The 72,089-nt window shown below is 48.2% G+C and overlaps 2 protein-coding genes across 2 annotated transcripts; both read left to right on the plus strand.

Annotated features, from left to right (window-relative positions):
- Window positions 1-6,131: 6,131 nt before the first annotated feature.
- On the plus strand, window positions 6,132-17,964 carry LOC147102634 (tripartite motif-containing protein 16-like). The gene is made up of 6 exons (XM_085964094.1): window positions 6,132-6,804; window positions 10,822-10,917; window positions 11,709-11,942; window positions 12,685-12,853; window positions 15,028-15,090; window positions 17,264-17,964. The coding sequence occupies exons 1-6, from the start codon at window positions 6,217-6,219 to the stop codon at window positions 17,806-17,808; spliced, it is 1,695 nt and encodes a 564-aa protein (XP_085820220.1). The 5' UTR covers window positions 6,132-6,216; the 3' UTR covers window positions 17,809-17,964.
- Window positions 17,965-29,142: 11,178 nt separating this feature from the next.
- Window positions 29,143-48,905, plus strand: LOC147102635 (tripartite motif-containing protein 16-like). Its single transcript, XM_085963313.1, has 6 exons — window positions 29,143-29,776; window positions 30,512-30,607; window positions 35,814-36,047; window positions 40,490-40,658; window positions 42,859-42,921; window positions 44,540-48,905. Exons 1-6 carry the CDS (start codon window positions 29,189-29,191, stop codon window positions 45,082-45,084), a joined length of 1,695 nt encoding a protein of 564 aa, XP_085819439.1. The 5' UTR covers window positions 29,143-29,188; the 3' UTR covers window positions 45,085-48,905.
- The last annotated feature ends 23,184 nt before the right edge of the window (window positions 48,906-72,089 follow it).

A 72,089-nucleotide genomic window follows, 5' to 3' on the forward strand; every position in this document is an offset into this window, starting at 1 on the left:
CTCTCCCTCCTCCTTAAGACTCTCCTTAAAACCTGTCTGAATATCTCCTAATGTGGCTCAGTGACAAATGTTGTTTGATAACGCACTTGTGAAGTGCATTGTGACGTTTTACTACGTTAAAAGCGCTGTATAAATGCAAGTCGCTGTTGTTGATTTTCCATGCTAGATGCTCTCACACTCACCCACACAGTCACTGGTCTGTATTCACAATCGCCCAGTGAGTGATAATCACAATGCATACATAGAGGGGAATGCTGACCTCCAAAAACGGGTGGGTTCGGCTCAGGTAGACTGCGAAAATTTAAAAAATCTCAAACCCGGAACTGAACCCGCCCACTGCCGGTTTTATCGGAGGCAGGACGGGGGTGGAGGGAAACCAACCCACTCCCAGGATGCTGGTTGGTCACTTAAATATTAAAATGAGGCTACGTGTCTCAGATGTTATCTGTCTTCCAGGTTTAACCCTGGCCGGCGGGGTTTCCCAGGATCGCAGGGTTTCCCAGGATCGCAAACACCCCGGGATCGCAAACATGGCCCTCCCCCCAGGAACGCGGACCACTCCAGGATCATGGCACCGCCCAAGATCGTGGACACCCCCCCAGGATCGCACATCCCCCCAGGATCGCAAACACTCCCCCCCCGTAGATGGACTTACATTGGGTGAGTTGGTGCTGACAGTTCTCGATGTGTGGGCCTCCCACGGTCAGGGGCAACATAAAAGTTGAATCTTGCCAGTTCTGAGTGCGTTTTGCAGGTGTAAGTAGGGCACCTAATGGTTCAATGTGGTGGGCGGCATACATGCACACACGCATTCTGTGGCCAAAGTGTTCCGCCCTCAATATTGGTTAGGGCTGGTCATCAGGCCTACAGGGCGCGCACCTGAAACTGGGGTTAGTCCCATTGTGTATGCAAATCGTGGGCCTAACACCTGTTTCAGGCCCCTTTGATAAACTGGTCTGCGAACGACCACATCGTGCAGCGTGCTCGCTGCGGTCAGTATCTACAGGTGCTCCAGAGGTCCTTAAAGGGACTGCGAGAGGCTGCTTCCCGAAAAATGAGTTTAAGATTGTTTACTTACCTTATTGTAGAGCCAGCAGGTGCCAGTCACCTCTCGCTCCTCTCCCGATTGCAGCCACCCCACCCCCCGTCTCTCCTGAGGCCCTCGGCCGGCATCCCCACTGGCCGATCTTACTGCCACCACGCGACCGGAGAGCTGCCTCTGGGGCCGCGATTGGTGCCCGCAGCTCACCAGCACTATCCTAATGAAGCCGGCAGACCAGTTTGCCATACGGCAGGGGTCTGACAAGGCCCGGAATGTGTTGTGCCATTGACCGAGGCCAGCAGAAGTCAAAGGCAGGAGGGGTGCCATCTGAAGAAGCGGGGAGTAGCAATAACAACAACGACAACAATAGAGTGCCTTTAATGTAGTAAAATGTCCCAAGGCACTTCACAGAGCATTTCTGAACAAAATTTGACCCCAAGTCACGTAAAGAGATATTCAGGCAGGTGACCAAAAGCTTGGTCAAAGAGGTAGGTTTTAAGGAGCATCTTAAATGAGGGAAGAGCGGTAGCGAGGCATAGAGGTTTAGGGAGGGAATTCCAGTGCTTAGGGCCTCAACAGCCAATGGTGGAGCGTTTAAAATTGGGATGTGCAAGAGGCCAAAACTGGAGGAGTGCAGAGATCTCGGAGAGTTGAACAGTTGGAGTTTGTGGCGGGGACTGAAGACAACGGCTTCACTCTTCCCAATAATTAGTTGTACAAAGACGTCCATGAACTCCTTGCACTCGTTGGAAGTGAGGGTGGAGGAGACAGGGGAGAGGGGCTTAAGAAGACAGTTTGCAGTAGAGAGAAGAAGCTGGGGTAATCTTTGCATTCCAGGATGATTCTGGAATAGTGAACAGATTTGGCAGACGAGAACAAGACCCGATCTGGTGGTGAATGGCTAAAGCAGCTGTCCGCGTTGAACCAGTTGTTCAAGTCTGCGTCCCTTGGACTTAAGGGAGAGGAGATGAGGGTCGCAGCAGGGGGAATGACCAGGATGAGCGAGCGTAATTCTTTTAATGGGGACTAGAGCTTCAAACATGGAGGTTAGGGTATGGTTGAGCAGATCGGTAGCTGCAGAAATGTTGTATTGAATGGAGGGCCAAAGGCTGGACAATTCGGATTTTGAAAGTGCAGTTGTAAGTGAATTGAGAGAGATTTTTTTCCAAGGGCGGACACAGACGGAAGTAGGGTTGGGAGGGGGAAGGGGGATGTGTGTGGAGAGCAATACAAGGAAGTGATCAGAGATGGCCTTACCTGCGATTGACATGATGGGAATAGCGAGGCCACCTGAGATATTGGTGTCGAGGGGGTGGCTGTGAATATGGGTTGGGGAGTTTATATGGAGGGAGCGATTAAGGGAGGATAGGAGGGCAGTGAACTCAGAGGAGAGAGAGCATGATGAGTTGAGATGGAGGTGATAAGTCGCTCAGTGCAGAGGCTGAAGGAGGGGAGCAGTGAAGATATCTCAGTGAGAAACTTGGCTTGGTACTTGGGTGGGTGGTAGAAAACGACGATTTTAAATGAGGGGCAAGAGGGGTGGAACAAGGTGTGATGCTGAATGGAGGAGAAGGTGCCGGAGGAGTAGGGGGACAGACTGAGGTGTGATTTGTTGGTAAGAGCCACACCGCCACCGTGACAGCCTGGGCGGGGCAAGTGGTGGAAGGTATAGCCAGGCGGGGAGGCTTCATTTAGGGGGAAGGTGTCATCACCTATGTTCCCGCTAAGGTGCGCAGCCACGCAGTAAACTGCAATGTCCCGTGCAGGCCGCTCATCGGCTTTTACACTGTAAACACCGCACAGGCGCAGAAATTTAAAGGGTCTGCGCGAATTAAGAGAAACAGGCCACGCAGAACAAAGCGCGGCTTACAGGGAACATTGGTGATCACCCCTCAGCCAGATTTCCATCAAGTCCATGATGTCGACGCAATCATTCACAATAACCTCAGGAATGGCAAGGGCCTTGTTCACAAGTGAATGGACATTCTGCAGGGAGATGTGGAGAGGGGCAGGAATAGCTGATCCAGTGGCAGAGTCCAAAGGGTCAGCATTGGGAGGGTTGAGTGGGACAGGAAGGAGGTTGGAAAGATTAGACCCCAGCCGGCGTGCTGGGCGGGAAGTTCAGCGAGAGAGAGTAGGATGGGGCAGTTGAGGCTGCTGCCTCTCTGTTACCTTATCAAAAAAACTCAATCAAGTTACTTAAACATGATTTGCCCTTTACAAATTCGTGCTGGTTCTCCTTTATTAGTCCACAATTGTCCAAGTGACCATTAATTTTCTCCCGGATTATTGTTTCTAAAAGCTTCCACACCACCGACGTTAAACAGATTGGCCTGTAATTGCCAGGTTTATCCTTCTCCCCCTTTTAAAACAAGGGTGTAACATTTGCAATCCTCCCGTCTTCTGGCACCACCCCTGTATTTAAGGAGGATTGCAAGATTGTGGCCCGCACCTCCATAATTTCTAACCCTTACTTCCTCAGCAACCTAGGATGCATCCCATCCGGATCGGGTGACTTATCCACTTTACGTACAGTCAGCCTTTCAAGTACCCTTTCTCTGCTTCATCCTACTCTCTAACTCTTTCGTCATTCAGGGAGCTCTGGCTTTGGTTGCCCTCCCTTTCCCTCTTGTGGGAATGTACCTAGACTGTACCGAACCATCTCCTCTTTAAAGGCCGCCCATTGCTCCATTACATTTCTGCCTGCCAGTCTTTGACTCCAATTTCCCCAGACCAGATCCCTCCAAAATTCGCTGAAATTAGCCCTCCTCCAGTTAAGTATTTTATTCCAGATTGCTCCTTGTTCATAACTAATTTAAACCTTATGATGATACTATGATCACTACTCCTAAGATGCTCCCCCACTGTGACATTCTCCACTTGACCCACTTCATTCCCCAGGACTAGCTCCAGCAATACCTCCTTCCTGGTTGGGCAGGAAACATGCTGATCAAGAAAATTCTACTGAACACACTTCAGAAATTCCTCCCCTTCTCGGCCCTTAACACAATCTCTTCCCCATTCAATATTGGGGTAGTTAAAGTCTCCCATTATCATGACTCTATATTTCATGCACCTCGAAGTTATTTCCCTGCTAATCTACTCCTCTCTCTTCCCACTATTACTCCAAGTAGCATTATAGCTCCTCTATTGTTTCTTAACTCTGACCAAGTAGATTCTGTCTTTGACCCCGCAAGGACACTCTCTCTCTCTCTCTCGAGCACTGTAATATTTGTCTTAATCAAAACTGCTGCCCCTCCTTTTTTCTTTCCCTATCGTTCCTGAATACCTTGTACCCAAGATATTAAGCCTCCTATCCTCCCCTTTTCTGAGCCAGGTCTTTGTTATTGCCATTACATCATATTCCCTCATGGCTATTTGCACCTGCACCTCACCAACATTATTAACCACACTTTGTGCATTTACACCCCTGCACTCCAAACCTAACTTAGACCGCTTTGTATTTTCTATGGTCCCACCTAATTCTGTATTAATTCTAATTCTAACTGTCTCTCCCAGTCCTCTGTGCACCTTGTTTCTACTTTTTAATACTACATCTTAGTGCCCAACTCCCTGCCGAATTAGTTTAAACCCTCCCCCACAGCACTAGTTAACCTGCCCGTAAGGATATTGGGCCCAACTCTGTTCAGGTGCAACCATTCCGTTTATTCACTTCTCTCTCCTTCTTCTACGCCCTCCTTAAAACCTACATCTTTGACCAAGATTTTGATCACCCCGCCGAATATCTCCTTGTTTGGCTCAGCATCCATATTGGTCTGAATTCACCACTGCGAAGCACCTTGGGTTATTGTTCTGTGCTATATATGTGCTACATAAGTGCACGTTGCTGAACCAGCAACAATTGTCCACAGCGTGTTTCACTAGCTTGTTTCACAGCCACCAACAAACCCATTACCATCTCCTTTGGCCTTGCACCATCATCCGTTTTGTCTCTCAATCTCTCCTGCCTTCCATCCTATCACAGACCTTCCCTTTTGTTCTTTCCTCCCCTCCCCCCCTTTCCCTGCCCTACATTTGCTTAAAAACCTGTTCCATCTCCAGCTTTTTCCAGTTCTGACGAAGGGTCATCGACCTGAAACGTTAACTCTGTTTCTCTCTCCATAGATGCTGCCTGACCTGCTGAGTATTTCCAGCATTTTCTGTTTTTATTTCCGATTTCCAGCATCCGCAGTATTTTGCTTTTGTGTTGCTGTAGGAACAGTAGTTATTTTGGTCTGTGTGTGTAATCCTCTCGCCCATTCCCAGCAGACTGCAGGCAGATGTTTGCAATAAACAAGTTGCATAGAGTAATTGGGAGGATATAGAAACATCAGTGGAGTGGTACTGTACTGTGTGATTTCGTGTACAAGTACCTAACATCTGCCTATGCAGGTCCTTTGCCAACTATTTCATCAGAGCAATCAAACCACTTACAACGTCCTCTGTTAATGTCTTCTTTTAAAATGGTGGGCAGATGTTGCATGAATACCTCACAGTGAGATTTCACCACACAAAGGAGCTGATGGGAGCAAGATACTCCATGCAACACAAGCAGCTCCAGCAGCACCCTGGGATTGTCATGGAAGAGAGCTCCCTGACCCTGGCCTCCTATTTACATTAGCACACCTTTTGAAAGGAAAGTAATTAGGAAGGATATATTACTTTTAGTAAGAAATTATTAGAACTAACAGGAAGCTCGGATTCAGATATTTAAATAATATAGAATATATCACTGGGATTTTGAGATTCTGTGTCAGAGATACTTAAACATCTGAAAATTGAACTTCTAAACATCGGAATGGTGGTCCCTTCCCCAATATTCAGTTCTCCACAGGTCTGAGATGAGCAGACTCTTCACTTTCAATCGGATTGAGCGGCCACCTGGTGCCTCATTAATGCTCATCAATTAAAGCGTGGGGAGGAGCAATTCCTCCTCGGGGACAACACAACCAAGAAAAGGGAGGGGCAAGAAACAGACTGCGGATGCTGGAAATAGGGGAAATGTTAACTCAAGGGATTTCTGGTTATTCCTCGGCTGGATTTACCGGCTCACGGAGCAGCGCTGAAGACATCTAAGACCATTTGTCTAGCCAATCCCAGCCAGCGCCTCCTCCACTCCCTGCAAGTTACCAAACTTTCACTGCTTGAGAATCTTGCCTTTGCTTCCCACCGCCATGGCATCTCTCAGACACCGTGCCGAGGATAAATTTGTCTGTGCGATCTGCCTGGACATCTTAAGCAACCCGACCACCATCCCGTGTGGACACAGCTTCTGCCTGCAATGTATCGGCACCTACTGGGAGCCCAGCTCCAGCTCCAGCTCAGACGGGGCCAGTTGCCCGCAGTGCCTACACACCTTCACTCCGAAACCGACACTGCACAAGAACCTCATCTTGTGTGAGGTTCTGGAAGACCTCCGCTCAAGGGGCAAGCTTTCACCTGGCTCTCCAGCTGGCCCAGGGGATGTCGCCTGCGATGTCTGCACGGAGACCAGGTTAAAGGCCAGGAAATCGTGCTTGGATTGTCTGCTCTCTTACTGCGAGAGCCACTTGAAGCCTCATCACAAGGACCCAGCTTTTGGGGACCACACCCTGACTGACCCAGTCAAGCACCTCCATGCTCAGAGAAGTTGTGCAGCTCACGGGAAAGCCCTGGACTTGTTCTGCAGAACAGAAGGAATGTGTGTTTGCGAATTGTGTGTCACGGGGCAACACGTTATTCATGAAACGGTGACTGTGGAAGAGGAAGTAGGTGAACGAAAGGTAAGGAAAACTGCCCGCCTGGTTCTGGATCAAAGCTCCAGTTTCCAGGGTGGCCAACCATTCACATTGAGAGAGGGAATCCAGATCATTCTACAATGCTGTTATTTTTTAATAGTTGTATTCATGCTCGAGCGGGTAGATTTGTGTCAGCTTCATTCAGCCCCATCTCACGCAGGCACAAAGCCTGTGGTTTTTAAATACTCATCTTTTGCCTAGAATTGGTCACCGTACATGGTAATGATTAGGGTCAGAAAAACTTGGAATGGGGTTGAATAGGAGCAGGAACTTCTAGTTGAGGACAAGGGATTTGCTCCAGTACAAAGCACGATCCCATGTGAGGCACGCTCCAAGTTGATCATTAAAATTTGGCCTCATGATCGCCACATTTCTCCAAACTATTCTATATTGGAGTAAATAGTGTATACTCAGTAACTAGGGAATAGGGTATTGATCCTGTACGTGAGGGGGCAGCAGGAATCGGTGAGGATTTAATTGGGATTACCCAATGAGGTTGACATTAGCAACATAAATAACGCTGCAATGTGGGCATTTAGTGTTCAAAACATTGAATGATCAAATCATGTGAATTAAGAAAGCTTTGAATTAAGAGAAGCATGTTTTGATTTCTTTGTGGGTTCAATGACGAGACATTTATGAAAGAGAATGTCTTTTAATTTTAAAGTCTGTTCAACTCTTTTTAACAGCATTTACAGGAGACATGATGCTAGAAATCCATCTAGAACGAAACTGAAACTAAACTAAACTGCCTTGCTTTTCTCGGTCACATGACCTCTGCTGGTCAGGCATAAGTAATCAATACATGCAACTATGCTGGTAAGGCATGATAACCAAACAGGCAAATAACATCACTATTTGCTGATATCATTACATCTCCCTTTCTTAAAACAAAAGTATTTTACTTTTAACTAACAACATGTTTTCTTTGTATTAATCTGCATTTTAACTGTAACACTTAATGAACTTACATTATCATTATCATGATCAAGGTTTTTTAACCTTGCTTTGTGTGTTCACATGAAATATGTCAATACACTAGAACTTGAAGAAAGAATAAGATAACATTACTTCCTTCTATAACAATAGTCCTTAAATTTGCTCAATGAGTCTCTCAGGAGGCTTCACGTGTCTTGAGGATTTTCTGATTGATTGTCCTTGAATCTGAGTTGTTGCCTCAGATGATGGTTTCTCAGCTGTGTGATCAGGTTGTTCAACAGTATCAGTCTTCTGACTTGCTGTGGCTGGTCCCATGAGAAGATCTCGACGATTTCTTCTCAGAACAGCACCCTCATCTGTCTGAATGGTGTATGATCTTGGTTGAACTTCACTCAGGACAGTTCCCTTCTGAGTCCATATGTTTGTTTTGTCTTTGAAACTTACTTGGTCACCAGTGTGGAGTTCAGGTAGGTTTTGTGTTCCTCTGTCATAGTAGTACTTTTGCTTTTCTTTCTGTTGCTCTTTGAACTGCCTCACTTTCTCCCCCTCTTTTGTTTTCAGGAGGTTCTCCGGGATGGGTAGGTTTGACCTTAGCCGACGTCCCATAAGGAGTTGGGCTGGTGACTTACCACACTCGAGCGGCATTGTGCGGTATACAAGCATGCTCTGGTAGAAGTCAGTTCCACTGTCTTTTGCCTTGTACATCAGTCTTTTCACTGTGTTTGCGGGCTCTCCTGGGTCAACAGCTCTGGACAACGTGTCTGCTGTATACATCAGCTTACCCGGTGTGTACGCAACATTCAGTTCATCATAGACTGTCTCTCCTTCGCTTTCCACAACGAGGACTCTCTTTACCAGGTTCAGTCTCTCACAGGCTTTTAAACCTAGTATGGCTTGCACATCCTTTGGCACCACGATTAATGCTAGCATGTGCTCTCTGTCCTTGTGTGTTACTTTGACAATGCATCTTCCTTTCACTGGTATATCAGTACCTGAGTATCCTGTCACTTTCACTTTTATTCCATGTATCTTTGGTCTGGGTCTAATTTTCTTAAAATCAGTCTCTGATATCACATTAACTTGTGCTCCAGTACCAATTTAAATGGATGTGTACGTCATTCACTTTTAGTGTCAACATCCAGTCTCTTTTTTCTTCTTTGTTTTCAGACACAACATCTACATTGAACTCCTCTATCTCGCTTTCATCTATTGTATGGACCTTGCTTTGTTGTGCTTGGTTCGTACAGCAACGGGCATAATGGTTGTTCTTGTTGCAACTATTGCATGTTTTACCATATGCTGGACACTTTCTTGGTGGATGCTGTGTACCGCATCGACTACATGTCTTTCGATTGCCCCTTTCATTTTCGTTCGTTGGCCACGCCTCTTTTTTCACATTGGCGCTCTTTTTGTTAAACGGTTTGTATCCGTTCATTCTCACTGCATCCACGTTGCAGCTACTGTCACTGAACAGCTCCTTTGCCTGCAACTTCACAGTCTCTGTAGCCCTACACAGTGCTATGGTTTTTCCCAGGTCTCGATCTTGCTCTCTTAGCAGCCTTTCCCTTAGACCATTATCTGGAATACCACACACCAGTCTGTCTTTTATCAGCGAGTCTGTCAGTCCCCCAAATTCACATGTTTTGCTTCAGTTTCTCAGTTCAGTCACATACTGATCAATAGTCTCTCCCGTTTTCTGTACACATGTGAAAAATCTGTGCCTCTCAAACGTCACGTTACGTTTAGGTATGCAGTAGGCCTCAAACTGTTCCATTATTTTATCTAGCTTCACTTTGTCTCCATCAGCAGCGAATGTGAAGTTATTATACACCTCCAGCGCTTCGTCACCCACGACATGTAAGAACAGTGACGATTTCTTTTTATTACTTTTCTCGTCAGCTCCGATTGCTGATAAATACAACCCCACACGTTGCTTGAATCTTCTCCAATTTTCAGCCACATTACCTGTCAACTGAAGCGTCGCCGGTGGGAGTAAACCTTCCATTTTTCACTTCGTTAGCTATTCCTCAATGGTAAGCAACGATGTTCTCTTTTGGCTTGCTAATTTGTGGAGAGCTGATTTAACTTCAAATTTTTTCTCTTCATCTCTTTCAGCCACTTCTGACAACATGTTTTGATTTCTTTGTGGGTTCAATGATGAGACATTTATGAAAGAGAATGTCTTTTAATCTTAAAGTCTGTTCAACTCTTTTTAACAGCATTTACAGGAGACATGATGCTAGAAATCCATCTAGAACAAAACTGAAACTAAACTAAACTGCCTTGCTTGTCTCAGTCACATGACCTCTGCTGGTCAGGCATAAGTAATCAATAGTCCCTGCCATTAGTGCCATGAATTCTGTGTTCAGCCGCTAACCTTCTGCTGGTTTTATCGGTGGGGTATGATGGGAGATGATGGAGAAAGTTATTAATAGTTCAATTACATAAGGTGACCTTCCTAACTATCTCCACTAAATTCTAACCATTTATTCCTCGTTTGCTGCTCATTTTCTTCCATTTGGAGATCATTTCCCACCATGCACCTGCCTCCAGCCAGCAGGAAAAGAAATGAAGGACTTGTATGTATATTGAGCTTTGGTCAAAAACTTACCCGAGTGTGGCAAGGGGGGTAAACCTGGCACTCAACAACAACTTGCATTTATATAGTGCCTTCAATGTAGTATAACATCCCAAGGCGCTTCACGCGAGCGTTATCGGGCAATGTTCGATACTGAGCCACCAAAGGAGATGTTAGCACAGGTGACCAATAGCTTGGTCAAAGAGAGAGGTTTAAAGAGCGACTTAAAGGAGAGAGAGGTTTAGGGAGGAAATTCTGGAACTTGGGCAGATGAAGGCAAGGCCGCCAATGGTGCGGCAATGAAAATCGGGGAAACGCAAGAGGCCAGAATTGGAGGAGTGCAGAGATCTTGGATTGTGGCAGGACTAGAGGATGTTACAGAGATGGAGAGGGGCGAGGCCATGGAGGCACTCGGAGCGGAATGTCTGATTGTGATTCACGCACCCCTCACTGTCATTTCTTAATTACAAGTGATTTCATTCTAGAAACTGCTTCTCCAGAAGAAGTCTGACATGAAAGAACAGCTACAAAAGACGTTGGTAGAGATCAATAAACTGCAGCATAATGTTGATTCAGTCACGGTAAGTCCATTGGTGATTGTTAACTTCACAAAACAGTGAGCTTTTCACTGGAGAGAACATAGGAACAGGAGGAGGTCATTCAATCCCTCGAGCCTGTTCCGCTCTTCAATTAGATCATGGCTGTTTGATATTGTAACTCCATTTACCCGCCTTGGTTCCAGATCCCTTAATACCCTTGGCTAACAAAAATCTATCAGTTTCATTTCTAAAAATGTTCAATGACCGAGCCTCAACAGCTTTTTGGAGGCGAGAGTTCTAGATTTCCACTACGCTTTGTCTGCATAAGTGATCCCTGACATCACCCCTGAACGGCCTGGCTCTAATTTTAAGATTATGCCCCCTTGTTCTGGACTCACCCACCAGAGGAAATAGTTTCTCTCTATCAACCCGCTCAAATCATTCAATCATCTCGCGTATCCCCGATTCCCAGCACTCGACTATTGGTGGCCGTGCCTTCAGCTGACTGGGCCCAAGATCTGGAATTCCCTGCCTAAACCTCTCTGCCTCTCCTCCTTTAACAGGCTCCATAAAACCTAACTCTTTGACCAAGCCTTTGGTCTCCTGTCTCAGTATCTCCTTATGTGTCTCGCTGTCAAATTTTGTTACCGCTCCTGTGAAGCACCTTGGGACGTTTTACTACTTTAAAGGCACTGTATAAATACAAGTTGTTTATTAAACACCTGAATCCGATCGCCCCCCTAATCTTCTCTACGCAAGGGAATACAAGCCTAGATAATGCAACCTGTTCTCAGTCTGAAAAGTTACTGACTCCATTTATTGTTTATCAATAGAATTCGTCACAGGAGGTGAGAGCTGAGGTCAGCAGGAAATTCACTGCAATGGTCAAAGTCATTGAAGAGGCACATAAAGAAGTGATTGGACTGATAGACAATGACGAGCGAGTGGCACTGGGCCAGGCTGAGAGCATCAGGAACCAATTAGAGCAGAGGTGTGCTGAACTCCGAGGGAATGAGCAGCAACTGAGAACCCTGCTGAAGATCAATGATAACCTGATATTCTTGCAGGTAAAATGTGTATATACTTTTCTAATTATATAAAAATTCACTTGATGTCTGTTACCATGGCTGGCAACCAGAGGCAAAAATGCAGTTACGCAATAACTGGTGTCTTCTATTGGGGGTTGGAGTTGGGAATCACAGTTTCACATGTGTCTGCCTCTGACTTTTGCATTTGCTTTTAACTTCTGTTTCCTATCTGTTGTATTGACTATTCTGGCTGTCTTGTGAGAACAATTTCATTGTCGAGAATGATTAGTGCTACTGTAATAAATACCAGAGTGAGAATTCCCTACTGACTGCTTTAGGGCTGGCTCATGTGGAGCATAAACACCGGCACAGACCAGTTGGGCCGAATGGCCTGTTTCTGTGCTGTAAATTCTGTGTATCTCTGTGAATTAGAGAAACCATCACCAAATGAAATCTTGGACAGAAGTGCTTCATTTATTATTTCAGGACCTCTTGTATCCTGAGCACATCAACCGGTTCACTAAATCCTTCGGGGGAAGGGAGCCTTCCACCCCTGCCTGGCCCTACACGTGAGTCCAGGCCCACGCTCGGTGGGCGAGTCAATCCCTCGGGGCCACCAGGGATGGGCCAGTGTTGCCCGAATTCTAGGAACAAATGGGGAGAATAAAACAAGTGCAGTCAGTTTGTTCAGCCCTGAAATTGGATGTTAGCTGATGGCCTGACTGATTTTCCGAGAGCTTTCTGTAGATTAATTGATCCATTGTGCTTTATTCCCTGATAGGAATCCAGTTGTTTAAAAGCAAGCGTGCAACCTCTGGATTTCCCGCAGTTAAAGACAGATGTCCAATCCTCACTGGCTAACGTCAACGAAGTTGTCACAGGGCTTGCCACGTGGGTTAAACAGCGAGTGCAACCGATTTCCAAGCAAATCCTAGACAGAGGAAATATCAGTTAGTGAATTCATACATTTCAGTTATTAAATAATACATTTTATAATAAGTTAGTACTTTTCAAACAATATGGATAAGACAAGTGACTTGGCTCAGTGCAACTCTTTACCCAGAGAGTGGTGAGAATGGGGAACTTGCTTCCACATGGAGTGGTTGAGGTGAATAGCAAAGATGCATTTAAGGGGAAACTGGATAAACACACGAGGGAAAAAGGAATCGAAGGATATGCTGATAGTGAGATGAAATAAGGTGGGAGGAGGCTCGTGTGGAGAATAAACACCGCCACAGACCAGTCGAGCCGAATGGCCTATTTCTGTGATGTAAGTTCTGTGTAACATCCTAGGACATATCTATACTTTCCACATGCAGTGGAACCTGCTGTCCAAAAGCCATCATTTTGCATAGAAGTCTCCAAAATGATGAAAATCCCAGTTTCAGATCAAAAATCATTTGTCCTATTTAAGCAAAGGCCTAGAAATTCATTAAGGCGCTGCCAGCTTTGCGCCCAGTTAACGCCTAAAGAGTGATTTTGCGCCAAAAATGAGTTTGCGCAGATATTCAGCGCAGCGGTATTGGCAGCGGTAGCCGTTAGCGCTGCGCCGGCACCGATGACGTCATCGGTGTGTGCGGTGCCCCGGTAACACCCCGAAACTGGCCCGATCCCCATATTTAGTTGCGGCCGCAAACAGCGACCAGAAAACGGGGCCGTCCTGCTGCCTTAGTGGGGCGCTTTAAAGCGGAAGGTGCGGCCGGCCGCTTTTGCGGCGGCCGCCTGCCCGCACCTCCTTCCCCGGCCTCCTCCACCCCCCCCCCCGCGGCATTTCCGGCTGCTTTCTGCGAGCCCGGCACTTCTCCGTTGTGCCGGGCTCTTTTGCCGGCACTTGCGCTCGGGGCTCCGGCTGTTGCAGGCACCTCCCCCTTAAGAGAGGGAGGAAGGCCTGCAGTACCGCAGCCTGCCGCTCCGCTGCGGGTGGCGCTGCGGCAACTAGCGCGCCGATATTCAGTTGCAGCGCCCCAAGCGGAGGCGGGCACACCCTGGTATAGCGCCCGCTTCCGAATTGGGGTGCTAACAATGAATATCTGGCGATCGCAAATGCCTCCCCGCCCAGCGCTAACTTTTGGGCGCGAGCGAGCTGGCTGCCCAAAAGTGAATTTCTAGGCCAAAGAGCCTTGGGAATGACGGCGACAATTCTGTGTGCTTCTCTACATTCATCAAACAATGGAATAGGGCTGCCTTTATACTATAATGGGGCGGGAAGTCTGAAGGTGATACATCCCAGGACCGTGTGGCTCCACATCGGTTCTGGCTCAGCTTCCCCGACTGATTCAATGTCATGGCCCTTGTTGGCTTTGAATAGAGCAGCTGTGTGACACATGGGACTGCTCCCTGCTGCTGTCGTCAGTGAGATGATCCAGGGGGTGGGTGCAAGCTGGACCTTGCTGTGCCCGTTTGGGCGTAACAAGGCCCAATTTTAGAGACCACATCCTGCGTCCCAAAGACGTCTGTAGAACGTCCGACCCGAGACTGAGTCGGGCGTCCAGGGCGGCCGCCTAAGTTGGGTATTTGGCCCTTTGCGTATGCTAATGAGGAGCCACGTTCCCTGCATTGACGACACTTCAGAAGTAATTAATTGGCTGTAAATCACTTTGGGATGTCCCAAGGTCATCAAAGGCACTATATAAATGCAAGTCTGTCCTTTTTTTTCCCTTCTAGATATCGTCCGCTGCCGAAAACGTGAGTAAATTAATTATTTTAGAAATTCACTTGGCCCTGCTCTATGGCTCCCCTGCTGGCCGTGATCGATTTCACCCCCTGCCCTTCCCGGCACGTACCTGAGGGCCTGAATTTAGTTTTCGGAGATGGGCGAGCTGTGGAGGGGCAATAGGCACCTGGCAACTCGACCAAATCATTGAACTTCGGCCTAATTGTGGGCCGGCCTCGGGCAGCACCGATTCTGGGCCTGAGGAAATAGGCACAGGCAATTTTCCCCCAGGGAGTAACTTGAACTCCCAGAGCATTCGGTCTATAGATAGATCTCTCTACCTATCTCGTTATCTGTGCTTATTAAAATGATAGATAAAATAAATAGAACAATGCGAGTTGCTAAAGCTATGCTGTGGAAATTAAACGCAAGTCTGTATTGATTCTTCTTTACTGTGTTTACTTTGTACAGCCAGTGGAAATATGGTGAACACGCTTATATTGGAACCAAAGACCAGGGAGGATTTCTTGCGGTGTGAGTATTTCCGATAAGTGCAATATTTCATCTCAAATCGGTGAGGTATTCACAAAGTGTGTTGGGGCGGGACTTCTACTTGCTGACTTGACTCCATCCAATTTGACAGGGTAAACGCCATTATCAAAATGAGGGCTAGCCACCCACCGGCGGGGTGGTGGGGGTGAGGTGGTGGCATGGGGAGTAATTATTGAGCCTGAGGGAAGCATAAAGAGTGTTTTGAACTCCCAGGCCTCATTTACATATCCTGACTGACTCCCACCTGATGCTGGCGGGAATGATGTATTCACTGGTTGGGGGGAGTCAAGCTGCCACTGGGGGCTCAGGGAAATGGTTCCCAGCATGGTAAGTGTTGTGGAGTATTTTAAACCAACACTCGACACAAGGTTTTAGATCGATAGTCAAGTTGTCTTTATTGCACCGGTGGGGAGACAGTCTGCTCTGTCTTAGCCAGACCTTTCCAAATTGGTACAGCAAACACGACATTTTTATACATTACAACACACATGTCAAAATTCATTCCTGCCACCTGATTGGACCTTGGCCCGCATGCATCTTCACTGATTGGTTGCCTATGCCGCGTCACATTAAAGTACTGCCTTTATTATCGGAAAAGTATATGTCAAGCTGTTGTTGCACCTATGACCTCTGTTTATGCCAAATGGGGTCTCATCAACATTGTACTTCTGACTCATTGTCCTCCTTTCCTGCCTCTCTTGGCCTCTTTTACTTCCAACTCATTGTTTTACTTTCCTGCCAGAACAGAACTTACATCCTCTTAGGCCTCTTATGGTTCCATGTCCGGCTGTTATCTCCACTGCCAATTCAGCAACTTAGAAAAAAAGCATACTACTGCAAAGTATGGACTTTATTACACCATTCAGTGAAACTGCCAGCACTGTCAGTTTAACTCTTTCCCCACTGCGATTACAGATTTAGGGGGCGGGGGGTGGTGAATAAGCAAGATCAGGGGGTGGGGGGAAGGGAAAGCCCAGGGCAGGGGAGGCCTAAGGTGTCACTTTTGAGTCATCCTGGCCCACAACAAACTTTTATAAGATGACTTACCCGAGCCTCCTGTGGCCTGGGTCCTTTGCTGGTGGTTTGGAGGCTGAACAGCCCTCAGTCAGGCCCGCGGTTAAAATGCCGTCCGTGTGCTAACATATAATGGCTGACTCTGACCCTGGGCCTGCCTGGTGCAGACTCCACTTGCCCCCGAGAGAAAGTGTTTCATGTGTGACCCTTGACCCTCGAGTATCGGCAGGATATTTGACCAGGACTGAGGCGGTCTTCACCAGATGTCCTCACTTTGCACCAGGAATACACCAGGCCAGAACTTTAGCTGGTTTTCCCCCCACCATCTCTCCAGCATGGGGCACTGAGAACAATTGTAGTCTCCCAGTAGCCCCACTAACAGCGCAGACTGCAAATCAACCCTGGCACCTTCTGATCTGTGTCGCTTAGTATTGTAATAAAAGACTCGATTGAACATCTAAGGTCTGTCTAGAATCCTGAAAGAAAACTTGCATTTCTATAGCGCCTTTCACAGCCTCAGGACGCCCCTAAACCCTTTACAGCCAATGAAGTACTGTTTGAAGTGTAGTCACTGTTGTAATGTAGGAAACGCAGCAGCCAATTTGGGCACAGCAAGCTCCCACAAACAGCAGTGTGATAAATGATTAGATAATCTGTTTAAGTGATGTTGTCTGAGGGATAAATATTGGCCAGTGTACCGGGAGAACTCCCTTGTTCTTTGAAATAGTGCCGTGGGATCTTTTATGCCCCCCTGAGGGGGCAAGACGGAGCCTCGGTTTAACATCTCATCTGAAAGACAGCACCTCCGACAGTGCAGCACTCCCTCAGTACTGCACTGGAGTGTCAGCCTAGATTATGTGAGCAAAGCAGTTATTAATCTCTCAGAATCCTGTTACTGTTTCATTGGACAACTGCCAGGAGGTGCAAGTTGCCACTCAGGCTGGGCATCTCTTTCTAATTTGTCCTCGTTCCCCCCTCCTGGGGTCGGCCTCCGCCCAGTGCTTCTGTACAGGGTGTGGTTTACATAGAGTGGGAGCTGAGTGAACTGGGGAATTGATCCCGCATCACCCATTCCCAATCCGATGCTTAGCACCACCGGTGTCCCAACAAATGGATCATCGCTCTTCATTTGTCTCCACAGTTGCTCAAACACTCAGATTTAATGTGAATTCGGCAAATTATTGTCTTCACTTCTACAACGGGTATCAGAAAGTGACACATTCAACATCATCAACGTCTTACCCCGATCACAAGGACAGATTTAAGATTTATCCACAAATCCTGTGTGTAGATTCTTGGGTGATGGGCAGAAACAAATATTACTGTGAAGTAGAATTGCACAAAGGTAACAGCGGTGACCATATTTCTGTGGGAATCGCAGCTCCAGAGATGCCAAGAAGAGGGTCTTCCTGTGTCCTTGGTGGTAGTAACTTGTCGTGGTGTTTAGACTTGCATCTAACGGCACGCAATACTTTCTTGGCTTTGCATAATGGGGTAATGTCCGAAATCCCGAGTGTAAGCTACAAGAGAATTGGAATGTACTTGGAATATGGCAGCTTGTCATTTTACAATGTGACAGATACAATGACTTTAATCTACAAATTCACGGATGTGGATCTAACTATGGCCTATCCTGCTTTTCGAATTGAATATGGGACAGCACTGACTCTTTACAAGCTTAAATAAAGACCTCGGTGCTGGAGCTGGCGCTGGCGCTGTGCAGTTGTGTGTCGGCAGTCCTGGGATGAATGTTGCTCATGCCTTTGGAAGGAACGTAATCCCTTCGCCCAATGACAGTGATCATTCAGTCAGTTTAATGTCTTCCCCTTCCCCTCCCCCCCTCCCTCCCCACCCCCCAACAAACCCCACGGCCATGCTAGCTATTGGTGGTCGCAGTTGTGACATCCACGGCCTTTAATATTGGAGCTGGTGAGCTGGGGGTGTTGAGGGATTGAATACTGCTTCTCGTGTGTCTAGAAGCTGTGGGAGGAGAGAGGAAAAAATCTCACTGCCTTTCCTATCTTGATGGAGGATTGTAGTCCTGCATAAAGCGACTGTGGTGTAGTAATAGATTTCACGGTGCTCCTAGGTTCTGGGGAGAGTCGCTATGAAACCAGTCACTGTTCACATGTCTGTGTTTGGTCACAATTCTCCGATGCCTGAGTCTCTGACACAACATCCTCTCCATCACAGAGACCACCTACTTGCACCTCTGTAATGCCGCCCGCCCAGAAGCCTCATCCATGCCTTTGTCAGCTCCAGACTTGACGATTCCACTGCTCGCTGGCCAGCCCTTCACCCTCCACCCTCTGTAAACTTCAGCTCATCCCTCTGCGGCCCGTTTCCTATCCTGCTCACCCATCAGCCCTGCCCTCGCTGACCTACGTTGGTTCCCGGACTCCTCAACGAGTCCAATTGAAAATTCTCATCCTGGTGGTTATATCCCTTCGAGGCTTCACCCCTCCATATCTCTGCAACTGCCAACACTACACCCCCTTCCTCCCAATACTCCCCGTCCCTTCTGCATTTCCCCTTCCCCTTTACCCCATCATTGGCGGCCGTGGAATTCCTTCCCTAAACCTCTCCACCTCCCTCTCCTCCTTTAAGATCCTCCTTAAATCCACCCTCTGGTCATCCTCGGCCTGCTGTTGTTCACTGACCATTATATTATTTTTGATTACTCTCTGTGAAGGGCCTGGGGACGATTTTCTAAGTTAAAGGCGCTGCAGAAATACCAGTTTTTATTGTCTCTGTGTAATTGACATGCCGTCATGTGTGCTCTTTCTCCGTGCTTTAATTCACCTCTTCGATATGGTTTTATGGTTTATGATGATGGTGTTTAAAGTTGTCCTATTTATAAACACAGGAAGTGAGCACAAGTCTTTGGATATATTAGAAATAGATGTGTTGTTTGATGTCTGTTATTGTTACAAGACTGATTAGTATATTTCGGTTCTTTGGAAACTTATTTTATTGTATGTTAATTATATGAGTGATTTTCAAATCTTTCTCTGGGAAACCCTTTTGAATATTGAGACAGTCTTTGGGACACCCTACGAACATTGAAATATTGCTGGGTATCCTTCTCCTTCTGCCGAAAGCCAGAGATATGCAGCCTGAGGGATTTGAAACCGAGCATCGAACTAGAGGGTGTGTCAATGGCTCACCACCATTAGAGGGGGGACAGAACTGTACCCAAAATGTTCTGCACATAACTGTAACCTGTCAACTCTTTAAGAGGTTGTATGTTTTTGTTAGAATGCCATTTAATCGGTATAGAATCTCAGAAGTTTATGGCACAGGAGGCCATTCGACCCATTGTGTCTTTGCCAGCCTAATCCCATTTTCCAGCTCTTGATCCGGAGCCCTGTAGATTACGGTATATCCAAGTACTTTTTAAATGTGATGAGGGTTTCTGCCTCGACCACCCTTTCAGGCAGTGAGTTCCAGACCCCCACCGCCCTCTGGGTGAAAAAAATTCCCCTTAACTCCCCTCTAATCCTTTACCAATTACTTTAAATCTATACCCCCTGGTTATTGACCCCTCTGCTAAGGGAAATAGGTCCTTCCTATCCACTCTAGGCCCCTCAATTTTATACACCTCAATTAAATCTTCCCTCATCCTCTTCCATTAAGAAAACAACCCCAGCATATCCAATATTTTCTCATCGGTAAAATTTTCCAGTCCTGGCAACATCCTCATAAATCTCCTCTGTACCCTCTCTAGTGCAGTCACATCCTTCCTGTAATGTGGTGACCAGAACTGTACGCAGTACTCTGGCTGTGGCCTCACTAATGTTTTATACAGTTCAAGCATGACCTCCCTGCTCTTATATTCTATGCCTCGGCTAATAAAGGAAAGTATCCCGTATGCCTTCTTAACCACCTTATCTCCCTGTCCTGCTACCTTCAGGGACCTGTGGACATGCACTCCAAGGTCCCTCTGTTCCTCTACATTTCTCAGTGTCCTACCATTTATTGTGTATTCCCTTGCCTTGTTACCCTCTCCAAATGCATTACCTCACACTTCTTAGGGTTAATACTGATAGTTGTATACTGGAATTGTGGATTTGTTATGTTTCTGATCTTCTCTGTAACTGTGCTATCATAATGTCAAATAAATTAGCCTCTGTTAATGGTCTGTTGTGTTGAATCTGTCCTTTATCATACACCAGCTCTGTCTGTCGCTTCCTCTGTCTAGGAACCAGTTTGCGCTGTGTATTTCCTCAGTCTGGTCGGTGTGGTGCTCTATGGAAATCCCAGTAACAAATCCGCTACAGGACGGGGCACAGATTATTCATCCACATGGGGTGAAGCCTCGGCCTCCTTTATGTTGCCCTGGGATTTCCAGGCTCCCTCCCAATGGGGGCCAGAATGTCTGCTCCGACTGTAGACACAGGCTATGGGCGTCCGTGTAACTGAGGCGGGAGGGGGTGTTGGTTGGAAGGGCACTAGACGCAGGCGCACCCGAACAAAGAAGGAAGGAACCTTGGGCTGGTCCCAAAGAGCTTCACAGACAATGAAGTATTTTTGAAGTGCAGTCACTGCTGCAATGTAGGAAACATCCACTTGAGAAAGTGGACAGGGCCTCGGTTTAAAGTTTCAGCCCCTCCGGCAGTGCAGCACTCCCTCAGAACCGCAGTGGAGTGTCAGCCTGGATTTTGTGTTCATGTCTCTGGAGTGGGACTTGAACCCACAACCTTCTGACTGAGGTGAGGTGAGAGTTCTACCCACTGAGCCAAGGCTGACACCTAAAGAGTGGACATTTTCTGGGCACAGCGAATCCAGGAAAACAGTTGGGGAGGAGCATGTATTAAAATGAATGGACAGGATATCGGGCAGGCTCCCCTGAGCCCGAGCACTCCTCCCCGCCTGATATTCCCCATTTGATCGGTGATCTAACACCCAGACACCAGGCCAGCGCAATCCATCCTGCAGCTCTTTCAGAGATGCCTGAAAACTCTGCAGCAATGAATATTTATTTATATGATGTTGTGAACCATTGAGTTCCTTGTTACCTGTTTTAAATGTTTATGATGAGGCATGCGTCCTCTGAGTGACGCAAGCTGGGGATCAGAGGATCAGTCATCGAAGAATTGTTGGAAGATCTGGGGGTGGCACTGTTTTTGTGGTGAGGTGTGACGTAATAAAACTCACTACGCACTTGGTTCGAGTATAAAGCAAGGCTTTAATCAACTTGTTTCAGAACATGGAGGTCTAGTTGTACTTCACTAGTTCCTGTCTTACAAAATGTCCCTGGGCAAGCTGGGGCCCACGCCCGAGTATTTATACTCCTTGGATGGCGCCACCAGCTGGCCGTCCAGTGTTATTTCATGAGTAGTTTCTTTATGATGATGAGATTTATAACAAGGTGTGTGATACCTCTGGCCCATCTAGGCAGCATTAAGAAGATTTAAATTGGAGCTGGAACCCGAATCTCACCCCTCCTCTGGATGGTGACTTGCCAAGTCCGACACTTGCACCACTCCGGAAACTGGCGCTCCAAATTCAGTCTGAATGTGGTACACAATGAGGCTGAGTGACTGGCAACACGGAGACTCCCACAGACTGGGATCTCGTGGGGCTGCCCAGTAACTGCAGTGATGCGGAGAAACATGGGATGGGAGGGAAAGGGTTGGGGCAACATTCCTCTTTAGCAGGACACTGTTCTCCAAAATTAACGACCTGCAGACCAAATTGTGGCAACATGTGCCTTTAAAACGTGATCGCATGAGCAGGTCATTTAATTGCACTGAGAAAATGTCTTCTGTTTTTGTACAAAGTGGGACTTCACCCCCTCGACACCAAGTCTAACAGCTGTCACTAGGTGGCAGCAGCTCTCTATCCGGGTAACAGCCAATGGCTCCGGAAAGACTTGTGTGTTGTCCGACTGATCCTGATCTCCGGAACGAGTAGTCGACAGCCATTCCACACGGGCTGGTCCAAAGGGAGCCACCAATGCTGCCAATAGTTATTATCATATGCTTAATAAATCTGTGAACATCTACCTGTAATGCTGTGAGCCCTATTACTTTTAGGAGAAACGTCTAAGTAAGGACATCGTTCCTCTAACAATGCCTTTGTCGTTCAGACTTGACTATTCTGAAGCTCTCCCTACGACCTCCCACCCTCCACCCTCCAAACAATTTGGTTTATGCAAGCCTCTGCTACCTGTATCCTAACCCACACCAGGGTCTGCTCCCCCAGCACCCTTGTCCTTGCTGTCCTTGGCTCCTGGTTCCCCAACTCTTCCTATTTAAAATTCTCATCCTTGTGTTTAACTCCCTGCCTGACCTCGCCCCTCCCTATCTCTGCAGCAGCCTCTGATCCTACAGCTGCTCTATTCCTTTGACTCTGGTCTTTTTGCATCGCTCCCTCCCTTCACCTCACTATTGCTGGCTGTCCCTTCAGCCATCTCGGCTCTACACTCTGACATTTGCTCCTTAATCATAGAATCATAGAATAGTACAGCACAGAAGGAGGCCATTCAGCCCATTGAGTCTGTGCTGGTTCGTTCTAAGAGCAATCCAGTTAACCAACTCCCCGCTCTTTCCCCGCACCCCTGCAAATTTTTCTCCTTCCAGTATTTATCCAATTCCCTTTTGAAAGCAACTATTGAATCTATTTCCACCCCGCTATTAGACAGCGCATTCCAAATCCTAACCCCTTGTTGCATAAAAAAGCTTTTCTTGATGTCGCTTCTGTTTCTTTTGCCAGTCACCTTAAATCTGTGCCTCTGGTTATTGACCCTTCAGCCATTGGAAACAGTTTCTCTTTATTTACTCTATCTAAACCCTTCATGATTTTGAACACCTCTGTCAAATCTCCCCTTAGCCTGCTCTAAGTAGAATGGCCCCACCTTCTCCGGTCTATCTTCGTAACTATAATCCCTCATCCCTGGAACCATTCTACAACAACAACAACAACAATAACCTGTATTTATATAGCGCCTTTAACATAGTAAAACATCCCAAGGTGCTTCACAGGAACGTTATCAAACAAAATTTGACACCGAGTCACATAAGGAGATATTGGAGCAGGTGACCAAAAGCTTGGTGAAAGATGTAGATTTTAAGAAGCGCCTTAAGGGAGGAAAGAGAGGCGGAGAGGTTTAGGGAGGGAATTCCAGAGCTTAGTGCCTCAGCAGCTGAAGGTACAGCCACCAGTGGTGGAGCGATTAAAATCGGGGGATGCGCAAGAGGCCAGAATTGTAGGAGCGCAGAGATCTTGGAGGGTTGTGGGGCTGGAGGAGGTTACAGAGGTAGGGAGGGGTGAGGCCATAGAGGGATTTGAAAAGAAGGAGGGGAATTTAAAAATTGAGGCGTTGCTTAACCGGGAGCCAATGTAGGTCAGCGCGCATTCGTGACAGATTGCAAGATCCGGGTTTTCGCGCACGCGCATCACTGCAGAAACCCGGAACTTGCGGGGCAATTACGGCCGTGTACTCACCGCCTATGCGGTCATAGGCCCCCGAAAATCTGGGCCATCGGCTTCGGTCTTCCTAATATTTAGTTGGAGGAAATTTCTGCTCATCCAGTACTGGAAGTCGGTCAAGCAGTCAGACAATTTAAAGCCGGTGGAGGGTGGAGAGAAGTGGTGGTGAGGTAGAGCTGGGTGTCATCAGCATACATGTGGAAACCGGCGCTGTGTTCGGATGATGTCGCCGAGGGGCAGCATGTAGATGAGAAATAGGAGGAGGCTAAGGATAGATCCTTGGGGTCACCAGAGGTAAGGGTGTGGGAGTGGGAAGAGAAGCCATTGCAGGTGATTCTCTGGCTACGATTAGATAGATAAGACTGGAACCAGGTGAGGGCAGTCCCACCCAGCTGGACAATGGTGGAGAGGCGTTGGAGAAGGATGGTGTGGTCAACCATGTCAATGGCTGCAGACAGGTCGTGAAGGACAAGGAGGGATAGTTTAGCACTGTCACAGTCACAAAGGATGTCATTTGTGACTTTGATGAAGTACATTTGTACTGTGGCAGGTGCGGAAACCTGATTGGAGGGATTCAAACATGGAGTTCTGGGAAAGATGGGCATGGATTTGGGAGGTGACAGCACATTCAAGGAACTTGGAGAGGAAAGGGAGTTTAGAGATGGGGGCAGTAGATTGCAAGGACAGAGGGGCTCAACGGTTGGACTTTTGAGGGGGTGATGATGGCAGATTTGAAGGAGAGGGGGACAGTACCTGAGGAGAGAGAACCGTTAACAGTATCAGCTAACATGGGGGCTAGGAATGGAAGTTGGGCGGTCAGCAGTTTAGTGGGAATAGGGTCGACAGAGCAGGAGGTGGGTCTCATGGACTAGGTGAGCTCGGAGAGGGCACTTGAAAGTGCAGTTGTAAGTGAATTGAGAGAGAGATTTTTCCAGGGTCGGACACAGAAGGAAGCAGGATTGGGAGGGGAAAGGGGGTTGTGGGTGGAGAGTGATACAAGGAAGTGATGATAGATCACCTTATCTGCGATTGACGCGAGGCCACATGAGGTTGTAAGGTCAAGGGGGTGGCCATGAATATGGGTTGGGGAGTTTATATGGACGGAGAGATTAGGGGAGGATAGGAGGGCAGTGAACTCAGAGAGGGAGCATGATGAGTTGAGCTGGAGGTTGAAATCACTGAGTATGAGAAGTCGCTCGGTGCAGAGGGTGAGGGAGGAAAGTGGTGAAGATATCTCGGTGAGAAACTTGGCTTGGTACTTGGGTGGGTGGTAGAGAACGAGGTTTTTAAATGAGAGGGGAGAGGGGTGGAACAAGGTGAGGTGCTGAAAGGAGGAGAAGGTCCCAGAGGAGTAGGGGGACAGACCAAGGTGTGATTTGGTGATAAGAGCCACACCGCCACCGCGACGGCCTGAGCGGGGCAGGTAGTGGACGGTATAGCCAGGTGGGGAGGCTTCATTTAGGGGGAAGGTGTCATCACCAGTGTTCCTGCTAAGGTGGCACGGCCGTACACCAATCGGGAGGTTCCGCGCAGGCCAGTCACCAACTGCTGCCATTGGAAGATACCACGCATGTGCAGCAAATTTAAAGGGACCGCACCAAAAAAAAATTAGAGGGAACATTGGTCATCACCCCTGAGCCAGGTTTCCGTCAAGGCCATGTTGTCAATGCAATCATCCACAATAAGCTGGCAAGAATGGCAAGGACCTTGTTCACAAGTGAATGGACATTCTAGAGGGAGATGCGGAGAGGGGCAGTAATAACTGATCCAGTGGCAGAGTCCAAAGGGTCAGCATTGGGAGGGGTGAGCAGGATGGGAAAGAGGTAGGAAAGATTAGCCCCCAGCGGGCGCGCTGGGCGGGAAGTTCGGCGAGAGAGTAGGATGGAGTTGGAGTTGCTGCTCATAAGGAGGCAGCGACGAGTGCCTCGCTGGGCCCTCCGGAGAATGCCGAGAGGCACAGAGGGACGCTGTAGGCTTATCTAAGAGGGAGTCAAGCCTGGGACAGCGGCAGGAGAGCAGGGAGGTTGAGGAGTGCTGAAGGGTTGGTGTAGGGATTTGCGAGGGCAGAGTACACAAGAGTGGTGAAATGAAAGGACGCATGATGTCAGGTGAGAGTGGTCGAGGAGGGGTAAAGAGAACAGAAAAATGAAGGGGGAGAAAAAGTGGAAATAGAAGTGATGGGCTCGGGTACCCTCTTCTCTACCTCTCCAAAGCATTCACGTCCTTCCTAAAGTGAGAGTAGGCTGATGGGGCGGTAATTGGCCAGATTGGATTTGTCCTGCTTTTTGTGGACAGGACATACCTGAGCAGTTTTCCACATTGTCAGATAGATGCCAGTGTTGTAGCTGTGCTGGAACAGCTTGGCCAGAGGTGCGGCTAGTTCTGGAGCACAAGTCTTCAGCGCGATAGCCGGGATGTTGTCGGGGCCCACAGCCCTTGCTGTATCCAGTGTGAACATAAGAACATAAGAAATAGGAGCAGGAGTAGGCCAATCGGCCCCTCGAGCCTGCTCCGCCATTCAATAAGATCATGGCTGATCTGATCCTAACCGCCAATCTACTATCACAGAACCATCTCCTGAATCTAACAGAATTAGACACACAAAATAGGAGCAGGATCAGGCTACATGGCCCCTGGGCCCGCTCCGCTACCCACAGGGCCATGACCGATCCGAACCTAGACTCATGTCCAAATTCCTGCCCGCTCCCCGTAACCCTTAATTCCCTTTACTTCTAGGAAACTGTCTATTTCTGTTTTAAATTTATGTAATGATGTAGCTTCTACAGCTTTTTGGGGCAGCATATTCCATGGGCCTACCACCCTCTGAGTGAAGTAGTTCCTCCTCATCTCAGTTTTGAAAGAGCAGCCCCTTATTCTAGGAGTATGCCCCCTAGTTCTAGTTTCACCCATCATCGGGAACATCCTCCCCGCATCCACCCGATCCAACCCCTTCACAATCTTATATGTTTCAATAAGATCGCCTCTCATTCTTCTGAACTCCAATGAGTAGAGTCCCAATCTACTCAACCTCTCCTCATATGTCCATCCCCTCATCCCCGGGATTAACCGAGTGAACCTTCTTTGTACTGACTCGAGAGCAAGTATGTCCTTTCTTAAGTATGGACACCAAAACTGTACGCAGTATTCCAGGTGCGATCTCACCAATACCTTGTACAACTGAAGCAATACCTCCCTATTTTTATATTCTATCCCCCTAGCAATGAAAGCCAACATTCCATTGGCCTTCTTAATCACTTGCTGTACCTGCATACTAACCTTTTGAGTTTCGTGCACCAGGACCCCCAGATCCCTTTGTACTTTCCAGTTTCTTGCCATTAAGATAATAACTTGCTCTACGATTTTTCCTGCCAAAGTGCATAACCTCACACTTTCCAGTATTGTATTCCATCTGCCAAATCTCTGCCCACTTACTTAGCCTGTCTATGTCCTCTTGCAGGTTTTTTATGTCCTCCTCACTCACTACTTTTCCTCCCATCTTAGTATCATCTGCAAACTTTGATATGTTACACTCGGTCCCCTCCTCCAAATCGTTACTATAGATTGTAAAGAGTTGGGGACCCAGCACTGACCCCTGCGGAACACCACTTGTTACTGATTGCCAGTCTGAGAATGAACCATTTATCCCAACTCTCTGCCTTCTGTTAGATAGCCAATCCTCTATCCATGCCAGAATATTACCCCCAATCCCGTGATTGTTTATCTTAAGCAATAATCGTTTGTGTGGCACCTTGTCAAATGCCTTTTGGAAGTCTAAATACACTACGTCCACTGGTTCCCCTTTATCCACCCTATATGTTACTTCCTCAAAGAACTCCAGCAAATTTGTCAAACATGACTTCCCCTTCATAAAACCATGCTGACTTTGTCCTATTAAATTATGATTATCCAAATGTCCTGTTACTGTCTCCTTAATAATGGACTCCAAAATTTTACCTACCACAGATGTTAGGCTAACCGGTCTATAGTTTCCAGCCTTCTATCTACTGCCCTTTTTAAATAAGGGTGTTACATTAGCAGTTTTCCAGTCTGCCGGGACCTTTGCTGAGTCCAGGGAGTTTTGGAAAATTATTACCAATGCATCCACAATCCCTACCGCCACTTCCCTCAAGACCCTAGGATATAAGCCATCAGGTCCAGGTGATTTATCCGCCTTGAGTCCCATTATTTTACCGAGCACCACTTCCTTAGTGATTTTGATCGTGTTTAGCTCCTCCCCCCCTTTAGCCCCCTGTTTGTCCAGTGTTGGGATATTCTTAGTGTCTTCTACTGTAAAGACTGATATAAAATATTCATTCAGCCATTTCTTGATATCATGTGGAGTGAATTGAATTGGCTGAAGACTGGCTTCTGTGATGGCGGGGACCTCAGGAGGAGGCCGATAAGGATCATCCACTCTGCACTTCTGGCTGAAGATGGTTGCAAACGCTTCAGTCTTGGCTTTTGCACTCACGTGCTGGGCTCCGCCATCATTGAGGATGGGGATATTCATGGAGCCTCCTCCCGTTAGTTGTTTAATGGTCCACCACCATTCACGACTGGAAGTGGCAGGACTGCAGAGCTTTGATCTAATCCATTGATTGTGGGATCGCTTAGCTCTGTCTATAGCATGCTGCTTCCGCTGTTTAGCATTCATGTAGTCCTGTGTTGTAGCTTCACCAGGTTGGCACCTCATTTTTAGGTACGCCTGGTGCTGCTCCCGGCATGCTCTTCTACACTCCTTATTGAACCAGGGTTGATCCCCTAGCTTGGTGGTAATGGTAGAGTGAGGGATATGTCAGTCTATGAGGTTACTCATTCTGGTGGAATACAATTCTGCTGCTGCTGATGGCCCACAACGCCTCACAGATGTCCAGTTTTGAGCTGCTAGATCTGTTCTGAATCTACGCCATTTAGCACGGTGGTAGTGCCACACAACACGATGGAGGGTGTCCTCAGTGTGAAGTGGGGTCTTTGTCTCCACACAGACTGTGCGGTGGTCACTGCTACCAATACCAACAACACTGAAGTCCCCCCCCCCCCAAGAGTACATTCTGTGCCCTTGCTATCTTCAGTGCTTCTTCCAAGTGGTGTTCAACATGGAGGAGTACTGATTCATCAGCTGAGGGAGGGCGGTAGGTGGTAATCAGCAGGAGGTTTCCTTGCCCATGCTTGACCTGAAGCCATGAGACTTCATGGGGTCCAGAGTCAATGTTGAGGACTCCCAGGCCCTCTCCTTCCCGACTGTATACCACTGTGCCGCCACCCTGGTAGGTCTGCCCTGCCGGTGGGACAGGATATACCCTGGGGTCGTGATGGAGGAGTTTGGGACATTGGCTGAACATTATGATTCTGCGAGTATGACTATGTCAGGCTGTTGCTTGACTAGTCTGTGGGACAACTCTCCCAATTTTGGCACAAGTCCCCAGATGTTGGCGAGGAGGGGTTGACTGGGCTGGGTGTGCCTTTGTCGTGTCCGAATCCGGTGCTGGATTACTAATCTCGTAACAGAACCAATCATGCAACCGTGCTGGGATTTGTCCAGCCAATCCCGGACAGCTCCTCCTCCACTTCCTGCAAGTTCCCAAACTTTCACTTTCACTTCCCGAGAATCTTGCCTTTGCTTCCCACCGTCATGGCTTCTCCCAGACCCCGTTCTGAGGATAAATTCGTCTGTGCGATCTGCCTGGACATCTTCAGCAACCCCACCACCATCCCGTGTGGACACAGCTTCTGCCTGCAATGTATCGGCACCTACTGGGAGCTCAGCTCCAGCTCCAGCTCAGACGGGGCCAGTTGCCCGCAGTGCCTACACACCTTCACTCCGAAACCCACACTGCACAAGAACCTCATCTTGTGTGAGGTGCTGGAAGACCTCCGCTCAAGGGGTAAGCTTTCACCTGGCTCTCCAGCTGGCCCGGGGGATGTCGCCTGCGATGTCTGCACGGAGACCAGGTTAAAGGCCAGGAAATCGTGCTTGGATTGTCTGCTCTCTTACTGCGAGAGCCACTTGAAGCCTCATAACATGGACCCAGCTTTCGGGGACCACACCCTGACTGACCCAGTCAAGCACCTCCATGCTCAGAGAAGTTGTGCAGCTCACGGGAAAGCCCTGGACTTGTTCTGCAGAACAGAAGGAATATGTGTTTGTGAATTGTGTGTCACGGGGCAACACGTTATTCATGAAACGGTGACTGTGGAAGAGGAAGTAGGTGAACGAAAGGTAAGGAAAACTGCCCGCCTGGTTCTGGATCAAAGCTCCAGTTTCCAGGGTGGCCAACCATTCACATTGAGAGAGGGAATCCAGATCATTCTACAATGCTGTTTTTTAATAGTTGTATGCATGCTCGAGTGGGTAGATTTGTGTCAGCTTCATTCAGCCCCATCTCACGCAGGCACAAAGCCTGTGGATTTTAAATACCCATCTCTTTTGCCTAGAATTGGTCATCCTACATGGAAGTGGTTAGGGTCAGAAAAACGGGGACTGGGGATGAATAGAAGCAGGAACTTCTAGTTGAGGTCAAGGGATTTGCTCCAGTACAAAGCACGATCCCATGTGAGGCGCGCTCCAAGTTGCTCATTAAAATTTGGCCTCCTGTTGGCCTCATTTCTCCAGACTATTCTGTATTGGAGTAAATAGTGTATACTCAGTAACTAGTGAATAGTATTGATCCTGTACGTGAGGGGGCAGCAGGAGCTATTGAGGATTTAATGCCTTTATAGTCTACGCAGGATAATTCAGTGTCATTTTTGCAGTAAAAAGTGGGATTACCCAATGAGGTTGACATCAGCAAGGTAAATAACGCTGCAAGGTGGGCACTTAGTGTTCGAAGCATTGAATGATCAGATCATGTGAATTAAGAAACGTTTGAATTAAGAGAAGCAGATACAGTCCCTGCCATTAGTGCCATGAATTCTGTGTTCACTGTCGATTCTTAATTAATCAGTTTCCTTCTAGAAACTGCTTCTCCAGAAGAAATCTGACATGAAAGAACAGCTACAAAAGACGTTGGCAGAGATCAGTAAGCTGCAGCAAAATGTTGATTCAGTCACGGTAAGTCCATTGGTGATTGCTGACTTCACAAAACCAGTGAGCTTTTCACTGGATAGAACATAGAACAAGAGGAGGTCATTCTGTCCCTCGAGCCTGTTCCGCTATTCAATTAGATCATGGCTGATCTGTATCTCCGCTCCATTTACCCGCCTTAGTTCCATATCCCTTAATACCCTTGGCTAACAAAAATCTATCAATCTCAGTTTTGAACTGGTCAATTACCCGAGCCTCAACAGTTTTTTGGAGGAGATAGTTCCAGATATCCACTACCCTTTGTCTGACAGTGATTCCTGATGTCACCCCTGAATGGCCAAGCTCTAATTTTAAGGTTATGCCCCCTTGTCCTGGATTCCCCACTAGAGGAAATAGTTCCCCTCTATCTACCCGATCAAATCAAATCATCTCGCGCATCCCCGATTTCCATCACTCCACTATTGGTGGCTGTGCCTTCAGCTGTCTGGGCCCCAGATCTGGAATTCCCTCCCTAAACCTCTCCGCCTCTCTCTCCTTTAAAATGCTCCTTAAAACCTACCTCTTTGACCAAGCTTTTTGTCACCTGTCTTAATGTCTCCTTATGTGTCTCAGCGTCAAAGTTTGTTCGATAACACTCCAGTAAAACGGTCTGCACAGAGCGGGATTAAAATGGAGTGTACTTAAACAGTGTTTTATTTGGGAATTTGGAAAGAGTGCGAATTCGGAGAAGAGGGGGAAGGAGTTGCTGCTTTTTGCCTATGCTTTGTGTTACAGGTGGATATCTAATTTCATTACCCTTAACTTATTTAGATTAAGTAAGTAGTCAAGAAACTACACTGTAAACTAAGTTACCTAATTACAAATGTAATTAAATTTAAATAAAACAATGTCATATAGGGATGGTAGTGCAGGTGGTATGTCACAACTGCAGCATGTGGGAGTTTGTGGAGAGCATTGTGATCCCGGAGAACCACGTTTGCAGTAAGTGCCTGCATCTTGAGGAACTTCAGCTCCGAGTTGTTGAGCTGGAGTCTGAGGTGCAGACATTGCAGGGCATCAGGGATGGGGAGAGTTACCTGGACACATTGATCCAGGAGGCAGTCACACCCCTTAGGTTAGTTAGTGGTACAGGTCTAGTTAGTGGTCAGGGACAGGAGGGTGTGACTGCAACATAGGCAGGTAAGGGGACCCCAGGTGCAGTGCTGGAGGAGCCTCAGCCTTTGCCCTTGTCCAACAGGTATGAGGTTCTTGCTGCTTGTGTGGATGAGGGAAAAGCCTGTCGGATGGATGAGCAGGCTGACCATGGCACCATGGTGCAGAAGGGGTTAGATATTGTTCTCTGCAGCCACGACCAAGAGTTCTGAAGGTTGAATTGCCTGTCGGGGTTAAAGACATCTCCTCGCGGCTGGAGGAGAACTTGGAGTGGGAGGGGGAGGATCCAGTTGTCGTGGTCCACGTAGGAACCAATGACATAGGTAGAACTAGGAATGAGGTTCTGCTGAGGGAGTTTGAGGAGCTAGGATCTCAAAGATAATCTCTGGATTGTTACCTGAGCCACGTGCAAATTGGCATAGGGACAAACAGATTAGAGGTTTAAATGTGTGGCTCAAAGAGTGGTGTAAGAGGAAGGGGTTTCAATTCATGGGGCCCTGGCACCAGTACTGGGGAAAGAGGGAGCTGTTCTGTTGGGACGGGCTGGGACAAGTGTCCTGGCGAAACGAATAACTAAGGCAGTAGACAGGGCTTTAAACTAATTAATGAAGTGGGGGTGTGAGGATTCAGGAAAGAGTAAACTTAAAAGCAGCGAGAGAAATGTCAAGGCTCTAGAGCTGAGTAGAGTTTTGGGTAAAAATAAGCAGAGTGGTTCAGGAAGGGGCAGAGAGAGTAACAAAGGTAATAAGGCATCAGTGATGTAGCCATTACAGAGACGTGGCTGCAATGTGGCCAAGGTTGGGAACTAAATATTCCAGGATACTTAACTTTTAGAAGAGATAGGCAAAATGGAAAAGGAGGAGGGCTAGCCCTGATAATAAAGGATGGGATAAAGACAGTAGCGAGAAAGGATCTTAGCTCCGAAAATCAAGAAGTAGAATCATTTTGGGTGGAGCTAAGAAACAGCAAGGGGCAGAAAACATTGGTGGGAGTTGTTTATAGGCCCCCAAACAGTAGCTGTAATGTAGAGCAGAGTATAAATCAGGAAATTAGAGGTGCATGTAACAAGGGTAATGTAATAATCATGGGGGACTTTAATCTACATATAGACTTGGCAAACCAAATTTACAGTAAGTGTGAAGAACACATTCATGGAATGTATGCAAGATAGTTTTCTAGATCAGTATTTTGAGGAACCAACTAAGGAACAGGCTATTTTAGATCTAGTATTGTACAATGAGAAAGGGTTAATTAATAACCTTGTAGTAAAGGGGCCTTTAGGGAAGAGTGACCATAATATGATAGAATTTCATATTAAGTTTGAAAGTGATTTATTTAAATCCGAAACTAGGATCTTAAATCTAAACAAAGCAAACTGTGTAGGTATGAGGGGCAAGTTGGCTAAGGTAGATTGGGAAACTACATTAAAAGATATGATGGTAGACAAGCAATGGCTAGCATTTAAAGAATTAATACATAATTTACAACAAATATACATTCCTTTAAGGCACAAAACCCCCACAGGAAAAGTGGTCTAACCGTGGCTAACGAGAGAAGTTAAATATAGTATTGGATCAAAGGAAGAGGCTTATAATGTTGCCAAAAAGATTAGTAAGCCTGAGGAGTGGGAAGATTTTAGAATTCAGCAAAGGAGGACCAGGAAATTGATAAAGAAAGGGAAAATTGAATATGAGAGTAAACTAGCGAGAGACATAAAAACAGACTGTAAAAGCTTCTATAGGTATGTAAAAAGGAAAAGATTAGTGAAAGTTAATGTGGGTCCCTTACAGGCTGAGACAGGAGAAATTATAATGGGGATCAGGGAAATGAAACAAATACTTTGTGTCTGTCTTCACGGAAGAAGATGCAAAAAGCTTCCTGGAAATAGTAGAGAACCAAGGATCTAGTGAAAATGAGGAACTGAAGGAAATTATTATTAGTTTTTAAAAAAGTACTGGAGAAATTAATGGGACTGAAAGTCGATAAATCCCCTAGACCTGAAGGCCTACATCCTAGGGTTTTGAAAGAGGCGGCTATAGAGATAGTGGATGTACTGGTTGTCATTTTCCAAAATTCCATAGATTCTAGAATGGTTCCTGCAGATTGGAAGGTAGCAAATATAACCGCACTATTTAAGAAAGGAGGGAGAGAGAAAACGGGGAACTACAGACCAGTTAGCCTGACATCAGTAGTAGGGTAAATGCTCGAATCTATTATTAAGGATGTGGTAACAGGGCACTTAGAAAATAATAATAGGATTGGGCAGAGTCAACATGTATTTATGAAAGGGAAATCATGTTTGTCGAATCTGTTAGAGTTTTTGAGGTTGTAACTGGTTGAATAGATAAGGGGGAACCAGTGGATGTGGTGTATTTGGATTTTCAGAAGGCATTCGATAAGGTGCCACACAAGAGATTATGAAACAAAATTAGGGCTCGTGATTGGGGGTAATATACTAGCATGGATTGATTAATGGACAGAAAACAGAGAGTAGGAATAAACAGGTCATTTTCGGGTTGTCAGGCTGTTACTAGTGGGGAACCGCAAGGATCTGTGCTTGGGCCTCAGCTATTCACAATCTATATCAATGATTTGGATGAGGGGACCAAATGTAATATATCCAAGTTTGATGATGATACACAGCTGGGTGGGAATGTAAGTTGTGAGGAGGGTGCAAGAGGCTTCAAGAGAATATAGACAGGCTAAGTGAGTGGGCAAAAACGTGGCAAATGGAATATAATGTGGAGAAATGTGAAGTTATCCACTTTGGTAGGAAAAATAGAAAAGCAGAGTTTTTTTTAAATGGTGAGAGATTGGGAAATGTTGGTGTTCAGAGGGACCTGGATGTCCTTGTACATGAATCACTGACAGTTAACATGCAGGTACAGCAAGCAATTAGGAAAGCAAATGGTATGTTGGCCTTTATTACAAGAGGATTTGAGTATTAAGAGTAAAGAGGGCACCGGGTGGGCAGAGGAAATGTTTCAAGGACACCCTCAAAGCCTCCTTGGAAAAAGTGCAAAATGCCCACCGACACCTGGGAATCCCTGGCCCAAGACCGCACAAAGTGGAGGAGAGGCATCTGGGAAGGCGCTGAACACCTCGAGTCTCTTTGCCGGGAGCAAGCGAAAGCCAAGCGCAGGCAGCGCAAGGAGCACGCGTCAACCCAAGCACCCCACCCACCCGCCCCTTCAACCATCGTCTGCCCCACCTGTGACAGAGACTGTAGGTCCCGCATTGGACTCATCAGTCACCTGAGAACTTTTTTTTAAATGTGGAAGCAAGTCATCCTCTGTTCCGAGGGACTGCCTAAGAAGAAGCAGAAAGATGTCTTACTGCAATTATATAGGGCCCTGGTGAGCCCACACCTGGAGTATTGTGTACAGTTTTGGTCTCCTTACCTTACCTACTTACCATAGAGGGAGTGCACCGAAGGTTCACCAGACTGATTCCTGGGATGGGGGGATTGTCCTACGAGGAGAGATTGAGTAGACTAGGCATATATTCTCTGGAGTTTAGAAGCATGAGAGGTGCTCTCATTGAAACATAAAGTTCTTACTGGGCTTGACAGGGTAGATGCAGGGAGGATGTTTCCCCTGGCTGGGGAGTCTAGAACCAGGGGTCACAGTCTCAGAATAAGGGGTCGGCCATTTAGGACAGATGAGGAGAAATTTCTTCACTCAGAGGGTGGTGAATCTTTAGAATTCTCTACCCTAGAGAGCTGTGGAGGCTCAGTCATTGAGTATATTCAAGACAGAGATCGATAGCTTTTTGGATATTAAGAGAATCAAGGGATATGGGGACAGTGCAGGAAAGTGGAGATGAGGTAGAAGATCAGCCATGATCTTATTCCATGGCGGAGCAGATCCAAGGGCCAAATGACCTACTCCTGCTCCTGTTTCTTATGTTCTTAAAACACCTTGGTACGTTTTACTACTTTAAAGGCACTGTATAAATGGAAGTTGTTGTTAAACACCTCAATCAGGTCATAATCTTCTGTACTCAAGGGAATACAAGCCTAGATAATGCAACCTGTCCTCAGTCTGAAAAGTTGCTGACTCCATTTATTGTTTATCAATAGAATTCGTCACAGGAGGTGAGAGCTGAGATCACCAGGAAATTCACTGCAATGGTCAAAGTCATTGAAAAAGTACATAAAGAAGCGATTGGACTGATAGACAATGATGAGCGAGTGGCACTGGGCCAGGCTGAGAGCATCAGGAACCAATTAGAGCAGAGGTGTGCTGAACTCCGAGAGAATGAGCATCAACTGAGAACCCTGCTGACGATCAATGATAACCTGATATTCTTGCAGGTAAAATGTGTATATACTTTTCTTAATTATATAAAAATTCACTTGATGTCTGTTACCATGGCTGGCAACCAGCGGGGAAAAAATGCAGTTACGCAATAACTCATGTCTTCTATTGGGGATTGGAGCTGGGAATCACAGTTTCACATGTGTCTGCCTCTGACTTTTCCATTTTATTTTTACTGTGTGCTCTTAACTTCTGTTTTCTATCCATTGTATTGACTATTCTGGCTGTCTTGTGAGAACAGTTTCATTGTTGAGAATGATTAGTGTTACTGTAATAAATACCAGAGTGAGAATTCCCTACTGACTGCTTTAGGGCTGGCACTGGGAGTCTTTCTGGTGCTTTCGATGGCCTGTCTGAAGGCCCGAGACAGGAGCTGTGTGCTCGGCCTCACTTACTCCTGCTGCTCCCCATCTCCTTACAGAAATACTCAGCTATCTTTTCCAGGACCCAGAATGGAAGTACTGTGGTGAAGGGCGGGGGGAACAAGAGACTTGTTTCGCTATTTCCGACTCCACCGTCTCTTCCTCAATTCCTGTGCTTTTCTGCCCACGGTTGCCGGGGGCCCCAGGCCCACGGTTGCCGGGGGCCCCAGGCCCACTAAAGTTTATTTTGTAGTAAACAGTAATAAGTTTTGGCTGTGCTAAACTATGGCATAATATTTCCAACCATAGTAATTCTTTTTTGTTTCTTTTATCTCGCTAGTTTTGATTACGTAGGATATACGGCACAGAAACAGGCCATTCGGCCCCACCAGTCCATGCCGGTGTTTATGCTCCACTCGAGCCTCCTCCCGTCTTTCCTCATCTAAATCTATCAGAGTAACCTTCTATTCCCTTTTCCCTCCTATGCTTGTCCAGCCTCCCCTTAAATGCATCTATACTATTTTCATCAACCACTCCCTGTGGTAGCGAATTCCACATTCTCGCCACTCTCTGGGTAAAGAAGTTTCTTCTGAATTCCCTATTTGATTTTTTGGTGCCTATCTTTTATATTGATGGCCTCTAGTTTTGCTCTTCCCCCACAAGTGGAAACATTCTCTCTGTATCTACTCCATCAAAACCTTTCATAGTTTTAAAGACCTGTATTAGGTCACCCCTTAGCCTTTTTTCAAGAGAAAAGAGACCCAGCCTGTTTATCCTTTCCTGGTAGGTGTACCCTCGCATTTCTGGTATGATCCTTGTAAATCTTCTCTGCACCCTCTCCAGTGCCTCTATATCCTTTTTATAATGGGCCAGAAATTAGGATCGGGTGCTTGCCACGCGTGCAAGCCCCCGATGTGCACTCGCCCTGCGCGCCGACATTTGAAGCCCGGGCCTGCTTGCATTTCCTGTCACTGGCCCAGTTCAGATGTCGGCGCGATGTGCTTGCCTGATCCAGCGGCGTAGTTAGTGCGATGTGCCGGCTGGGATCAGGTGAGCACTGTGCAGCCAATCAGGGGAGGGGAAACTCATTCATGAGTTTGATAGTAAAGACTGTCAAACTCATGAAAAGTACGGGCGCCCAAAAGACTAGTTTAACTCTAATTAAAATTTAAAAAAAATCCCAATAATTAAATAAACTATAAATAACTTTTTAAAACTATTTAAAACAATTAATAATTTTTGAAAAAATAATTTAAGAAATCGGGTCTAAAAATAAACTTACCTTACTGTAAAGTCCTTAAAAACAATGAAGCTTTGGAAAAAATGTAATAATTTTAAATAATAGACCACTTACCTGCAAGAATCCACTCCTTACGTCTCCTTTTTTCATTTCTTAAAAAGTTCAGTCCCTTGCACACGCGCAAACCTGTCAAAAAGGAAGTTCAACGCGTGCGCGCAGAGTCCTCCGCGCACGCGTTGGACCTCTTAACCCCTTGGTTCGATGGAGAGGAAATGCCGGTTTCCCGCGCATGCGCTGTGCATGCTGAAAACCGGCAATTCCTCCGGCCACACGCGTGAGTACACCGTCCGTACTCGCGCATTGGGACCGGAATTACTGGCCCACTATGGCGACCAGAATTGCACGCAGTACTCCAAGTGTGGTCCAACCAAGGTTCGATACAAGTTCAGCATAACTTTTCTACTTTTCAATTCTATCCATCTAGAAATAAACCCTAGTGCTTGGTTTGCTTTTTTTATGGCCTTGCTAACCTGTGTCGCAACTTTTAGTGATTTGTGTCTTTGTACTCCCAGATCCCTTTGCTCTTCTACCCCATTTAGATTTGTATTTTCCAAGTAATATGTGACCTCCCTATTCTTATCAAAATGTAATACCTTGGCCTAGAAATTCAGTATAGCCACGTTTGGGGCGCTACAGCCGGGCGTTCGCTAAATTTAGCACCCGGCGCCACCTTCGCCGATATTCAGTTGCATCGCCCCAAGAGGTTGCTGCTGCGCTAAAGCAGGCGATGCACGACTATCATTAGGCGCTAAGCCGGCGATCCGGGGTGCTAACACCGAGGGCAGGCGCATCGCAGGTGCGGCGAGTTATCGATTGAAGGCAGACACGCTGGCACCGGTCAGCTCTTAAAGGGGGAGGGTCGACTTGTTTGGCTGCCATGCCCTGCACACTGCAGCCCTGAAGCAAGGCCTGACCATTGCTGGTTCATCAGTTCTACGCCCTGGACCATGGGGAAGCCTGCTATTCTTCCAAATCCCATTGCACGCTCTTGCTGCTTGTCCAGGGTCATGGGGAAGGAGATGTACTGACGTCTCCTTCTGAAAAGGGCATTGGTCACCTGGCGGATGCAGCAATGTACCGCGAACTGGGAGATGTTGGCAATGTCCCCAGTAGCGGATTGGAAGGAGCCGGTGGCATAGAAGTTGAGAGCCACCGTCACCTTCACTGCCACCGACAGAGACGTCCTGCTCCTCAGCTGTGGCTGCAGATCTCTACGAAGCAGGTGGCAGATTTCAGTGACCACCTCCCTTCTGAATCGCAGCCTCCAAACACACTGCTCCTCAGACATGTTCAGATATGAGAACTGCTGGCGGTATACCCTGGGTGGGTAAGGCCTCCTGTGCCGACGCCTGTTGGCCCTTCTCTGCCTGGCCATGACTGGCACTCTCTCACGGCGTCTCTGATCCCTTTGAATGCAATGCAGAAAGCCAACGTTTCCACCCATTGCAGCCCCCATTATATGTGGCGACTCAAGGCTATGGCACTGAAAGTTAAATCCAAGTGCAAAGCTCTGGCCTGAAGCCAGAAGTACCTGTGCGAGCACTGAGTCAAAGCAGAAAGCTCTCTGCCTTTGTCTCTCTCCAAATATCCGTCTCTCACACAGAAGAATTGGCACAAAATGGCTGCCACTTATAATGCAGGAGGAGTCCCCTTTAAATAGCGCCCCCTGCAGCGACTGGGAACCGTTCCCCTCTACCAGTCGCTGGGGGTGCCAGGCGCAAAGAAGGCCGCGCCACTGAATTTCCGGTTCGGGGCGCACAAAGGGCGTTGCACCATGAAATGACGTAGGGATCTGAGGAATTTCGCGAGAGGCGCAGATCGTGCCGCGCCCGGGCGCTAGCCGCTTAGCGCCCCACTTCTCCTCCTCCGGCGCTAGCGGCTGGCACAAACCACTGAATTTCTAGGCCTTGACCTTATTCATTAGTCTACTATGTGATACCTTATCGAAGGCCTTTTGAAAATCTAGATAAATTACATCGACTGCATTACCCTTGTCTACTCTATCTGTTACCTCTTCAAAAAAGTCAGTGAGGTTGGTCAAGCAAGGCTTCCCTTTGCTGCCTTGATAGTAATCTGCCAAAACTAACTCTCTTAACAGGTTTCAGGTTTGAAAGGGTTTGAAAATAGACTCGCTGTTTTGAAAAAGGCCAGCTGAAAAATACCTTCAAAAACAGTAACTGGGGCCTCGTGAACCAGCTGAACTGGATGGAAGTTTGCAATTGAAGTGATTGTATGTATTTGAACTGAATGTCTGGGTCCCCTCACCCAGATATGTTTTCTGACAAATCAGCAATATGAGTTGGAACATTCTTGAGAGTGAAAGCCCTCGTTGAATTGGCTCGTGTGGAACATAAACACCGCCACAGACCAGTTGGGCTGAATGGCCTGTTTCTGTGCTGTAAATTCTGTGTAACTCTGTGAATTAGAGAAGCCATCACAGAGTGAAATCTTGGATGGCATGTTTCATTTATTATTTCAGGACCTCTTGTATCCTGAGCACCTCAACCGGTTCACTAAAGCCCTTGGGGGTGAAGGGAGCTGGCCAACCCGGCCTGGCCCTACACGTGAGTCCAGGCCCACACTCGGTGGGTGTGTCAATCCCTCGGGGCCACCAGGGATGGGCCAGTGTTGCCCGAATTCCAGGAACAAATAGGGAGAAAAAGCCAAGTGCGGTCGGTTTGTTCAGCCCTGAAATTGGATGTTAGCTGATGGCCTGACTTATTTTCGGAGAACTTTTTGTAGGTTAACTGATCCATTGTGCTTTATTCCCTGATAGGAATCCAGTTGTTTAAAAGCAAGCGTGCAACCTCTGGATTTCCCGCAGTTAAAGACAGATGTCCACTCCTCACTGGCTAACGTCAACGAAGTTGTCACAGAACTTGCCACGTGGGTTAAACAGCGAGTGCAACCGATTTCCAAGCAAATCCTAGACAGACAAAATATCGGTTAGTGAATTCATACATTTCAGTTATTAGATAATTAATGTTTTATTAATTTATTACTTTTCCAACAATATGGATAAGACAAGTGACTTGGCTCAGTGCAACTCTTTACCCAGAGAGTGGTGAGAATGTGGAACTTGCTTCCACATGGAGTGGTTGAGGCGAATAGCAAAGATGCATTTAAGGGGAAGCTGGATAAACACACGAGGGAAAAAGGAATCGAAGCATATGCCGTGTAGCTCTTTCCCTTACTACTGTTCGGACCTCGAGAATTACGAATTAGCTTAACAATGACAGACAAGGATGTGATCAATAAAATTGGTCTTTTAATCAGACTATAGTTCAGAATTCAAGTGTACATAGAAGCACCTTTGGCAAAAAATTCAGAGAACTCCTGGCAATAAATATGCCTGCAACTTATCAATTCAAAGTATATAAAAGTGCCCCTTTAATGATCCAAATGTACATAAAAGTTCCCTCTTTAACTTTATCTAAGCCCATGTCCAATTCTCATTCATACCCCTCCATTTCTGGGTGATCGGTCAAGGAAAACTAAGCCGAAACATGAACTGGCCAGCTCTCTCACTTCATTATTCCTCCTGCTCTGTCTTCTCTGTTCTCCTCCTTATCTCTGAAAACTCCCGCCACTGGGTTGTAAGGCCTCGTTGATCGTAAATTACTCTCTGCCTCCCTTGGATAGGTCTGTCCACTCCAAACCGTCCCTGATTGGAGTTCCACCGCATGACACATTCCTGTTCTTGTGAGATGTGTGTTCTCCCCTTCTTGTCCAGGTGGCTTCCCAAACAAAGAACACACACTGACCACCATTTTGTGTCTTCACAAACAAAGAACACATGCTGATTTCTTACATTTTAAATCCGTCTGTTATCATCTTACAATTCGTTCACAATTTCGATCTCCACACGGTAGCAGCGGTTTTATTACACTTTCCAGAATCTTACAGCCGATAAGGTGAGATGAAGCAAGATGGGAGGAGGCTCGTGTGGAGCATAAACACCGGCACAGACCAGTTGGGCTGAATGGCCTATTTCTGTGATGTAAGTTCTGTGTAATATCCTAGGACATATCTATACTTTCCACATGCAGTGGAACCTGCTGTCTAAATGCGATCGTTCTGCATGGAAGTCTCCAAAATGATAAATCCCAGTTTCAGATCACAAATCATTTGTCCTATTTAAGCAAAGAGCCTTGGGAATGATGACGACAATTCTGTGTGCTTCTCTACATTCATCAAACAATGGAATAGTGCTGCCTTTATATTATAATGGGGCGGGAAGTCTGAAGGTGAATACATCCCAGGACCGTGTGGCTCCACATCGGTTCCGGCTCAGCTTCCCCGACTGATTCAAAGTCATGGCCCTTGTTGGTTTTGAATAGAGCAGCTGTGTGACGCATGGGACTGCTCCCTGCTGCTGTCGTCAGTGAGATGATCCAGCGGGTGGGTGCAAGCTGGACCTCGCTGTGCCCGTTTGGGCGTAACAAGACCCAATTTCAGGGACCACATCCTGCGTCCCAAGGACGTCTGAAGAACGTCCGACCTGAGATTGAGTTGGGCCATTTTTCAGGTGTCCAGAGTGGCCGCCTAAGCTGGGTGTTTGACCCTTTGCGTATGCTAATGAGGGACCTAGCGCCTGTTTTAGGACCCCTCGGAGAAACTAGGCTGCCCAGACGTCGTGCCTGCTCTGCTCTGCGGCTGCCACCAAAAAGGTAAGTAAATGTATTCATTTCTTTTTAACATTCACTTGGCGCCATTAGAGCTCCGCCCAGCTCCATGTCTCTCCTGCTGGCTACGATCGACTCCCCCTCCCCGGCACTTACCTCAGAGCCTCTACCGGCGAGGCAAGTGGCCTGAATTTAGTTTTCGGAGATGGGCGAGCTGTGGAGGGGCAATTGGCACCTGGCAACTCGGCCAAATCGTTGAACTGGGCCTAATTGTGGGCCGGCCTCGGGCATCGCCGATTCTGGGCCTGAGAAAATAGGCCCAGATGAAATTTTCTACCAGGGAGTAACTTAAACTCCCAGAGCATTCGGTCTATCGACAGATCTCTCTACCTATCTCGTTATCTGTGCTTATTAACATGATGGATAAAATAAATAGAACAATGCGAGTTGCTAAAGCTATGCTGTGGAAATTAAACGCAAGTCTTTATTGATTCTTCTTTACTGTGTTTACTTTGTACAGCCAGTCAAAAGATGGTGAACACACTTATATTGGAACCAAAGACCAGGGAGGATTTCTTGCAGTGTGAGTATTTCTGATAAGTGCAATATTTCATCTCAAATCGGCGAGGTATTCACAAAGTGTGTTGGGGCGGGACTTCTACTTGCTGACTTGACTCCATCCAATTTGACAGGGTAAACGCCATTATCAAAATGAGGGCTAGCCACCCACCGGCAGGGTGGTGGGGGTGAGGTGGTGGCAGGGGGAGTAATTATTGAGCCTGAGGGAAGCATAAAGAGTGTTTTGAACTCCCGGGCCTCATTTACATATCCTGACTCTGATTCTCGCCTGATGCCGGCGGGAACGACGTAATCACCGGTGGGCGGGGAGTCAAAATTGGTGGAGGGGAATTCAGGCACCACTGGGGGCCCTGGGAAAGTGTTCCTGGCATGGTAAGTACAGATTGGAGGGAACGGGGGAGGCCTAAGGTGTCCCTTTGAGACATCCTGGCCCACAATGAACTTTTATAAGATGACTTACCCGGGCCTTCTGTGGCCTGGGTCCTTGCTGCTGCCAGTATCTGCTGGCAGTTTGGAGGCTGAACGGCCCTCAGTCAGGCCCGCGGTTAAAATGGCGTCCGAGTGCTAATGACGTCATCCCTTATGTTTGCGATGCTGCTAACATAACGGCGGACTCTGACCCTGGGCCTGCCTGGTGCAGACTCCTCTTGCCCCCGAGAGAAAGTGTTTCATGTGTGACCCTTGACCCTCGAGCATCGGCAGGATATTTGACCAGGACTGAGGCGGTCTTCACCAGATGTCCTCACTTTGCACCAGGAATACACCAGGCCAGAACTTTAGCTGGTTTTCCCCCCACCATCTCTCCAGCATGGGGCACTGAGAGCAATTGTAGTCTCCCAGTAGCCCCATCAACAGCGCAAACTGCAAATCAACCCTGGCACCTTCTGATCTGTATCGCTTAGTATTGTAATAAAAGACTCGATTGGGCATCTAAGGTCTGTCTGGAATCCTGTCGGGTGAAAGAAAACTTGTATTTCTATAGCGCCTTTCACAGCCTCAGAACGTCCCAAAGCCCTTTACAGCCATGGAAGTACTGTTTGAAGTGTAGTCACTGTTGTAATGTAGGAAACACAGCAGCCAATCTGGGCACAGCAAGCTCCCACAAACAGCAGTGTGATAAATGATTAGATAATCTGTTTAAGTGATGTTGGCTGAAGGATAAATATTGGCCAGTGTACCGGGAGAACTCACCTGTTTTTTTGAAATAGTGCCATGGGATCTTTTATGCCCCCCTGCGAGGGCAGACGGCGCCTCGGTTTAACATCTCATCTGTGAGATGGCACCTCCGACAGTGCAGCACTCCCTCAGTACTGCACTGGAGTGTCAGCCTAGATTATATGAGCAAAGCAGTTATTAATCTCTCAGAATCCTGTTACTGTTTCATTGGACAACTGCCAGGAGGTGCAAGTTGCCACTCAGGCTGGGCATCTCCTTCTAGTTTGTCCTTTTTTCCCCCCTCCTGGGGTCAGCCTCCGCCCAGTGCTTCTGTACAGGGTGCGGTTTACATAGAGTGGGAGCTGAGTGAACTGGGGAATTGATCCCGCATCACCCATTCCCAATCCGATGCTTAGCACCACCGGTGTCCCAACAAATCGATCATCGCTCTTCCTTTGTCTCCACAGTTGCTCAAACACCCAGATTTAATGTGAATTCGGCAAATCATTGTCTTCACTTCTACAACGGCTATCAGACAGTGACACATTCAACATCAAAGACTTACCCCGATCACAAGGACAGATTTGATTTTTATCCACAAATCCTGTGTACAGATTACTGGCGGAACAACAAGGGCTATTACTGCGAAGTAGACTTGCTCAAAAGTTTGAGCACTGACCATATTTGTGTGGGCATCACAACCTCTGATATCCAAAGAAAAGGGAAGGACTCTTCCTGTGTCCTTGGTGGCAATAACTTGTCATGGTGTTTAGACTTGCACCGAACGGCACGCAATAATTTCTTGGTTTTGCATAATGGGATAGAGTCTGAAATACCGAGTGCAAGGTACACGAGAATTGGAATGTACTTCGGTAAATACAGCTTGTCATTTTACAGTGTGACAGATACAATGACTTTACTCTACAAATTCACGGGTGTGAATCTAACTGTGGCCTATCCTGCTTTTCAAATTGGAGCTGGGACAACACTGACTCTTTACAAGCTTAAATAAAGACTTCGGTGCTGGAGCTGGCGCTGTGCAGTTGTGTGTTGGGAGTCATGTGATGAGCGTTACTCATGTCTTTGGATGGAACATAATTCCTTCGCCAATAATAAATCTGAAATAAAAAGCTAGTATCAGTAATGGTGAATTGTCGTTAAAAACCCATATGGTTCACTAATGTCCTTTAGGGAAGGAAATCTGCCATCCTTACCTGGTCTGGCCTATATGTGACTTCAGACCCACAGCAATGTGTTTGACTCTTAACTGCCCTCTGAAATGGCCCAGCAAGCCACTCAGTTGTAACAAACCGTTACGAAAAGCAATAATAAGAATAAAACCGGACGGACTTGGCACCGACTTCGGACACAATAACGGCACACCCAGCCCAGTCAACCCTGCAAAGTCCTCCTTACCAACATCTGGAGAGCTGTCCCACAGTCATACTCACAGAATTGTACCTTTCGGCTAATGTCCCTTGGTATGATGGTGATACAGTGGTATGCAGTCGGGAGGGAGTGGCCTGGGTTGTCCTCAACATTGACTATGGACCTCATGAAGTCTCATGGCTTCAAGTCGAGCATGGGCAAGGAAACCTCCTGCTGATTACCACCAGGAAGATGGTTGTGATGGTTGGAAGTCAAATCATCACAGCCCCAGGACATCGCAGCAGGAGTTCCTCAGGGCAGTGTCCTAGGCCTAACCACCTTCAACTGCTTCATCAATGACCTTCCCTCCATCATAAGGTCAGAAGTGGGGATGTTCACTGATGACTGCACAGTGTTCAGTACCATTCACAACTCCACAGATACTGAAGCAATCCATGCCCACATGCAGCAAGACCTGGATGAAGTTCAGGCTTGGGCCAATAAGTGGCAGGTAACATTCATGCCACACAAGTGCCAGGCAATGACTATCTCCAACAAACGAGCATCTAACCACTGCCCCTTGACATCAATGGCATTACCATCGCCGAATCCCCCACCGTCAACATCCTGGGGGTCACCATTGTCCAGAAACTCAACTGGACCAGTCACACAAATACTTTGGCTACAAGAGCAGGTCAGAGGCTGGGTATTCTGTGGCGAGTGTCTCACCTCCTGACTCCCCAAATCCTTTCCACCATCTACAAGGCACAAGTCAGGAGTGTGATGAAATACTCTCCACTTGCCTGGATGAGTGCAGCTCCAACAACACTCAAGAAGCTCAACACCGTACAGGACAAAGCAGCCTGCTTGATTGGCACCCCATCCACCACCTTAGACATTCACTCCCTCCACTACCGGCGTACCGTGGCTGCAGTGTGTACCATCTACAAGATGCACTGCAGCAACTCGCCAAGGCTTCTTCAGCAGCACCTTCCAAACCCGTGACCCCAACCACCTAGAAGGACAAGGGCAGCAGGCGCATGGGAACACCACCACCTCCAAGTTCCCCTCCGAGTCACACACCATCCCGACTTGGACATATATCACCGTTCCTTCATCGTCGCTGGGTCAAAATCCTGGAACTCGCTCCCTAACAACACTGTGGGAGTACCTTCACCACACGGACTGCAGTGGCTCAAGAAGGCGACTCACCACCACCTTCTCAAGGACAATTAGGGATAGGCAATAAAGGCTGGCCTTGCCAGCGACGCCCACATCCCAGAAACTAATGAAAAAAAAACCTCTGGTGTAGTAATAGATTTCACGGTGTTACTAGGCTCTGGGGAGAGTCACTATGAAAGCAGTCACTGTTCACCTGTCTGTGTTTGGTCACAATTCTCCGATGACGGAGTCTCTGACCCAACAGCCTCTCCATCACAGAGACCACCTACTTGCACCTCTGTAATGCCGCCCGCCCAGAAGGCTCATCCATGCCTTTGTCAGCTCCAGACTTGACGATTCCACTGCTCGCTGGCCAGCCCTTCACCCTCCACCCTCTGTAAACTTCAGCTCATCCCTCTGTTGCCCGTTTCCTATCCTGTTCACCCATCAGCCCTGCCCTCGCTGACCTACATTGGCTCCCGGACCCCCGTCCAACGAGTCCAATTGAAAATTCTCATCCTGCTGTTTATATCCCTTCAAGGCTTCACCCCTCCATATCTCTGCAACTGCCAACACTACACCCCCTTCCTCCCAATACTCTCCGTCCCTTCTGCATTTCCCCTTCCCCTTACCCCATTATTGGCGGCCGTGGAATTCCTTCCCTAAACCTCTCCACCTCCCTCTCCTCCTTTAAGATCCTCCTTAAATCCACCCTCTGGTCATCCTCGGCCTGCTGTTGTTCACTGACCATTATATTCTTTTTGATTACTCTCTGTGAAGCGCCTGGGGACGATTTTCTACGTTAAAGGCGCTGCAGAAATACCAGTTTTTATTGTCTCTGTGTAATTGACATGCCGTCATGTGTGCCCTTTCTCCGTGCTTTAATTCACCTCTTCGATATTCAACCTCGGTTTATGATGATGATGTTTAAAGTTGCCCCATTTATAAACACAGGAAGTGAGCACAAGTCTTTGGATATGTTATAAATAGATGTGTTGTTTGCTGTCTGTTATTGTTACAAGACTGATTAGTATATTTTGGTTCTTTGGAAATTATTTTATTATATGTTAATTATGAGTGGTTTTCAAATTTTTCTCTGGGAAACCCTTTTGAATATTGAGACATTTTTTGGGACGCCCTACGAATATTGAGGCATTGCTGGGTATCCTTCTCCTTCTGCCGAAAGACACAGATATGCAGCCTGATGGAGAGCGTTTTTTTAAATTGGTTCACAGCATCAGAAATAACCTGCTGATACATCAATAAATACAGATATCTGATGATCCTGTGATCCCGCCTTCACCCGGAATTCCCCCAGGGAGCCCAGTTTGAAAACCTATGCTACTCTGAGGTGCACCTGTTTGTAGCAAGGAACTGGTGATGGCCATTTCTCCCTCACAAAAATAAGAAAATTGTCGGCAAGGAACTGAAATGCTGATGCTAGTTTTCTGTCTCTGGTGACCACGTCTGAACAGAGGCAGATAATTCGACTCTTTGCCTGAAAGTAACGTAGAGCTACACCAGGATCTGTGCCTCCCAGACTGCAGGCTCCCTCCCTCCCTTTGAAGGTGTTTTTGGCCTGCAGCTCATCAATTGACCACCTCCCTTCTCAAGGTTTCTGGGAGAGAAAGAAAGACTTGCATTGATGTAGTGCCTGCCACAGCCTCGGGACGTCCCGAAGCACTTTACAGTCAGTGCAGAATCTTGTGTAGTATAGCCACTGTTGCAACGTAGGAAACACGGGAGCCAATCTGCACACAGCAAGCTCCCGCAAACAGCAATGTGATAATGAGCAGATACTCTGTTTAGTGATGTTGATTCAGGGATTAAGTATTGCCAGAACACCGGGGACAACTCCCCTGCTCTTTGAATAGTGCAGTGGGATCTTTTACGTCCACGTGAGAGGGTAGAAGGGGCCTCGGTTTAACATCTCATCCGAAAGACAACACGTCCCGATAGTGCCGCAGAAATTAGCCTGATCCAATGGTAAGAGATGGTACGCAGCCAGGCTTGTGACCTATGAAAGGTTCGTCTGACTCACAGCAGCCAAGGAGCTAATTGTTAGAAATAAATTTTGAATCAGAGCATTGATCCAAAGAGGGGGGACAGAACTGTACCCAAAATGTTCTGCACGTAACTGTAACTTGTGAACTCTTTTTTTTAAAGAGGCTGTATGTTTCTGACAGAATGCCATTTACTAGGTAGTGTTAATACTGATCGTTTATATTGGGATTGTGGACTTGTTATGTTCCTGATAATCCTCTCTGTAACTGTGTTATCATAATGTCAAATAAATTAGCCTCTGTTAATGGTTTGTATTGCATCTATGTCCTTTATCACACGCCAGCTCTGCCTGTAGCTTCCTCTGACAAGGAACCAGTTTGCGCTGCGTATTCCCTCAGTCTAGTCAGTGTGGTGCTCTATGGAAATCCCAGTAACAAGTCAGCTACAGGACCGGGCACAGATTATTCATCCACATGGGGTGAAGCCTCGGCCCCCTTTTATGTTGCCCTGGGATTTCCAGGCTCCCTCCCAATGGGGGCTAGAATGTCTGCTCCGACTGTAGACACCGGCTATGGGGGTCCGTGTAACCGAGGCGGGAGGGATGTTGGTTGGAAGGGCACTAGACGCAGGCGCACCTGAACAAAGAAGGAAGGAACCTTGGGCTGGTCCCAAAGTGCTTCACAGACAATGAAGTATTTTTGAAGTGTAGTCACTGCTGTAATGTAGGAAATGCGGAAGCCCATGACCGCACAGCAAGGTCCCACAAACAGCAATGTGATAATGATCAGATCATCTGTTTTATTGATGTTGGTTGAGGGATAAATATTGACCAGAACTCCCCTCCTCTTTGTTGAAATAGGGCCGTGGGATCTTTTACGTTCACTTGAGAAAGCGGACAGGGCCTCGCTTTAAATTCTCAGCCCCTCCGGCAGTGCAGCACTCCCTCAGTACTGCACTGGGGTGTCAGACTAGATTTTGTGCTCAAATCCCTGGAGTGGGACTTGAACCCACAACCTTCTGACTCAGAGGTGAGAGCGCTGCCCACTGAGACAAGGCTGACACCTAAAGAGTGGACATTTTCTGGGCACAGTGAATCCAGGAAAACAGTTGGGGAGGAGCATGCATTAAAATGAATGGACAGGATATCGGGCAGGCTCCCCTGAGCCCGAGCACTCCTCCCCGCCTGATATTCCCCATTTGATCGGTGATGTAACGCCCAGACACCAGGCCAGCGCAATCCATCTTGCAGATCTTTCAAAGATGCCTGAAAACTTTGCAGCAATGAATATTTATTTATACGATGTTGTGAACTATTGAGTTTCTTGTTGCCTGTTTTAAATGTTTATGATGAGGCACGTGACCTCTGAGTGATGTAAGCCGGGATGGCATTGTTGGAAGATCTGGGGGTGGCACTGTTTCCATGGTGAGGTGTGCGATACCTCTAGGCAGCGTTAAGAATATTTCCATTGAAGATGGAACCCGAATCTCGCCCCTCCTCGGGATGGTGATTTGCCAAGTCCGACACTTGCACCACTCTGGGAACTGGCGCTCCCAATTCAGTCTGAATGTGGCACACAATGAGGCTGAGTGACTGGCAACACGGAGACTCCCACAGACTGGGATCTCGTGGGGCTGCCCAGTAACTGCAGTGATGAGGAGAAACATGGGATGGGAGGGAAAGGGTTGGGGCAACATTCCTCTTTTAACAAAAGCAGGACACTGTTCTCCAAAATTAACGACCTGCGGACCAAATTGTGGCAACATGTGCCTTTAAAACGTGATCGCATGAGCAGGTCATTTAATTGCACCAAGAAAATGTCTTCTGTTTTTGTACAATGTGGGACTTCACCCCCTCGACACCAAGTTTAACAGCTGTTGCTAGGTGGCAACAACTCTCTATCCGGGTAAGAGCCAATGGCTCCGGAAAGACACGTGTGTTGTCCGACTGATCCTGATCTCCGGAACGAGTAGTCGACAGCCATTCCACAGGGGCTGGTCCAAACGGAGCCATCAATGCTGCCAATATGTTAATGAAAATTCCGCCTGGTCCTCCTCTTCTAGAGGAACAAGTTGGAAAAGTGTAAATAAAAACTGGAAATGCTGGAACCATCAGGTCAGGCAGCATCTATGGCGAGAGAAACAGAGTTAACGTTTCAGGTCAATGGCGTTTCATCAGAACTAGAAGATGTTATAGATGAATGGCTTTTAAGCGAGTATGGAGCCAGTGAAAAAGGGGGCCGGAAAAGAACAAAAGGGAAGCTGTGTGATAAGGTGGAGGGCAGGAGTGATTCATTGACAAAAGGGATGATGGGGCAAGGCAAAAGGGGGTGGAAATTGGACAAACATGGAAACCAAAGGTGGGTCTAGTTGAGGTGTAAATAATTGCAGAATGTCCAAGAGAAAATGGGAGCGGTGGTTAAGATCTAAAGTTGTTTCGCTCAATGTTGAGGCCAGAAGGCTGAAAAGTACCTTGTAGAAAGATGAGGTGCTGTTCCTCGATCTTGCTTTGAGTTTCATTGGAACAGTGTAGAAGACCGAGGTCAGAGTGGAATGGATAATTAAAATGACAAACAACTGGAAGCTGTTTCACCCAGGAGGAGTGTTTGGGACCCTGTATGGTGGAAAGGGAGGAAGTAAAACGGCAGGTGTGGCATCTGCTGCGCTTGCATAGAACAGAAAATACTCAGCAGGTCAGGCAGCGTCTGTGGAGTGTTTTGCTTTTGTTTTAATGTATAAAAGGGTGTTATTTTAGAACGTGCTCAAGGTTTACGATGTTGCAGACACACGGGCCTGAGGAAGTCATCCCCTCATTGTGACGTTCAGCTGGTGGGAGTGAGAGCAAGTGAGTTATCAACATCATCTGAAGTCCAAGATGTCCTCATGACCTTCCATTTTGTACATTCAGGGCAGTCATAGGGAGAGATTGGAACTGAGGGAATCACAGGGAGAGATTGGAACTGAGGGAATCGCAGGGAGAGATTGGAACTGGGGAATCACAGGGAGAGATTGGAACTGAGGGAATCACAGGGAGAGATTGGAACTGAGGGAATCACACGGAGAGATTGCAACTGGGGAATCACAGGGAGAGATTGGAACTGGGGAATCACAGGGAGAGATTGGAACTGGGGAATCACAGGGAGAGATTGGAACTGAGGGAATCACAGGGAGAGATTGCAACTGAGGGAATCACAGGGAGAGATTGGAACTGAGGGAATCACAGGGAGAGATTGGAACTGGGGAATCACAGGGAGAGATTGCAACTGGGGAATCACAGGGAGAGATTGGAACTGGGGAATCACAGGGAGAGATTGGAACTGAGGGAATCACAGGGAGAGATTGGAACTGGGAATCACAGGGAGAGATTGGAACTGAGGGAATCACAGGGAGAGACTGGAACTGGGGAATCACAGGGAGAGATTGGAACTGAGGGAATCACAGGGAGAGATTGGAACTGAGGGAATCACGGAGAGATTGCAACTGGGGAATCACAGGGAGAGATTGGAACTGGGGAATCACAGGGAGAGATTGGAACTGGGGAATCACGGAGAGATTGGAACTGAGGGAATCACAGGGAGAGATTGGAACTGAGGGAATCACAGGGAGAGATTGGAACTGGGGAATCACAGGGAGAGATTGCAACTGGGGAATCACGGAGAGATTGGAACTGGGGAATCACAGGGAGAGATTGGAACTGAGGGAATCACAGGGAGAGATTGGAACTGAGGAATCACAGGGAGAGATTGGAACTGAGGGAATCACAGCGAGAGACTGGAACTGGGGAATCACAGGGAGAGATTGGAACTGAGGGAATCACAGGGAGAGATTGGAACTGGGGAATCACAGGGAGAGATTGGAACTGAGGGAATCACAGGGAGAGATTGGAACTGAGGGAATCACAGGGAGAGATTGGAACTGGGGAATCACAGGGAGAGATTGGAACTGGGGAATCACAGGGAGAGATTGGAACTGAGGAATCACAGGGAGAGATTGGAACTGAGGAATCACGGAGAGAGATTGGAACTGAGGGAATCACAGGGAGAGACTGGAACTGGGGAATCACAGGGAGAGATTGGAACTGAGGAATCACAGGGAGAGACTGGAACTGGGGAATCACAGGGAGAGATTGGAACTGGGGAATCACAGGGAGAGATTGGAACTGGGGAATCACAGGGAGAGATTGGAACTGAGGGAATCACGGAGAGATTGGAACTGAGGAATCACGGAGAGATTGGAACTGAGGAATCACGGAGAGATTGGAACTGAGGGAATCACAGGGAGAGATTGGAACTGAGGGAATCACAGGGAGAGATTGGAACTGGGGAATCACAGGGAGAGATTGGAACTGAGGGAATCACAGGGAGAGATTGGAACTGAGGGAATCACAGGGAGAGATTGGAACTGGGGAATCACAGGGAGAGATTGGAACTGAGGAATCACGGAGAGATTGGAACTGGGGAATCACAGGGAGAGATTGGAACTGAGGAATCACAGGGAGAGACTGGAACTGGGGAATCACAGGGAGAGATTGGAACTGGGGAATCACAGGGAGAGATTGGAACTGGGGAATCACAGGGAGAGATTGGAACTGAGGGAATCACGGAGAGATTGGAACTGAGGAATCACGGAGAGATTGGAACTGAGGAATCACGGAGAGATTGGAACTGAGGGAATCACAGGGAGAGATTGGAACTGAGGGAATCACAGGGAGAGATTGGAACTGGGGAATCACAGGGAGAGATTGGAACTGAGGGAATCACAGGGAGAGATTGGAACTGAGGGAATCACAGGGAGAGATTGGAACTGGGGAATCACAGGGAGAGATTGGAACTGAGGAATCACGGAGAGATTGGAACTGAGGGAATCACAGGGAGAGACTGGAACTGAGGAATCACAGGGAGAGATTGGAACTGAGGAAATCACAGGGAGAGATTGGAACTGAGGAATCACGGAGAGATTGGAACTGAGGGAATCACGGAGAGATTGCAACTGGGGAATCACGGAGAGATTGGAACTGTGGGAATCACAGGGAGAGATTGGAACTGAGGGAATCACAGGGAGAGACTGGAACTGAGGAATCACAGGGAGAGATTGGAACTGGGGAATCACAGGGAGAGATTGGAACTGAGGGAATCACAGGGAGAGATTGGAACTGGGGAATCACAGGGAGAGATTGCAACTGGGGAATCACAGGGAGAGATTGGAACTGGGGAATCACAGGGAGAGATTGGAACTGAGGAAATCACAGGGAGAGACTGGAACTGAGGAATCACAGGGAGAGATTGGAACTGGGGAATCACAGGGAGAGATTGGAACTGAGGGAATCACAGGGAGAGATTGGAACTGGGGAATCACAGGGAGAGATTGCAACTGGGGAATCACAGGGAGAGATTGGAACTGGGGAATCACAGGGAGAGATTGGAACTGAGGGAATCACAGGGAGAGATTGGAACTGAGGGAATCACAGGGAGAGATTGGAACTGAGGGAATCACAGCGAGAGACTGGAACTGGGGAATCACAGGGAGAGATTGGAACTGAGGAATCACAGGGAGAGATTGGAACTGGGGAATCACAGGGAGAGATTGGAACTGAGGGAATCACAGGGAGAGATTGGAACTGGGGAATCACAGGGAGAGATTGGAACTGAGGGAATCACAGGGAGAGATTGGAACTGAGGGAATCACGGAGAGATTGGAACTGGGGAATCACAGGGAGAGATTGGAACTGGGGAATCACAGGGAGAGATTGGAACTGAGGAATCACAGGGAGAGATTGGAACTGAGGAATCACGGAGAGATTGGAACTGAGGGAATCAGGGAGAGATTGGAACTGAGGGAATCACAGGAAGAGATTGGAACTGGGGAATCACAGGGAGAGATTGGAACTGAGGAATCACAGGGAGAGATTGGAACTGAGGGAATCACAGGGAGAGATTGGAACTGGGGAATCACAGGGAGAGATTGGAACTGGGGAATCACAGGGAGAGATTGGAACTGAGGAATCACAGGGAGAGATTGGAACTGAGGGAATCATGGAGAGATTGGAACTGAGGGAATCACAGGGAGAGATTGGAACTGAGGAATCACAGGGAGAGATTGGAACTGAGGGAATCACAGGGAGAGACTGGAACTGGGGAATCACAGGGAGAGATTGGAACTGAGGGAATCACAGGGAGAGATTGGAACTGAGGGAATCACAGGGAGAGATTGGAACTGAGGAATCACGGAGAGAGATTGGAACTGAGGGAATCACAGGGAGTGATTGGAACTGAGGAATCACAGGGAGAGATTGGAACTGAGGAATCACAGGGAGAGATTGGAACTGGGGAATCACAGGGAGAGATTGGAACTGAGGGAATCACAGGGAGAGATTGGAACTGAGGGAATCACAGTGAGAGACTGGAACTGGGGGGATCACAGGGAGAGACTCGAACTGGGGCGATCACAGGGAGAGATTGGAACTGAGGAATCACAGGCAGAGATTGGAACTGAGGAATCACAGGGGGAGATTGGAACTGAGGAATCACAAGGAGAGATTGGAACTGAGGAATCACAGGGAGAGATTGGAACTGAGGAATCACAGGGAGAGATTGGAACTGGGGAATCACGGAGAGATTGGAACTGAGGAATCACAGGCAGAGATTGGAACTGAGGAATCACAGGGAGAGATTGGAACTGAGGAATCACAGGGAGAGACTGGAACTGGGGAATCACAGGGAGAGATTGGAACTGGGGAATCACAGGGAGAGATTGGAACTGAGGGAATCACAGGGAGAGATTGGAACTGAGGAATCACAGGGAGAGATTGGAACTGAGGAATCACAGGGAGAGACTGGAACTGGGGAATCACAGGGAGAGATTGGAACTGAGGGAATCACAGGGAGAGATTGGAACTGAGGAATCACAGGCGGAGATTGGAACTGAGGAATCACAGGGAGAGATTGGAACTGAGGAATCACAGGGAGAGACTGGAACTGGGGAATCACAGGGAGAGATTGGAACTGGGGAATCACAGGGAGAGACCGGAACTGAGGGAATCACAGGGAGAGATTGGAACTGAGGAATCACAGGCGGAGATTGGAACTGAGGAATCACAGGGAGAGATTGGAACTGAGGAATCACAGGGAGAGACTGGAACTGGGGAATCACAGGGAGAGATTGGAACTGGGGAATCACAGGGAGAGACCGGAACTGAGGGAATCACAGGGAGAGATTGGAACTGAGGAATCACAGGGAGAGACTGCAACTGGGGAATCACAGGGAGAGACTGGAACTGTGGGAATCACAGGGAGAGATTGGAACTGTGGAATCAAAGGGAGAGATTGGAACTGGGGAATCACAGGGAGAGATTGGAACTGAGGGAATCACAGGGAGAGATTGGAACTGAGGGAATCACGGAGAGATTGCAACTGGGGAATCACAGGGAGAGATTGGAACTGGGGAATCACAGGGAGAGATTGGAACTGGGGAATCACGGAGAGATTGGAACTGAGGGAATCACAGGGAGAGATTGGAACTGAGGGAATCACAGGGAGAGATTGGAACTGGGGAATCACAGGGAGAGATTGCAACTGGGGAATCACGGAGAGATTGGAACTGGGGAATCACAGGGAGAGATTGGAACTGAGGGAATCACAGGGAGAGATTGGAACTGAGGAATCACAGGGAGAGATTGGAACTGAGGGAATCACAGCGAGAGACTGGAACTGGGGAATCACAGGGAGAGATTGGAACTGAGGGAATCACAGGGAGAGATTGGAACTGGGGAATCACAGGGAGAGATTGGAACTGAGGGAATCACAGGGAGAGATTGGAACTGAGGGAATCACAGGGAGAGATTGGAACTGGGGAATCACAGGGAGAGATTGGAACTGGGGAATCACAGGGAGAGATTGGAACTGAGGAATCACAGGGAGAGATTGGAACTGAGGAATCACGGAGAGAGATTGGAACTGAGGGAATCACAGGGAGAGACTGGAACTGGGGAATCACAGGGAGAGATTGGAACTGAGGAATCACAGGGAGAGACTGGAACTGGGGAATCACAGGGAGAGATTGGAACTGGGGAATCACAGGGAGAGATTGGAACTGGGGAATCACAGGGAGAGATTGGAACTGAGGGAATCACGGAGAGATTGGAACTGAGGAATCACGGAGAGATTGGAACTGAGGAATCACGGAGAGATTGGAACTGAGGGAATCACAGGGAGAGATTGGAACTGAGGGAATCACAGGGAGAGATTGGAACTGGGGAATCACAGGGAGAGATTGGAACTGAGGGAATCACAGGGAGAGATTGGAACTGAGGGAATCACAGGGAGAGATTGGAACTGGGGAATCACAGGGAGAGATTGGAACTGAGGAATCACGGAGAGATTGGAACTGGGGAATCACAGGGAGAGATTGGAACTGAGGAATCACAGGGAGAGACTGGAACTGGGGAATCACAGGGAGAGATTGGAACTGGGGAATCACAGGGAGAGATTGGAACTGGGGAATCACAGGGAGAGATTGGAACTGAGGGAATCACGGAGAGATTGGAACTGAGGAATCACGGAGAGATTGGAACTGAGGAATCACGGAGAGATTGGAACTGAGGGAATCACAGGGAGAGATTGGAACTGAGGGAATCACAGGGAGAGATTGGAACTGGGGAATCACAGGGAGAGATTGGAACTGAGGGAATCACAGGGAGAGATTGGAACTGAGGGAATCACAGGGAGAGATTGGAACTGGGGAATCACAGGGAGAGATTGGAACTGAGGAATCACGGAGAGATTGGAACTGAGGGAATCACAGGGAGAGACTGGAACTGAGGAATCACAGGGAGAGATTGGAACTGAGGAAATCACAGGGAGAGATTGGAACTGAGGAATCACGGAGAGATTGGAACTGAGGGAATCACGGAGAGATTGCAACTGGGGAATCACGGAGAGATTGGAACTGTGGGAATCACAGGGAGAGATTGGAACTGAGGGAATCACAGGGAGAGACTGGAACTGAGGAATCACAGGGAGAGATTGGAACTGGGGAATCACAGGGAGAGATTGGAACTGAGGGAATCACAGGGAGAGATTGGAACTGGGGAATCACAGGGAGAGATTGCAACTGGGGAATCACAGGGAGAGATTGGAACTGGGGAATCACAGGGAGAGATTGGAACTGAGGAAATCACAGGGAGAGACTGGAACTGAGGAATCACAGGGAGAGATTGGAACTGGGGAATCACAGGGAGAGATTGGAACTGAGGGAATCACAGGGAGAGATTGGAACTGGGGAATCACAGGGAGAGATTGCAACTGGGGAATCACAGGGAGAGATTGGAACTGGGGAATCACAGGGAGAGATTGGAACTGAGGGAATCACAGGGAGAGATTGGAACTGAGGGAATCACAGGGAGAGATTGGAACTGAGGGAATCACAGCGAGAGACTGGAACTGGGGAATCACAGGGAGAGATTGGAACTGAGGAATCACAGGGAGAGATTGGAACTGGGGAATCACAGGGAGAGATTGGAACTGAGGGAATCACAGGGAGAGATTGGAACTGGGGAATCACAGGGAGAGATTGGAACTGAGGGAATCACAGGGAGAGATTGGAACTGAGGGAATCACGGAGAGATTGGAACTGGGGAATCACAGGGAGAGATTGGAACTGGGGAATCACAGGGAGAGATTGGAACTGAGGAATCACAGGGAGAGATTGGAACTGAGGAATCACGGAGAGATTGGAACTGAGGGAATCAGGGAGAGATTGGAACTGAGGGAATCACAGGAAGAGATTGGAACTGGGGAATCACAGGGAGAGATTGGAACTGAGGAATCACAGGGAGAGATTGGAACTGAGGGAATCACAGGGAGAGATTGGAACTGGGGAATCACAGGGAGAGATTGGAACTGGGGAATCACAGGGAGAGATTGGAACTGAGGAATCACAGGGAGAGATTGGAACTGAGGGAATCATGGAGAGATTGGAACTGAGGGAATCACAGGGAGAGATTGGAACTGAGGAATCACAGGGAGAGATTGGAACTGAGGGAATCACAGGGAGAGACTGGAACTGGGGAATCACAGGGAGAGATTGGAACTGAGGGAATCACAGGGAGAGATTGGAACTGAGGGAATCACAGGGAGAGATTGGAACTGAGGAATCACAGGGAGAGATTGGAACTGAGGGAATCACAGGGAGTGATTGGAACTGAGGAATCACAGGGAGAGATTGGAACTGAGGAATCACAGGGAGAGATTGGAACTGGGGAATCACAGGGAGAGATTGGAACTGAGGGAATCACAGGGAGAGATTGGAACTGAGGGAATCACAGTGAGAGACTGGAACTGGGGGGATCACAGGGAGAGACTCGAACTGGGGCGATCACAGGGAGAGATTGGAACTGAGGAATCACAGGCAGAGATTGGAACTGAGGAATCACAGGGGGAGATTGGAACTGAGGAATCACAAGGAGAGATTGGAACTGAGGAATCACAGGGAGAGATTGGAACTGAGGAATCACAGGGAGAGATTGGAACTGGGGAATCACGGAGAGATTGGAACTGAGGAATCACAGGCAGAGATTGGAACTGAGGAATCACAGGGAGAGATTGGAACTGAGGAATCACAGGGAGAGACTGGAACTGGGGAATCACAGGGAGAGATTGGAACTGGGGAATCACAGGGAGAGATTGGAACTGAGGGAATCACAGGGAGAGATTGGAACTGAGGAATCACAGGGAGAGATTGGAACTGAGGAATCACAGGGAGAGACTGGAACTGGGGAATCACAGGGAGAGATTGGAACTGAGGGAATCACAGGGAGAGATTGGAACTGAGGAATCACAGGCGGAGATTGGAACTGAGGAATCACAGGGAGAGATTGGAACTGAGGAATCACAGGGAGAGACTGGAACTGGGGAATCACAGGGAGAGATTGGAACTGGGGAATCACAGGGAGAGACCGGAACTGAGGGAATCACAGGGAGAGATTGGAACTGAGGAATCACAGGCGGAGATTGGAACTGAGGAATCACAGGGAGAGATTGGAACTGAGGAATCACAGGGAGAGACTGGAACTGGGGAATCACAGGGAGAGATTGGAACTGGGGAATCACAGGGAGAGACCGGAACTGAGGGAATCACAGGGAGAGATTGGAACTGAGGAATCACAGGGAGAGACTGCAACTGGGGAATCACAGGGAGAGACTGGAACTGTGGGAATCACAGGGAGAGATTGGAACTGTGGAATCAAAGGGAGAGATTGGAATTGGGAATCACAGGGAGAGATTGGAACTGTGGGAATCACAGGGAGAGATTGGAACTGAGGAATCACAGGGAGAGACCGGAACTGAGGTATCACAGGGAGAGATTGGAACTGGGGAATCACAGGGAGAGATTGGAACTGGGGAATCACAGGGAGAGATTGGAACTGAGGAATCACAGGGAGAGATTGGAACTGGGGAATCACGGAGAGATTGGAACTGAGGGAATGACAGGGAGAGACCGGAACTGAGGAATCACAGGGAGAGATTGGAACTGAGGGAATCACAGGGAGAGATTGGAACTGAGGAATCACAGGGAGAGATTGGAACTGTGGAATCAAAGGGAGAGATTGGAATTGGGAATCACAGGGAGAGATTGGAACTGAGGAATCACGGAGAGATTGGAACTGTGGGAATCACAGGGAGAGATTGGAATTGGGAATCACAGGGAGAGATTGGAACTGTGGGAATCACAGGGGGCGATTGGAACTGAGGAATCACAGGGAGAGACCGGAACTGAGGAATCACAGGGAGAGATTGGAACTGAGGGAATCACAGGGAGAGATTGGAACTGGGGAATCACAGGGAGAGATTGGAACTGGGGAATCACAGGGAGAGATTGGAACTGAGGAATCACAGGGAGAGACCGGAACGGAGGAATCACAGGGAGAGATTGGAACTGGGGAATCACAGGGAGAGACTGGAACTGAGGGAATCAGGGAGAGATTGGAACTGAGGGAATCACAGGGAGAGATTGGAACTGAGGAATCACAGGGAGAGATTGGAACTGGGGAATCACAGGGAGAGATTGGAACTGTGGGAATCACAGGGAGAGATTGGAACTGAGGAATCACAGGGAGAGACTGGAACTGTGGGAATCACAGGGAGAGATTGGAACTGAGGAATCACAGGGAGAGACTGGAACTGAGGGAATCACAGGGAGAGATTGGAACTGAGGGAATCACAGGGAGAGATTAGAACTGGGGAATCACAGGGAGAGATTGGAACTGGGGAATCACAGGGAGAGACCGGAACTGAGGAATCACAGGGAGAGATTGGAACTGGGGAATCACAGGGAGAGATTGGAACTGAGGAATCACAGGGAGAGATTGGAACTGGGGAATCACAGGGAGAGATTGGAACTGAGGAATCACAGGGAGAGATTGGAACTGAGGGAATCACAGGGAGAGATTGGAACTGGGGAATCACAGGGAGAGATTGGAACTGAGGAATCACAGGGAGAGATTGGAACTGAGGGAATCACAGGGAGAGATTGGAACTGAGGGAATCACAGGGAGAGATTGGAACTGGGGAATCACAGGGAGAGATTGGAACTGAGGAATCACAGGGAGAGATTGGAACTGAGGGAATCACAGGGAGAGATTGGAACTGGGGAATCACAGGGAGAGATTGGAACTGAGGGAATCACAGGGAGAGACTGGAACTGGGGGGATCACAGGGCGAGATTGGAACTGAGGGAATCAGGGAGAGATTGGAACTGGGGAATCACGGAGAGATTGGAACTGGGAATCATAGGGAGAGATTGGAACTGAGGGAATCACAGGGAGAGATTGGAACTGAGGGAATCACAGGGAGAGATTGGAACTGAGGGAATCACAGGGAGAGATTGGAACTGAGGGAATCAGGGAGAGATTGGAACTGGGGAATCACAGGGAGAGATTGGAACTGAGGGAATCACAGGGAGAGATTGGAACTGAGGGAATCACAGGGAGAGATTGGAACTGAGGAATCACAGGGAGAGATTGGAACTGAGGGAATCAGGGAGAGATTGGAACTGAGGGAATCACAGGGAGAGATTGGAACTGGGGAATCACAGGGAGAGATTGGAACTGGGGAATCACAGGGAGAGATTGGAACTGGGGAATCACGGAGAGAGACTGGAACTGGGGAATCACAGGGAGAGACTGGAACTGAGGAATCACAGGGAGAGATTGGAACTGGGGAATCACAGGGAGAGACTGGAACTGAGGAATCACAGGGAGAGATTGGAACTGGGGGGATCACAGGGAGAGACTGGAACTGGGGAATCACAGGGAGAGATTGGAACTGGGGAATCACAGGGAGAGATTGGAACTGGGGAATCACAGGGAGAGACTGGAACTGAGGAATCACAGGGAGAGACTGGAACTGGGGAATCACAGGGAGAGACTGGAACTGTGGAATCACAGGGAGAGATTGGAACTGAGGAATCACAGGGAGAGATTGGAACTGGGGAATCACAGGGAGAGATTGGAACTGAGGGAATCACAGGGAGAGATTGGAACTGGGGAATCACAGGGAGAGATTGGAACTGGGGGGATCACAGGGAGAGATTGGAACTGAGGGAATCACAGGGAGAGATTGGAACTGGGGAATCACAGGGAGAGATTGGAACTGGGGAATGACAGGGAGAGATTGAAACTGAGGAATCACAGGGAGAGATTGGAACTGAGGGAATCACAGGGAGAGATTGGAACTGGGGAATCACAGGGAGAGATTGGAACTGGGGGGATCACAGGGAGAGACTGGAACTGAGGAATCACAGGGAGAGATTGGAACTGGGGAATCACAGGGAGAGATTGGAACTGAGGGAATCAGGGAGAGATTGGAACTGGGGAATCACAGGGAGAGATTGGAACTGGGGAATCACAGGGAGAGACTGGAACTGAGGGAATCACAGGAGAGATTGGAACTAGGGAATCAAAGGGAGAGATTGGAACTGAGGAATCACGGAGAGATTGGAACTGGGGAATCACAGGGAGAGATTGGAACTGAGGCAATCACAGGGAGAGACTGGAACTGGGGGAATCAGGGAGAGATTGGAACTGGGGAATCACAGGGAGAGATTGGAACTGGGGAATCACAGGGAGAGATTGGAACTGAGGGAATCACGGAGAGATTGCAACTGGGGAATCACAGGGAGAGATTGGAACTGAGGAATCACAGGGAGAGATTGGAACTGAGGGAATCACAGGGAGAGATTGGAACTGAGGAATCACAGAGAGAGATTGGAACTGAGGGAATCACAGGGTGAGATTGGAACTGGGGAATCACAGGGAGAGATTGGAACTGAGGAATCACGGAGAGATTGGAACTGAGGAATCACAGGCAGAGATTGGAACTGAGGAATCACAGGGAGAGATTGGAACTGAGGGAATCACAGGGAGAGACTGGAACTGAGGGAATCACAGGGAGAGATTGGAACTGAGGGAATCACAGGGAGAGATTGGAACTGAGGAATCACGGAGAGATTGGAACTGGGGAATCACAGGGAGAGATTGGAACTGAGGGAATCACAGGGAGAGATTGGAACTGAGGGAATCACAGGGAGAGACTGGAACTGAGGGAATCACAGGGAGAGATTGGAACTGAGGGAATCACAAGGAGAGATTGGAACTGAGGGAATCACAGGGAGAGATTGGAACTGGGGAATCACAGGGAGAGATTGGAACTGAGGGAATCACAGGGAGAGATTGGAACTGAGGGAATCACAGGGAGAGATTGGAACTGAGGAATCACAGGGAAAGATTGGAACTGGGGAATCACAGGGAGAGATTGGAACTGAGGGAATCACAGGGAGAGACTGGAACTGAGGAATCACAGGGAGAGATTGGAACTGAGGGAATCACAGGGAGAGATTGGAACTGGGGAATCACAGGGAGCGACTGGAACTGAGGGAACCACAGGGAGAGACTGGAACTGAGGAATCACAGGGAGAGATTGGAACTGAGGAATCACGGAAAGATTGGAACTGGGGAATCACAGGGAGAGACTGGAACTGGGGAATCACAGGGAGAGACTGGAACTGAGGAATCACAGGGAGAGATTGGAACTGAGGGGATCACAGGGAGAGATTGGAACTGAGGCAATCACAGGGAGAGATTGGAACTGAGGGAATCACAGCGAGAGATTGGAACTGGGGGAATCAGGGAGAGATTGGAACTGGGGAATCACAGGGAGAGATTGGAACTGAGGAATCACAGGGAGAGATTGGAACTGAGGGAATCACAGGGAGAGATTGGAACTGAGGGAATCGGAGAGATTGGAACTGGGGAATCACAGGGAGAGATTGGAACTGAGGAATCACAGGGAGAGATTGGAACTGAGGGAATCACTGGGAGAGACTGGAACTGGGGAATCACAGGGAGAGATTGGAACTGAGGAATCACGGAGAGATTGGAACTGAGGAATCACAGGCAGAGATTGGAACTGAGGAATCACAGGGAGAGATTGGAACTGAGGGAATCACAGGGAGAGACTGGAACTGAGGGAATCACAGGGAGAGATTGGAACTGAGGGAATCACAGGGAGAGATTGGAACTGAGGAATCACAGGGAGAGGTTGGAACTGGGGAATCACAGGGAGAGATTGGAACTGAGGGAATCACAGGGAGAGATTGGAACTGAGGGAATCACAGGGAGAGACTGGAACTGAGGGAATCACAGGGAGAGATTGGAACTGAGGGAATCACAAGGAGAGATTGGAACTGAGGGAATCACAGGGAGAGATTGGAACTGGGGAATCACAGGGAGCGATTGGAACTGAGGGAATCACAGGGAGAGATTGGAACTGAGGGAATCACAGGGAGAGATTGGAACTGAGGAATCACAGGGAGAGATTGGAACTGGGGAATCACAGGGAGAGATTGGAACTGAGGGAATCACAGGGAGAGACTGGAACTGAGGAATCACAGGGAGAGATTGGAACTGAGGGAATCACAGGGAGAGATTGGAACTGAGGGAATCACAGGGAGAGATTGGAACTGAGGAATCACAGGGAGAGATTGGAACTGGGGAATCACAGGGAGAGATTGGAACTGAGGAATCACAGGGAGAGATTGGAACTGAGGGAATCACAGGGATAGATTGGAACTGAGGGAATCACAGGGAGAGACTGGAACTGAGGGAATCACAGGGAGAGATTGGAACTGAGGGAATCACAGGGAGAGATTGGAACTGGGGAATCACAGGGAGAGATTGGAACTGAGGAATCACAGGGAGAGACTGGAACTGAGGGAATCACAGGGAGAGATTGGAACTGAGGAATCACGGAGAGATTGGAACTGGGGAATCACAGGGAGAGATTGGAACTGAGGAATCACAGGGAGAGATTGGAACTGGGCAATCACAGGGAGGGATTGGAACTGAGGAATCACGGAGAGATTGGAACTGAGGAATCACAGGGAGAGATTGGAACTGAGGAATCACAGGCAGAGATTGGAACTGAGGAATCACAGGGAGAGATTGGAACTGAGGAATCACAGGGAGAGATTGGAACTGGGGAATCACAGGGAGAGATTGGAACTGAGGAATCACAGGGAGAGATTGGAACTGGGGAATCACAGGGAGGGATTGGAACTGGGGAATCACAGGGAGAGATTGGAACTGGGGAATCACAGGGAGAGATTGGAACTGGGGAATCACAGGGAGAGACCGGAACTGGGGGATCACAGGGAGAGATTGGAACTGAGGGAATCACAGGGAGAGATTGGAACTGGGGAATCACAGGGAGAGATTGGAACTGAGGAATCACAGGGAGGGATTGGAACTGAGGGAATCACAGGGAGAGATTGGAACTGAGGAATCACAGGGAGAGACTGGAACTGGGGAATCACAGGGAGAGATTGGAACTGGGGAATCACAGGGAGAGATTGGAACTGAGGAATCACAGGGAGAGATTGGAACTGGGGAATCACGGAGAGAGACTGGAACTGAGGGAATGACAGGGAGAGATTGGAACTGGGGAATCACAGTGAGAGACTGGAACTGAGGAATCACAGGGAGAGACTGGAACTGGGGAATCACAGGGAGAGATTGGAACTGAGGAATCACAGGGAGAGATTGGAACTGAGGGAATCACAGAGAGAGATTGGAACTGAGGAATCACAGGGAGAGATTGGAACTGGGGAATCACAGGGAGAGATTGGAACTGAGGGAATCACAGGGAGAGACTGGAACTGAGGAACCACAGGGAGAGATTGGAACTGAGGGAATCACAGGGAGAGATTGGAACTGCGGGAATCACAGGGAGAGATTGGAACTGAGGAATCACAGGGAGAGATTGGAACTGAGGAATCACAGGGAGAGATTGGAACTGAGGGAATCACAGGGATAGATTGGAACTGAGGGAATCACAGGGAGAGACTGGAACTGAGGGAATCACAGGGAGAGATTGGAACTGGGGAATCACAGGGAGAGATTGGAACTGAGGAATCACAGGGAGAGACTGGAACTGAGGGAATCACAGGGAGAGATTGGAACTGAGGAATCACGGAGAGATTGGAACTGGGGAATCACAGGGAGAGATTGGAACTGAGGAATCACAGGGAGAGATTGGAACTGGGCAATCACAGGGAGGGATTGGAACTGAGGAATCACGGAGAGATTGGAACTGAGGAATCACAGGGAGAGATTGGAACTGAGGAATCACAGGCAGAGATTGGAACTGAGGAATCACAGGGAGAGATTGGAACTGAGGAATCACAGGGAGAGATTGGAACTGGGGAATCACAGGGAGAGATTGGAACTGAGGAATCACAGGGAGAGATTGGAACTGGGGAATCACAGGGAGGGATTGGAACTGGGGAATCACAGGGAGAGATTGGAACTGGGGAATCACAGGGAGAGATTGGAACTGGGGAATCACAGGGAGAGACCGGAACTGGGGGATCACAGGGAGAGATTGGAACTGAGGGAATCACAGGGAGAGATTGGAACTGGGGAATCACAGGGAGAGATTGGAACTGAGGAATCACAGGGAGGGATTGGAACTGAGGGAATCACAGGGAGAGATTGGAACTGAGGAATCACAGGGAGAGACTGGAACTGGGGAATCACAGGGAGAGATTGGAACTGGGGAATCACAGGGAGAGATTGGAACTGAGGAATCACAGGGAGAGATTGGAACTGGGGAATCACGGAGAGAGACTGGAACTGAGGGAATGACAGGGAGAGATTCGAACTGGGGAATCACAGGGAGAGACTGGAACTGAGGAATCACAGGGAGAGACTGGAACTGGGGAATCACAGGGAGAGATTGGAACTGAGGAATCACAGGGAGAGATTGGAACTGAGGGAATCACAGAGAGAGATTGGAACTGAGGAATCACAGGGAGAGATTGGAACTGGGGAATCACGGAGAGAGACTGGAACTGAGGGAATGACAGGGAGAGATTGGAACTGAGGGAATCACAGGGAGAGACTGGAACTGAGGAATCACAGGGAGAGACCGGAACTGAGGAATCACAGGGAGAGACTGGAACTGGGGAATCACGGAGAGATTGGAACTGAGGGAATCACAGGGAGAGATTGGAACTGAGGAATCACAGGGAGAAATTGGAACTGAGGGAATCACAGGGAGAGACTGGAACTGGGGAATCACAGGGAGAGATTGGAACTGAGGGAATCACAGGGAGAGATTGGAACTGGGGAATCACAGGGAGAGATTGGAACTGGGGAATCACAGGGAGAGACTGGAACTGAGGGAATCACAGGGAGAGATTGGAACTGAGGAATCACAGGGAGAGATTGGAACTGAGGGAATCACAGGGAGAGACTGGAACTGAGGGAATCACAGGGAGAGACTGGAACTGAGGAATCACGGAGAGATTGGAACAGAGGGAATGACAGGGAGAGATTGGAACTGAGGAATCACAAGGAGAGATTGGAACTGAGGAATCACGGAGAGATTGGAACTGGGGAATCACAAGGAGAGATTGGAACTGAGGGAATCACAGGGAGAGATTGGAACTGAGGAATCACAGGGAGAGATTGGAACTGAGGAATCACAAGGAGAGACTGGAACTGAGGGAATCACAGGGAGAGATTGGAACTGGGGAATCACAGGGAGAGATTGGAACTGGGGGAATCACGGAGAGATTGGAACTGAGGAATCACGGAGAGATTGGAACTGAGGAATCACAGGGAGAGACTGGAACTGAGGAATCACAGGGAGAGATTGGAACTGAGGGAATCACAGGGAGAGATTGGAACTGAGGAATCACAGGGAGAGACTGGAACTGAGGAATCACAGGGAGAGATTGGAACTGAGGGAATCACAGGGAGAGATTGGAACTGGGGAATCACGGAGAGATTGGAACTGAGGAATCACAGGGAGAGATTGGAACTGGGGAATCACAGGGAGAGATTGGAACTGAGGAATCACAGGGAGGGATTGGAACTGGGGAATCACAGGGAGAGATTGGAACTGGGGAATCACAGGGAGAGATTGGAACTGAGGGAATCACAGGGAGAGATTGGAACTGAGGGAATCACAGGGAGAGACTGGAACTGAGGAATCACAGGGAGAGATTGGAACTGAGGGAATCACAGGGAGAGATTGGAACTGAGGGAATCACAGGGAGAGATTGGAACTGGGGAATCACAGGGAGGGATTGGAACTGGGGAATCACAGGGAGAGATTGGAACTGAGGAATCACAGGGAGAGATTGGAACTGGGGAATCACAGGGAGAGATTGGAACTGAGGAATCACAGGGAGAGATTGGAACTGAGGAATCACAGGGAGAGATTGGAACTGGGGAATCACAGGGAGAGATTGGAACTGAGGAATCACAGGGAGAGATTGGAACTGGGGAATCACAGGGAGAGATTGGAACTGAGGAATCAGAGGGAGAGATTGGAACTGGGGAATCACAGGGAGAGATTGGAACTGAGGAATCACAGGGAGGGATTGGAACTGCGGAATCACAGGGAGAGATTGGAACTGAGGAATCAGAGGGAGAGATTGGAACTGGGGAATCACAGGGAGAGACTGGAACTGGGGAATCACAGGGAGAGATTGGAACTGGGGAATCACAGGGAGAGACCGGAACTGAGGAATCACAGGGAGGGATTGGAACTGGGGAATCACAGGGAGAGATTGGAACTGAGGAATCACAGGGAGAGATTGGAACTGAGGGAATCACAGGGAGAGTTTGGAACTGGGGAATCACAGGGAGGGATTGGAACTGGGGAATCACAGGGAGAGATTGGAACTGAGGGAATCACAGGGAGAGATTGGAACTGAGGAATCACAGGGAGAGACTGGAACTGAGGAATCACAGGGAGAGACTGGAACTGGGGAATCACAGGGAGGGATTGGAACTGAGGGAATCACAGGGAGAGATTGGAACTGAGGAATCACAGGGAGAGACTGGAACTGAGGAATCACAGGGAGAGATTGGAACTGAGGGAATCACAGGGAGAGATTGGAACTGAGGAATCACAGGGAGAGATTGGAACTGAGGGAATCACAGGGAGAGACCGGAACTGAGGGAATCACAGGGAGAGATTGGAGCTGAGGAATCACAGGGAGAGATTGGGACTGGGGAATCACAGGGAGAGATTGGAACTGAGGGAATCACAGGGAGAGATTGGAACTGAGGGAATCACAGGGAGAGATTGGAACTGGGGAATCACAGGGAGAGATTGGAACTGGGGGGATCACAGGGAGAGACTGGAACTGAGGAATCACAGGGAGAGATTGGAACTGGGGAATCACAGGGAGAGATTGGAACTGAGGGAATCAGGGAGAGATTGGAACTGGGGAATCACAGGGAGAGATTGGAACTGGGGAATCACAGGGAGAGACTGGAACTGAGGGAATCACAGGGAGAGATTGGAACTAGGGAATCAAAGGGAGAGATTGGAACTGAGGAATCACGGAGAGATTGGAACTGGGGAATCACAGGGAGAGATTGGAACTGAGGCAATCACAGGGAGAGACTGGAACTGGGGGAATCAGGGAGAGATTGGAACTGGGGAATCACAGGGAGAGATTGGAACTGGGGAATCACAGGGAGAGATTGGAACTGAGGGAATCACGGAGAGATTGCAACTGGGGAATCACAGGGAGAGATTGGAACTGAGGAATCACAGGGAGAGATTGGAACTGAGGGAATCACAGGGAGAGATTGGAACTGAGGAATCACAGAGAGAGATTGGAACTGAGGGAATCACAGGGTGAGATTGGAACTGGGGAATCACAGGGAGAGATTGGAACTGAGGAATCACGGAGAGATTGGAACTGAGGAATCACAGGCAGAGATTGGAACTGAGGAATCACAGGGAGAGATTGGAACTGAGGGAATCACAGGGAGAGACTGGAACTGAGGGAATCACAGGGAGAGATTGGAACTGAGGGAATCACAGGGAGAGATTGGAACTGAGGAATCACGGAGAGATTGGAACTGGGGAATCACAGGGAGAGATTGGAACTGAGGGAATCACAGGGAGAGATTGGAACTGAGGGAATCACAGGGAGAGACTGGAACTGAGGGAATCACAGGGAGAGATTGGAACTGAGGGAATCACAAGGAGAGATTGGAACTGAGGGAATCACAGGGAGAGATTGGAACTGGGGAATCACAGGGAGAGATTGGAACTGAGGGAATCACAGGGAGAGATTGGAACTGAGGGAATCACAGGGAGAGATTGGAACTGAGGAATCACAGGGAAAGATTGGAACTGGGGAATCACAGGGAGAGATTGGAACTGAGGGAATCACAGGGAGAGACTGGAACTGAGGAATCACAGGGAGAGATTGGAACTGAGGGAATCACAGGGAGAGATTGGAACTGGGGAATCACAGGGAGCGACTGGAACTGAGGGAACCACAGGGAGAGACTGGAACTGAGGAATCACAGGGAGAGATTGGAACTGAGGAATCACGGAGAGATTGGAACTGGGGAATCACAGGGAGAGACTGGAACTGGGGAATCACAGGGAGAGACTGGAACTGAGGAATCACAGGGAGAGATTGGAACTGAGGGGATCACAGGGAGAGATTGGAACTGAGGCAATCACAGGGAGAGATTGGAACTGAGGGAATCACAGCGAGAGATTGGAACTGGGGGAATCAGGGAGAGATTGGAACTGGGGAATCACAGGGAGAGATTGGAACTGAGGAATCACAGGGAGAGATTGGAACTGAGGGAATCACAGGGAGAGATTGGAACTGAGGGAATCGGAGAGATTGGAACTGGGGAATCACAGGGAGAGATTGGAACTGAGGAATCACAGGGAGAGATTGGAACTGAGGGAATCACTGGGAGAGACTGGAACTGGGGAATCACAGGGAGAGATTGGAACTGAGGAATCACGGAGAGATTGGAACTGAGGAATCACAGGCAGAGATTGGAACTGAGGAATCACAGGGAGAGATTGGAACTGAGGGAATCACAGGGAGAGACTGGAACTGAGGGAATCACAGGGAGAGATTGGAACTGAGGGAATCACAGGGAGAGATTGGAACTGAGGAATCACAGGGAGAGATTGGAACTGGGGAATCACAGGGAGAGATTGGAACTGAGGGAATCACAGGGAGAGATTGGAACTGAGGGAATCACAGGGAGAGACTGGAACTGAGGGAATCACAGGGAGAGATTGGAACTGAGGGAATCACAAGGAGAGATTGGAACTGAGGGAATCACAGGGAGAGATTGGAACTGGGGAATCACAGGGAGCGATTGGAACTGAGGGAATCACAGGGAGAGATTGGAACTGAGGGAATCACAGGGAGAGATTGGAACTGAGGAATCACAGGGAGAGATTGGAACTGGGGAATCACAGGGAGAGATTGGAACTGAGGGAATCACAGGGAGAGACTGGAACTGAGGAATCACAGGGAGAGATTGGAACTGAGGGAATCACAGGGAGAGATTGGAACTGAGGGAATCACAGGGAGAGATTGGAACTGAGGAATCACAGGGAGAGATTGGAACTGGGGAATCACAGGGAGAGATTGGAACTGAGGAATCACAGGGAGAGATTGGAACTGAGGGAATCACAGGGATAGATTGGAACTGAGGGAATCACAGGGAGAGACTGGAACTGAGGGAATCACAGGGAGAGATTGGAACTGAGGGAATCACAGGGAGAGATTGGAACTGGGGAATCACAGGGAGAGATTGGAACTGAGGAATCACAGGGAGAGACTGGAACTGAGGGAATCACAGGGAGAGATTGGAACTGAGGAATCACGGAGAGATTGGAACTGGGGAATCACAGGGAGAGATTGGAACTGAGGAATCACAGGGAGAGATTGGAACTGGGCAATCACAGGGAGGGATTGGAACTGAGGAATCACGGAGAGATTGGAACTGAGGAATCACAGGGAGAGATTGGAACTGAGGAATCACAGGCAGAGATTGGAACTGAGGAATCACAGGGAGAGATTGGAACTGAGGAATCACAGGGAGAGATTGGAACTGGGGAATCACAGGGAGAGATTGGAACT

Source organism: Somniosus microcephalus, chromosome 21, assembly GCF_052327205.1.
Source record: "Somniosus microcephalus isolate GS21.2 chromosome 21, FLI_Smic_1.0, whole genome shotgun sequence".
NCBI lineage: Eukaryota > Metazoa > Chordata > Chondrichthyes > Squaliformes > Somniosidae > Somniosus > Somniosus microcephalus.

Excerpts from the sequence above, each read along its gene's own strand:
- LOC147102634 (XM_085964094.1), top strand. The coding sequence starts at position 6,217 with ATGGCATCTCTCAGACACCGTGCCGAGGATAAATTTGTCTGTGCGATC. Across the intron at positions 11,943-12,684 it reads ATAACCTGATATTCTTGCAG|GAATCCAGTTGTTTAAAAGC; the intron begins GTAAAATGTGTA and ends ATTCCCTGATAG. Across the intron at positions 12,854-15,027 it reads CCTAGACAGAGGAAATATCA|CCAGTGGAAATATGGTGAAC; the intron begins GTTAGTGAATTC and ends TACTTTGTACAG.
- LOC147102635 (XM_085963313.1), top strand. The coding sequence starts at position 29,189 with ATGGCTTCTCCCAGACCCCGTTCTGAGGATAAATTCGTCTGTGCGATC. Across the intron at positions 30,608-35,813 it reads AAAATGTTGATTCAGTCACG|AATTCGTCACAGGAGGTGAG; the intron begins GTAAGTCCATTG and ends GTTTATCAATAG. Across the intron at positions 36,048-40,489 it reads ATAACCTGATATTCTTGCAG|GAATCCAGTTGTTTAAAAGC; the intron begins GTAAAATGTGTA and ends ATTCCCTGATAG.